This window comes from Pleurodeles waltl, chromosome 1_1 (genome assembly GCF_031143425.1).
Source record: "Pleurodeles waltl isolate 20211129_DDA chromosome 1_1, aPleWal1.hap1.20221129, whole genome shotgun sequence".
Lineage (NCBI taxonomy): Eukaryota > Metazoa > Chordata > Amphibia > Caudata > Salamandridae > Pleurodeles > Pleurodeles waltl.
This window is the reverse complement of record NC_090436.1, coordinates 232,716,244-232,788,332: the sequence shown is the minus strand read 5'-3', so window position 1 is coordinate 232,788,332 and position 72,089 is coordinate 232,716,244.

The following is a 72,089-nucleotide window of genomic DNA, read 5'->3' as shown; positions in this document are numbered from 1 at the left end:
AAGGGAGCCGGGGTGTAGTCTGCATTTCCTGATGAGCCATCTGTGCTAGGAGGGAGGGGAGGAGTGGTCACTCACACCTGAAAGGACTGTGCCTACCGTCACACAATGCAGTTTCCAACCCCCTGGTGTGTGTCTGGGACCTGGCCTGCGCAAGGCAGAATCTTACAAACAAGAGAGGCTTTTCTTTGAAGTAGGCCTACTTCAAAGGCATAAAGGAGTTTAGAATAGATCCAAACCCCCTGAAAATTGGATCATTTCTGGAATGAAGAGGAACCTCTGCCAAGGAGAAGAGCTGAAGAGCTGAGGAGGATTGCTGCCCTGCCTATGCTTTGTGGAGCTTTCCTGCAGTTGCTGTTTCTACCTGTGAAAAGAGACAAAGACTGGACTTTGTTGTGCATTCCTGCTTGTGAAGAATCTCCAAGATGCTTGAACTGAGCTTGCCTCCTGTTGTTGAAGTCTCAGAGCCATCAAAGACTTCCCTTGCCAGCACGTTGACTCTCTGTTGAGACTCCTGCCCTGCCAAGTGGTGCCCTACCCAATTCAAGGGCGCTTGAAAGGTGAAGCTGGAAGACAAAGACTGAAAATCCCCGCACAGACCGCCGTGCAGGGAAATTGTTGACGCACCTTCCATGACGCGGGTGATAAATGATACGCTGCCGGCTTCACGGCTGAAATCAACGCTCCACCTGGATCATGGCTGGAAGACCAACTCAACACGGCTGGAGAAATGACGCGCAACACCCGCTAATGGAGGCTGATAACGACGCAAACCCCACACAGCAAGGTTTTGAGATACAGTGTGACCAGATTTTCAATGTAACATTGGGTGCGGAAAAACAACTAAAAGCATGCCTTGACCCGAGGTGCCTGTCCGGATCGACACATCACTCTCTTGTGAGAGAGGAGAAACGATGCACGCCGACCAGACCGGAGGAGGAACGACACATGGTCTAGCTTGCGAATGAGAAATCAATGCATCTCTGTTCAATGTTCTCTGTGGTTTCTAAAGGATTTAAGACTCTTAGGGCCAGATGTATGAAAGGATTTTACCTATTCTGTGACTATGGGAAAATGCTTTAATACATATTGCCCTTATTCTTTTAAAATGTATATCTTGACTTGTGTATGTTGGATTTTTGTCGTTTTGGTCTTGTTTTGTTTAGGTAAATGGTATCTAATTTTCTAAACCTGTGTTGTGTCATTTTGTAGTGTTTTCACTGAGTTACTGTGTGTGTTGATACAAATACTTTACACATTGCTTCTGAAGTTAAGCCTGCCTGCTCGTGCCAAGCTACCAAGTGGGTGAGCGGGGTTAACTCAGGGTGATTCTCCTTTACCCTGACTAAACTGAGGGTCCTTGCTTGGACAGGGGGTAACCTGACTGCCAACCAAAGACTCCATTTCTAACACTTATACAGCGTACACACAATCATCAGTGAAAGTAAATCAAGCAAAAAAAAAGTCTTAACCCCCCCAACAAACATTTGTTTCAATAATCGAAAAATAATGGCTTTAAATCAAAGTTCATTTTAGATTATCATGTAATAGGTGCCCAATTTTATTAAAAAAACATTCTTCTGTCCGTTACAGATTCTTCTCTGGTAGAAATGCGTTATTGCCGTGAAACAGACCGTTTGGCACAGAGTAGCTCAGCTGCTTCTTCGGTGCCTCTCTGTTGCTAAATCCATAAAATATGTTTATAGGATAAGAATGGAGAGGAAACAAACACAAAATAAAGTGTGATATAATAAAAAATGATTTATAAATGGGAAAATGTTAGTGTGAAAATACATTTTGCATCACGTTTCAGTATGAACAAATATACACTATTCACAATTGTATTTGGAAAGATTGTTATGCATCTGAGTACACCCCGAAATTAGCAAAGTGGCAGAATTCCATGAGTAGTCCTAGGAGTCCCTTGGGGATTCCTAAAAATCACAAATGTAATACAAAAAACAGGAATAACCATAAATGAGTAGATTTCATAATTTTTTTACTTTTACGTTTTCCTTTTAAATTCCACTATTCCATTAAATGAATAATTTACATGTGGGGATAAATAGAAATCAGAATGAAAAGGAGATGAGGAGTTAAGTCGGATCAAAACATAGGAGGTATTGACTGGGTAAACATACACAGCCTATATGTGAAACATTTGCGTTTTACCCGCAATTTCTCTGGAAAGTGACAAGCTTCGCATTTTTCAAAGATTTAGAAGTTGGTATCCTCTTTAAACATTAACTGCACACAAATGTTCCTGAGAGATAAAGTATCTGTAGAATAATTTTTCTCATATGATATTTTCTCAGTAGATGTCTTTTGTTGACAGCTGACACTTTCACTGGTGTATAAGGAGCTCTGCCTAAGCTCCATGATATTCCTAAATTATGCCCTGTTGTGAGCTTACCAGTTCAAACTGGGGCAATTGTGAAGCAGAATGTGTACCCGAGATAACCTGGCTTCACAACCTGCCGATGAAGAAGATGCAGAGTAGCTGGAATGGTGTTGAGCATCTTCCAGATCTCCTGACCAGGTATGGATGGTCAAAAACTCCATTCAGAGCATAGAGAAACATATGGTGATAGCAGAAACATACATAACAACATGCTGACAATAGGTAACGTCACTTTGGTAACAACAAACTTTAACTGGGAATAATAAACCAAACACACAACTTACCCTCGTTGTTTTCATCTCCAGATCACTTACGTGGCAAGATGGAGACAAATCAATCACTTCTGCTTAATAGTAATAACTATGCTGATAACAACAAGAGCAAGGATATGACTGATAAGGCCTCAGCTAAACAAGATGAGTGATTTACTTCTACATGTAATGAGTTTACTTCTCTTTTTTCACTGCAAATGAATTTGCTCCAAACAGGGAACACGGTGAAGCAGAAACACTGCTAGAGGAGTCCACCAAAAACAAACAACAACCAAATGACCAATCTGCTAATGCTAGAAACAATGGTGGCCTAATGAAAATGTCTTGCTCCTTCCATATAACTGATAGATTTAAAGACCCTGCCAGTGACAAACAGACGCAACACAAGCTGTGGATCTGACAACAGAGTTGGCAAAACTACCACCACAATCCTCACCACAGTATTACATTAGGATTAAATATCTAAAGTAAATACACCAGAAGGACCAACTTTATATGTGAATGGAAAGGAAACACTTGATCCTCAAGATTTGTTTTTGACTCAAAGTCTGATAATGCAGTCATTAACTCAAACTGAATCAGAAAAGACAACCACGGAGAATACCCTCTGGCACAAACTTTGAAACAATAACTGGAGCCACTCAGCACTTAACCTAGGTGCAAAACCTTAAATAACTTTTCAGAGAAGAATGCTAACTCTTCTGGATGAAACACTAAGGGCCTGATTTAGCAGTGACAGATATCCCATCTTCCAAAACCTAATCCCCGTTATGTTCTATGGTATTTAGGCCCATATTTATACTTTTTTGTGATGCATTTGCGTCATTTTTAACGCAAAAGCGTCACAAACTTACAAAATCTAATTGTATTTTGTAAGTTTGCGCCGCGTTTGCATCAAAAAATGACGCAAAGGTGGTGCAAAAAAAGTGTAAATATGGGCCTTAGATTTTGACGGACGAGATATGCATTACCCTTGTAAGCCATCCGCCGAGTTCTAAATCAGGCCCTAAATCTTTCTAATGAAGAACATTATTCAACCAAAAGTCTACAGCAAACGTCTCTCAACAAAACGAACAAATCTCAGTGGGACAAGGCTAAACAAATAGAATATGCATCATAGATCTTGCAAGCTGCCCCTCAAGCACTCAAAAGATTAATCTCCCTCAGATTCTAGACTCCACTAGGCAAGAAGAGTGTGTTAATCGCAAACTGCACATATGCCTGCCCATATAATGAACGTGTTCTCTGCCTAATATCATCATGCATAGAAATTTCGGGAATATTATTCCACACATATTTCAGTCTCTATGTCCATGAAAGCCAAGTTCAGGACTTTTTTAAAGGCTTTCTGGGTGAATAAAAAAGCTAGGTTGAACAGATTGCCAAATTTTGAACTTATGTTCAGAACTTTTACCCGGTAGAGAATCAACTGACATCTTTGTGAAGCCACAAAGAAAATAGAAACCAAAATATACCGCAAGAGAACATCAAACACCCGATACCCACCAAACTCACCCCATACTGAAATACAAACCCTGCCATGATGCTCCAATCCCCAGATAGTGGAAATACATAAAGGAACCAAAGGGTCAAATATCAGTACTATTCCATGGATATCCAAAGTCCTCTCGCAATATGTTCTTGTAAAATCTTTTTACACAGTGCCCTACCCTGACCAGCACTTCTTCTTCACTAGGGCACACAGGGTCCACCTAAATACGGCAAGGAACCACATACTTTTCTTTCAGGGCTTGAACATCCAAGAGAAGAAGCTGTTAAAGAACATCATAGAATTGTCACTCAAGAAAGTTACTCTTTTTTCATATTCCAAGACCATGTCGGAGTGACTGCTACCAGGCTATGTGAGATAAGGACCCTTATCCCTCAAGTTTGAGTTCTCTCTATCCCGGTGTTAAAATTGCCGATGGCAACTTAACGCTAAGCTGGTGGGGAACCTATACGATTTTGCTTCAGACCGGCTTCAAGTCAAACAAATGTGAACCCAAAAAGGCAGCAAAGAATACTTCTATATTATTAGGTCTATATTATTAAACCTAAATGCAATAATACAAATGCCAATTAATTCTAACGTTTCTGCACATACGTCTATTATTACTGATCTATTTCATTATCGACTACACTCAGAAGGAATATAAAGCAAACTGCTATATGATACTGGTCTGTCCCATTCATTCATTCATTCAGTCAGTCAGTCAAAAATGTTTATTCGGTCGACATTGACAGTAAAAGCCCATAACAAAACATCAGTATACTAGCATGCTTAAAAACAGCTACATAAAACAAAGATAAACATGAATTTCATTACAGTTATACAGGCATTACATTATGTATAATGTTACACCATCTGCGATTCACAACACCGCCATGAGAATGGGGGTACAGTACAAACCTGGAGACTCCCTCATCATTAGCCTCATAACAAAAACCTCAGAAAAAGGAAAGCACGCTCGGAATAAAATTGTAATACATCAAGAGCCTTAAAAAGGAGCTAGGACGAGGCATACATCTTCCTAATCTTTATGGCCCAGCAAATGTAACTAATCACTGAGTAACAGATGGTTTCAGTATCTAAGCGCTGTAAAATTTGAAGGATTTATTTATAAGATACAGTGCCCTGGGATCTCAAAATGGGTCATACAAGTGTATTCTCGAGGTAATGCACAATTTTCAAAAAAAGCATTAAATGGGTCATTGATTGTAGTGAGAGAGCAAGGCAGAGAGGTAGACCAGCAACCTGCAAATGAAAAACAACTAGAAAATGCACAGTGCATAATCTCAGGGGCGTATGGTGGCATTTGTATTCAGGGTATGTAATCCATAGAAAGGATGATTCCACCGAGTCAGTAGTCGAGATCGGTGCATAACAGAGGACAGTGTCCATGGCTCGCGATCTAGCTATCAGGACATAATTCAGTGACAACCATTTAGTGTAAAAGGTCATTTATTTAGGACATGATTGCAACAATACAACAGAACCTTAAATTTCAATTTGAAACCCCAACTTTAATAACGCCCACCCTTTAACATTCCCTCGCTCATCCTTTCACTCCAAACCCGCATTTTCGCTTCCATTCCCCTACACACGCCCCTTTTCCTTTCGTGCCTTACTTGGTTTGTGTGTACCCCCACTCAGATCCTTCACCTGCTTGTTTATTCCTTGCAAGGGTGGCCAAGCCCGCATCCGACTCACCACCACTCCCATCTACTTCCAACCAGCACAAACCCATTTGCTGCCCCACCAAAACACACTACTGCAACGTAACTGCCTTACTCCTGCTCTCTGACCCGCATGTTTTCACCCACAAATCCCCGACCAGCAACCTCAAATCCATCAAATAGTAAGCATTCCCTAGTGTCGACAAATGTACCCTATCAGCCCTGAAAAATGCCTCATCCTGTTCTGTTATGTCTTCATGCTTCAAGATTTTTATCCCATGCGCGCAACAGAAAACCCTCATAGCTCTATTAAGCTTCCTGCGAGCGAGCTTCATGACTCCAAGCTTGACTGTCCCTCTCCACACTCGATGAGGTACAAACTCCGTCCATACCAAACAGGTGCCATGCAATCTCTGCTTAAGGAGTTCCAAATCTCTCTGCATGTGTTGCAGTAGTGTAAGTCCTGACAATTTCACCAGATCACTTTCCCACAAATGAATAATTAACAAATCAGGACAACCCCAGTTCGGCAAGCTGGACGTTATGAAAGGAAGCAGGATTCCCCACCTCATGCTGCTTTTTCCCCACCACAAAACTTCATGCAGGTTACTGGGAAGTCCCAAAGCCAGACCGTAAATTTGCTTTTCTGCGAATTTTGCAGCCCAATGGATAAAGGAATGGCTGACTAGCCATGTAACCATCTTGTCGTTTGATGGACCGGACACACCTCCTAGAAAGGAAAAAAGATCTGTAATGAATGGTTTCAAAATGGATCCCCCCCTACCAAAACACACCAATGTCCTTAACCAAACCTTCAAGGCCCCACATAACGCTCACAGCATCTCGACTCCCAACGGCCTATCGCCCTGATCTTTGCCCAGTCCCAACCCAAATGTGCAGCGGCAGTAGCTGCTCCAATCCGGAATTAATGTGTGCCAAAATCCATAGCTTGACGGCCTGTCTGCCCTAAAGCCATCCTCAAAACCTGTAGAAACTGAAAAGTTGTAAGCTTGGCCCCAGACTTGTGTACAAACACCCCTGACTCTCTGGAGGAAGCCCTCCTACTTCGGAAACTCAGCCACTCAAGCACCGGACAAGCCAATACGCTGCCCCCTTTCTCCAACCACACCCATTTCCCTTTCCCTAGCTTGTCAGTCTTAGATCGTCTGAGCCAAATCCCCAAGCGATCACCATGCAAGCAAATCCCCTTGACCTGCACACCTACCTCTATCCTTACCCCCAACAATTCCGACACTCGAAAAGCACCAAAGAACATCCACACCATGCATAAACGGAAAAGCGCCAACTCATAATCATCCGTACAACACACTGGCAACACATGCAACAACTCCAGCAGCAGGTCGAAACCAATAAGCTCTCTAGCTGCCCTACCTGAAACTGACTTGACCCTGCCCCAGCCTTTTAGCATTTTTCCCAACAAGTCATCTCTAGCTGGATCCTGACCAAAAAACAATTTCCCGTAAAAGGAAACCCCAGCCAATTTACCACCAATGGTAGCAGGCGACAATCCTTTCTGTATCATGAACAGCACAAAACACAACACATGAAATTCTAAGTCCTTAACATTCTGCAACCAAAAATTTCCTGAAAACAGCTCAAAGGATTGAAAATCCAACCATGCCAGCCGGTAACTCCGCCGAGTAGATTCCGCTAAGGACATCTCCACCAGCCCTGTGATCACTATGCCCCCCCCCCATTCCCAAATATCTGTCGGGACCGCAGTCTTGTTCCGCTCTGCTCCTTGTGCCAAGTTGCAAAAACTTTGCCACTGTGAATGAGACAGGGAATCTGCAATCTCGTTGTATAGCCCCGGTATGTGAGCAGCTTTAAAGACCACATTCAAAGACAAGCATTGCAGCATGAACTGGCGCAACAAGCGCAAAACCCTAAGGTCCCTTGCCCTCTGTCTGTTGAATAATTCTACTACTGTCATGTTATCAACCCGAAAAAGCATTGTTCTGTTAGCGAGCTCCTGCCCCCATACCACAATTGCCACCAGGAGGGGGAAAAATTTCAGGAACGCAATACTCCTCCCTTGCCGCACCCACTGTGTAGGCCATTTTTCCGCACACCACCTGCCATCCCAGAAAATCCCAAATCCCTTGGTTCCTGCTGCATCTGAAAATATTTGTACCTGCCACACTGTCTCGTACTTACAGAAATACATGGAGGCCCCATTAAAATGTGTCAAAAAGGTTTCCCACACCCTGACGTCCTCTCTCAAACCAACTGACATTCGTATTCTATGATGTGGCAGTACTGCTCCAGACATAGCCAGACTCAGCCGTCTACAGAAAGTCTTACCACCCCTGACTACCCTGCAAGCGAAATTGAGGTAACCTAGCAGCTTCTGTGCTGTGCGCAGCTCGATTTTTCACAAGTCCCTCACGGTACCCAGGAATTTAAGCATTTCTTTGACTTTTTGTGCTGGTAGTCTGGCCATCAAAGCAATGGAATCTAGCTCGATGCCTGAAAATGTGAGAACAGACTGTGGCCCTTCGGTCTTGTCAGGTGCCAAAGTCACCCCCACTTGTGACAGTCCTGAAAGGCAAACAAAGCGTTTCCTCAAGCCCCAGAAGTAGCTGTCCCTACAAAAAGAAAATCATCCAGATAGTGGGTCACCGCACAATGCCCATTGCAGGAAAGTACTAAATGCCACAAAAAGGGCACAAGATATAGCACAACCCACTGGGAGGACCCTGTCCACATAAATGGTCCCGTCAAACTGCATACCCAAGAAGTCAAAATCCTTGGGATGTATGGGCATCAGCCTGAAGGCTGATTGGATGTCGCATTTCGCCAACTCCGCTCCTTTGCCACACCCTCTGACCAGTTTAATGGCATCGTCCACAGATGCATAAACTACCCTGGTGTCCTCTGGTGCAATGAAATAATTGACAGATGTACCCTTCGGCCATGACAAGTGGTGGATCAGGCGAAATTCACCTGGCGCCGTCTTTGGCACTACCCCTAAGGGGGAGATCATCAGAGTTTGACTTGGCCATTCGTAAAAAGGTCCTGCAATTCAGCCCAAGGACACCTCTTTGTCCAATTTGCTCTTCACAACTTGTGGCATTTCTTGGCAGGCCGCAAATTGTCTGCCCACCGCCTCATATTCGGACCTTGATAGCTGACACGAAAACCCTCTTGGAAACCCCATGCTAGCTTTCAAGCAGTGGCCCTGTCAGGATATGTATGGAGCCAGGGCAGGAGAAACTCCAACTTAATTGGCGTAGGAGCCCTTTGGTGCAGGATTGCCCTGCATGCCTCTGCCTTTGGACGCTCTCCATTGGGCTAGAGAGGAAAAAACATTGTGTAACCAAGTGACGTCCCCCGTATTTGGAGCAGTCATGTTTAAACTTGCATGGTTGCCTGGAACAGAAACCTTTATTAAAGTTCCAGCAAGCTCCTGTCATGGGTATTGGGGTTCGTTGACCCACACCTGCCGCTCCTTGGGCCGGACGGGCGGGCCTGAAACGGCTTATAAACCACTGGCAGGCCCCTGGCGATATGCATAGACGCAGTGGACTGCGACAACGCCATCCACTGCATCCATAATTCCGGATCTACGTCCCCCATGGCTTATCAGAATTGACACTCACCCTTGCCCTGAACTCCTCATCATAGCTCAAACAAGCAAAGCCACCAAAATGCATCTGCGCTTTCCTTATGATATCCATATACTTGAAAAGTGCTATGGCCCTATCTGGGAACTTCTCACAGTATATACTTGCGAAGATTAAAAATGCTGAAGTCCAATTGTCCATTGTAATTGGAACCCTTGGTCTCCGTGCTAGCTCCCACTCCTCCTCCTTAGAGCCCTCCATGGCTTGGATATCCCTGTGTAAGAGCATAAACACATCCACATATTTATGCTTCCACATTCTCGCCTTCGTTTTGTCCGCAACGTGCGAACCCAAAGGCATAGCCAAACCCATTCCGCTTCTTGTGTCCACCACCCTCTTTGTCTTCTGACCCTGTGGCCTCACCTGTCGCCTTGACCCCCCCCCCTTTGCTCCCAGCTGTGGTATTTGCCCCCTGGTCCTTTCCACTTTCCCCACCTTGTGAAACCCTTTCCGTCGGTGTGTCATGAACTGAAAAATCGCCCACCCCTATGGACTTACACGTAGGGGCTCTACCGAAACCAAAACCATCCCCCCAAACCGACCACCATTGCCCCTTACCTCTTCCTTGTGCCACCAAAGGCCACAAAACCTTCCGGCCCCCTCGACCACGTGCCAGCACTTGCCGCCCTTCTTGTTGTTCGCCACCAGCCACCCGATCCTGTAAAATAGAAACGGAAAGAGTGGTTGCTCTGCTCCTGCGTCCTCTCCCCCTCCCTTTCATGCTGCTCACCCCTGCTTCCCGAATCTCCCCGTCTTCCCATTCATCGATGTCTTCATCATAATTGAGCTCCAAAACATCCTCCTCACCCATCTCCAACCTGTTGTCAACACCACCACTCATCAACATATAATTCGTCAAAACTTCCTCTTGACCCTCATGGCGCACACCATCTCTGCGCTGACCTTGATCCTGCGATGTAGAGAAGGCTGCCGAAGACCCCTCTAATGCTTCAGACCAACGTGCAGAGGCCGTGTTGCGCCCCGTTGGCATCACCTTCTTTCTGCCAGTCTCAGACACTGGCATTGGCAGTCTGTGCCAATCGTGGCCGTGTGCGCCACCGGCACTCATTGCGCTGCCTAAACCTCTGGCCGCAACAGCCTCCTGACCCCTCCCACTCTCCACCTGTGGTGCCCAAACCCAACTGCCCCATGTTCCCTGCCCCCTCTGCTGGCCTCTTCAATTGCCTACCTCCTGCCCCAGAAACCTCCCGCTCCATGAATAATTGGGCCCACCTTTCCACTGTTTCCGCCACTATGCAACACTGTTCCCTTATTCTGGACTCCAAATCCCATGCCTCACTCAAGTCCAACCTGCCCTGCCTGGGGCCCCCATATTCAAACCCGACTGTAGCCGCCCCAGCTCCGCCTCCCCAGCCTTCTTTGTCTGCCCAGTGCCTGCCTTGGCTTTGCCTGGGACACAACCCTGCTTGGAGCTCTTGCCCTTCTTTTTAACTGGCGGCACAGTGGTTCCTACCATGGCTCCACCATAATTGGGAAGGGACAAGTCCATGGGGGCCACATCTACACTGGGCACGACAGCTCCTGAGCCCCCTGTTCAATCAGTGAAGTCCCTTCCACCAATAGCTGCTCCTGTGGGTCATCATTGGCCCCCTCCTGTTGTTCCACCGTCCCCCTCCTCAAAGGGCTCTGCCTCGGTGAAATTGCCCTCCCCCTCCTCTATTTGGCTGGTGGAGGTGGACGCACCCAGCGCCCGCCCCACCGCCGCTTTTTGGGCTTCTTTGCCCTTTCTGGCGAAGTGCATGCGGCCACAACTGCCGCTACCCAGCCTGACGCGCTACATGTCAGCCGCACCATACGGAACCAGGCCTGATCCAAAACCTCAGGCCTGAGAAGGTCGGCTCGGCCGGCCTTGCCTAAAACGCAAAGCGCGGCCTTTACTGCCTCAGCGTTGTGGCTGGTTGCCATGGCGCTGACGCAGGCTATGCACCAAAATGCTTCAAAACCAGTCGGCAAAGGCGCAAACCAATGCCCGACTGCAGCGCCAAAATTATTTACTTGCCACGAGGCCAGGGCGCAACCGGATACAAACTTGCCTCACGAGCACCAGTCTGGAAAACAAAATCCTCCTCAAGGACCGGCCAAAATCCTAACTGCGTGATGAGCGGCGTGGAAAGAGGCTGGTCCCTCCCCCCACACCCCTATTATCTCCCTCCCTAAAACCCACCCCCATGCCACCTATCCCATCCTGCGTCGTCACTTCCCTCTCCCGAAAGTACCCGCGGATAGTCTATCTCTCCACGGGTCCCCCCATTCTTACATAATTTCAAGACTTTGAAAGACTTGTAAAATAAAGACTTTAGTACCTCATTGTGTTGGCATTGATATTAAGGGGTGAGTTAAAAAGCTTGGGCTTACCAATATCTAGAACAGGTTGCCTGGCGTAAGTGAGCCAAGGAATAGAAGCCATATTATCCAGCCTGAGACAGTCCCCCAGACCCAAACGAGAAAAAAAACTCTCAGCAGAAGACCATATTTTTCTCCACAAGAGCAAGGGTGCAATCCTAACATAGTCCTCCAGGTAGTGGATGCCCAATTCTTTGTGCAGGATGTAACTTACAGTAAATTTGGGAATGGCTACCAGCCTATACAAAATGTATTTTCTAGGGATTGCAGATTTCTTGGGCTAACATAACCCCACACTCTTGCCCCATATGTCCGTACTGAGAGATACTTACTTTTATACAGTGATGTCAACTCTTTCATAGGCTTATGGCCTAGCTTCCCTGTGAATCCAAAAACTGCCTCACATGCCCCTGTAAACTTTTGTGCCCCTTGGGTAAGTAGGTTGTCCCATTTTTTCGTTATCTACTAGACTCAGAAGGGTCAGGTTCACGACCAGCACCGAAGACACCCTCAACACCGCCGAACACCTGCACTTTCAGATCCACACTGATCCAAACACCACCCTCTGAGGGACCCTCGTCTACAGGCCCTCGAGCCCCTGACAGCAGTTCAGCGAATCCATCACCGACATCATCAGCACACACGTTTTCCGCATCCACTGACTACATACTCCTTGGGAACCTAAACTTCCACCTCGAGAACACCAACGACAACAACACCGTCACCCTGCTCGACAACCTCTCCAACCTCGGCCTCAAACAGCTCGTCATGACACCGACCCACTCCGCAGGACACACACTCAACCCTATTTTCTCCACCAGCAGGCACAAACCTTCAGCCACACCACCGATCTCCACTGGATAGATCAATCAATCAATCAATCAATCATTTGCATTTATAAAGCGCGCTACTCACCCGTAGGGGTCTCAAGGCGCTGGGGGAGGGGGTCAGTGCTCGAAGAGCCAGGTCTTGAGCTGTCTTCTGAAGGAGAGGTGGTCCTGTGTGGCGCGCAGGTGGCTGGGAAGAGAGTTCCAGGTCTTTGCTGCCAGGTAGGAGAAGCACCTGCCTCCGGCGGTGGCTTTGCGGATGGGAGGCACGGCTGCCAGGGCTTGTCCGGTCGAGCGTAGGGTGCGAGAAGCGGTGTAGAAGGAGACGCAGTGGTTGATGAGTTTTGGTCCGATATTGTGCAGGGCTTTGTGTGTGTGGGTGAGGAGTCTGAAGGTGATCCTCTTGCTGACTGGAAGCCAGTGAAGTTTCTTCAGGTGTCCGGAGATGTGGTGGTGGCGAGGTATGTCCAGGATGAGTCGTGCGGCCGCGTTCTGGATTCGTTGTAGTTTCTTCTGTAGCTTGGTAGTGATGCCGGCGTACAGAGCGTTTCCATAGTCCAAGCGACTGGTGACGAGGGCGTGGGTGACGGTCTTCCTGGTGTCGGTGGGGATCCAGTGGAAGATCTTGTGGAGCATGCGGAGGGTGTTGAAGCATGCCGAGGTCACCGAGTTGACTTGTCTGGTCATGGAGAGGGATGAGTCCAGGATGAAGCCGAGGTTGCGTGCGTGGTCGGTGGGTTGGGGAGTGCTGCCTAGGGCAGAGGGCCACCAGGAGTCATCCCAGGCGGAGGGTGTAGGGCCGAGGATGAGGACCTCCGTCTTCTCTGTGTTAAGTTTGAGCCGGCTGTCTGTCATCCAGTTCGCTACTTCCTTCATGTCTTCGTGTAGTCTGGTTCTTGCTGAGGTGGGGTTGTTGGTGAGGGAGAGGATGAGCTGGGTGTTGTCGGCGTAGGATATGAGTCTGTGTTTTCGTGCGATGTTCGCCAGGGGGGTCATGTAGATGTTGAAGAGGGTTGGGCTGAGGGAGGATCCTTGGGGGACGCCGCAGATGATCTCCGTAGCAGTGGATCTGAAGGGGGGGAGGCGGACTCTCTGGGTTCTTCCGAAGAGGAAGGAGATGATCCATTCCAAGGCCTTGCCTCTGATGCCGGCGTTGCTGAGGCGACGTATCAGGGTACGGTGGCAAACTGTGCCGAAGGCTGCAGAGAGGTCCAGGAGTATGAGGGCCACGGTCTCTCCTTTGTCAGTCAGAGATCTGATGTCGTCCGTGGCTGCGATGAGGGCGGTCTCGGTTCTGTGGTTAGCTCTGAAGCCGAACTGTGAGGGGTCGAGTGAGTCGTTGGTTTCCAGGGCGGTGGTGAGTTGAGTGTTGACGATTTTCTCAATCACTTTGGCGGGGAACGGGAGGAGCGAGATGGGCCGGAAGTTTTTGAGTGTGGTGGGGTCTGCTGTTGGTTTCTTTAGGAGGGCGTTGAGTTCGGCGTGTTTCCAGTTCTCCGGGAAGGTGGCGGTGGTGAAAGATGCGTTGATGACGTCTCGGAGGTGGGGTGCAATGATGTTGTCGGCTTTGTTGAAGATGTGGTGCGGGCAGGGGTCGGATGGTGATCCTGAGTGGATGGAGTTCATGACGCAGGTGGTTTCCTCGGTGGTGGTTGGGTTCCAGGTGTGGATGGCGGTGTTGTCGGTGGCGAGTTCCGGTGGGGGGTTCTTGTTGGTTGTGGCGAAGCTGTTGTAGATGTCGGTGATCTTGTGGTGGAAGAAAGCTGCGAGGGTGTCGCAGAGATCCTGTGAGGGGGGGGATGGCGTTGTTTTCGGCATCGGGGTTGGAGAGTTCTTTGACGATGCCGAATAGTTCCTTGCTGTTGTGGGCGTTGTCGTCGAGTCTGTTCTGGAAGGCTGATTTTCGTGCGGCGCGGAGGAGTTGGTGGTGTTTGCGGGTGGCGTTCTTGAGAGCAGACATGTTCTCGTTGGTCTGGTTGAGGCGCCAAGACTTCTCGAGGGTGCGGCATTCTTTTTTGGAGTCCTTGAGGGTGGGGATGAACCAGGAGTTTTTCTTGTGGTTGTTTTTGTTTGCTTGGGTCTTCAGGGGGGCCAGGGAGTTGGCGCATTCGGAGATCCAGTTTGTGAGGTTGTTGGCGGCTTCGTCGGGGTCTGTAGTGCTGGCGGGGGGTTCTGGGAGAGGGCTGCTGTGAGTTGTTCGGTGGTGATACGGTTCCACTGTCTTCTCGGTGGTTGTTGGACGTGGTGGTGTACGGTGGTCTTCTTGAAGCTGAAGTAGACACAGCTGTGGTCCGTCCAGGAGAGTTCGGAGGTGTGGCTGAAAGAGATGTATTTGCTGGAGGAGAAGATGGGGTCGAGCGTGTGTCCGGCGTAGTGGGTGGGGGTGTTGACCAGTTGTTTCAGTCCAAGGTTGGCGAGGTTGTCCAGTAGGGTGGTGGTGTTGTTGTCGGCGCGGTTCTCCAGGTGGAAGTTGAGGTCCCCTAGGAGGATGTAGTCGGTGGACGGGAGTGCGTGTGGGCTGATGAAGTCTGCGACGTCTTCGCTGAACTTTGTGCGTGGTCCTGGTGGTCTGTACATGAGGGTGCCTCTGAGGGTGGTCTTGGGGTCGCTGTGGATAGAGAAGTGGAGGTGTTCTGCGTCGGGGAGTGAGTCGTCGGTGTAGGTCGAGACGCGGATGGAGCTCTTGTGGACGATGGCGATGCCTCCTCCGGTGCGGTTGGTGCGATCTTTCCTGATGATTTTGTAGCCGTCGGGGATGGCTATGGTGATGTCGGGTGCCGAGGAGGGGTTCATCCAGGTCTCGGTGAGGAAGGCGATGTCCGGGTTTGTTGAGTCGATGAGGTTCCATAGTTCGATGGCGTTCCTGTGGACGGATCGGGTGTTGATCAGGATGCATTCGAGGTTATTTCCGGAGGAGTTTTTCTTCTTGGGTGTGTTGTGTGTTCATAGGCAGGTGAAGTGGCAGTTGCAACAGGTGAAGGCTCCGTGGGTTCGCTTCGGGGTGGCGCGGCAGCAGCCCGGCGTGCGGCCGGGGTTGAGAGCGGTGAGGGAGGCGGTGTCGTAGGTCAGGCGGAGGCGGCGGGGGGGGTGGGGGTCGCGGGGACCAGGGGTCGTGGCGCTGGGCGCGGTCCAGGCGCGGACGGGCGCAGATGGGCTTGCCTTAGGGCCGCGCAGCGGCCGCCATATATGGGGTAGCCGGGGAGGAGGGGTCAGCTGGGAGGAGGGCGGCGGGAGGGTAGGTGGGGTGGAGAAAAAATGCGGGAAAACGGCAAAGTCCGCGAAAACGGCGAGGGGCCAGAAAAGGTGCCTAAAAAGGCGAGAAAACAGCGAGGGGCCGGGGAAACAGCCAAAAAAGGCGGAAAAACTGGAAACGAGCACTAAAGGGACCGGGCACTCGGGGGGGCACGCACTCGGGGTACAAGTAGAGAGAAGGGGTCAGTACGCACTCTGGGACACTCGTTCAGGGAGACAAGAAAAAAAGAGGGAATTAAGTCACTCAGACCATCAACTGTGGGGCACTCATACGAGGATACACAGAGAGAAGGGGAGATACTCAGATACACACAAGGGGCACAACCGGGCACACAAGGCAGCAGGCAGGAGGCAGGAGAGCACTGGTGGCGCTGTGTGGGCAGGGGAGCGACCTACCCAAAGGTCAAGGGTCGCTACCTCTGCCGCGCAGCGGGCGCCATATATGGGGTAGCCGGGGAGGAGGGGTCAGCTGGGAGGAGGGCGGCAGGAGGGTAGGCGGGGTGGAGAAAAAATGCGGGAAAACGGCGAAGTCCGCGAAAACGGCGAGGGGCCAGAAAAGGTGCCTAAAAAGGCGAGAAAACGGCGAAGGGCCGGGGAAACGGCCAAAAAAGGCGGAAAAACAGGAAACGAGCACTAAAGGGACCGGGCACTCAGGGGGGGGCCACGCACTCGGGGTACAAGGAGAGAGAAGGGGTCAGCACGCACTCTGGGACACTCGTTCAGGAAGACAAGAAAAAAAGAGGGAATTTAGTCACTCAGACCATCAACTGTGGGGCACTCATACGAGGATACACAGAGAGAAGGGGAGATACTCAGATACACACAAGGGGCACAACCGGGCACACAAGGCAGCAGGCAGGAGGCAGGAGAGCACTGGTGGCGCTGTGTGGGCAGGGGAGCCACCTACCCAAAGGTCAAGGGTCGCTACTTCTGCCGCGCAGCGGGCGCCATATATGGGGTAGCCGGGGAGGAGGGGTCAGCTGGGAGGAGGGCAGCGGGAGGGTAGGCGTGGTGGAGAAAAAATGCGGGAAAACGGCAAAGTCCGCGAAAACGGCGAGGGGCCAGAAAAGGCACCTAAAAAGGCGAGAAAACGGCGAGGGGCCGGGGAAACGGCCAAAAAAGGCGGAAAAACAGGAAACGAGCACTAAAGGGACCGGGCACACGGGGGGGGCACGCACTCGGGGTACAAGGAGAGAGAAGGGGTCAGCACGCACTCTGGGACACTCGTTCAGGGAGACAAGAAAAAAAGAGGGAATTTAGTCACTCAGACCATCAACTGTGGGGCACTCATACGAGGATACACGGAGAGAAGGGGAGATACTCAGATACACACAAGGGGCACAACCGGGCACAAAAGGCAGCAGGCAGGAGAGCACTGGTGGCGCTGTGTGGGCAGGGGAGCGACCTACCCAAAGGTCAAGGGTCGCTACCTCTGCCGCGCAGCGGCCGCCATAAATGGGGTAGCCGGGGAGGAGGGGTCAGCTGGGAGGAGGGCGGCGGGAGGGTAGGCGGGGTGGAGAAAAAAATGCGGGAAAACGGCGAAGTCCGCGAAAACGGCGAGGGGCCAGAAAAGGCGCCTAAAAAGTCGTGAAAACGGCGAGGGGCCAGGGAAACGGCCAAAAAAGGTGGAAAAACAGGAAACGAGCACTAAAGGGACCGGGCACTCGGGGGGGGCACGCACTCGGGGTACAAGGAGAGAGAAGGGGTCAGCACGCACTCTGGGACACTCGTTCAGGGAGACAAGAAAAAAAGAGGGAATTTAGTCACTCAGACCATCAACTGTGGGGCACTCATACGAGGATACACGGAGAGAAGGGGAGATACTCAGATACACACAAGGGGCACAACCGGGCACACAAGGCAGCAGGCAGGAGGCAGGAGAGCACTGGTGGTGCTGTGTGGGTAGGGGAGCGACCTACCCAAAGGTCAAAGATCACAGCTGTATCCACTTCTCCTTCAAGAAACCCACAACACACCACCACCCACAATGGATCCCGCACCTCATTTGGAACAAGGTCACAGATGACCATCTTATCGTGACCCTCTCCCGCAACCCACCCATAGGCACAACCGACACTGACACAGCTACCCGCAACTTCAGGTAATGGATCGATACCTGTGCCAATACTCTTGCCCCGATCAAGAATCCCTCCAACAGACGTACCGACAGAAAGGCCTTCTGGTTTACCGCCGACCTCCATGAATCTAAGCAAACCTGCCGAAGACTCGAAAGGATATGGCACCAAGATCAGACTCTGGACAACTACACAGCCTTCAAAAACGCCATCCGCAGACTTCACCAACTCATCCGAACCGCCAAGAGAACCACCTTCAAGGACCGAATCAACAACAACGCACACAGCCACAAGGAGCTCTTCAACATCGTGAAGGAACTCTCCAAGCCTAGCTCCAACGCCAACAACATCCCACCATCTCAAGACCTCTGCGACTCCCTAGCCTCCTACTTGCACCGCAAGATTGCAGACATCCACGACAGCTTCAGCACCCAGACCCCCCCGGCGACCACCAACACCACAGACTCACCTCCGACCAACCTCCTGCTCTCCTGGACCCCCATCAAGGACAACAACACCATCGAAATCATGAACTCCATCCACTCTGGCTCCCCATCTGACCCATGCCCTCACCACATCCTCAACAAAGCAAGCTCCGTCATCACACCCCAACTATGGAAGATCATCAACAGCTCCTTTGAGTCCACCACCTTCCTGGAGAGCTGAAAACACGCCGAGATCAACGCCCTCCTCAAAAAACCCAAGGTGGACCCAAAGGACCTCGAGAACTTCCGGCCTATCTCCCTGCTCCCCTTCCCAGCAAAAGTCATCGAGAAGACAACTAACCCACTTTCTCGAGGAGAACAGCATCCTGGACCCTTCCCAATCCGGATTCCACAGCAACCACAGTACCGAAACTGCCCTCATCGCCGCCACCGATGACATCAGAACCATATTGGACAATGGCAAAACCGCTGCCTCATCCTCCTGGACCTCTCAGCCGCATTCAACACTGTCTGCCACCACACCCTACGCTTACGCCTCAGCAATGCAGTAATCCATGACAGAGCCCTGGACTGGGTCACCTCCTTTCTCACCGGCAGGACCCAGAGAAACCGTCTCCTCCCATTCCGCTCGGAGGCCACTAAAACCATCTGCGGCAGGGTTCGTCAGTCAGCTGAACCCTCTTCAGCGTCTACATGCCCAGCTTGCTAACATTGCCCGATCCCACAACCTCAACATCATCTCATATGCCGATGACACTCAGCTGATCCTCTCCATCACCAAGGATTCCGCCAAGACCAACCTTCATGAAGGAATGAAGGCCATCGCCGAATGGATGAAGAATAGCTGCCTCAAACTCAATTATGACAAGACGCAAGTCCTCATCTTCAACTCCACCCCCTCCAGATGGGATTACTCCTTGTGGCCTGCCACTCTCGGAGCCGCTCCGTCTCCCACCGGCCACGCACGCAACCTAGGATTCTTCTTGGACTCCACATTATCCATGACACAGCAAGTCAACGCCATCTCCTCCTCCTTCTTCAACACCCTCTGCATGCTCCGAAAGATCTACAAATGGATCCCCACTGAAACCAGAAGAACAGTCACCCAAGCCCTTGTAAGCAGCAAGCTAGACTACGGCAATGTCCTCCACACAGGAACCATGGCCAAACTCCAGAAGAAAAACAAAAACAATCCTACTCATAATCAAGGCACTCTTGCACATGGTGCAAGGGTGCCTGTGTTGGTGCTAGCAGCACACAGTGCACCAGCACAGGGAGAGAGCAGAAATGCATCATATCTCAGTGGATATGCACATTTCTGCTCTTTCAGTGTCACGCAACACAGCACAGAAAGATGTCTTGCTTCCTTGCTTTGTGTCATTTCTTAAAAATCTGCCTCTTGCTACATACCCATTTCACATACACACACATGGAAAGATCGGGGTCACACAGAATCCATCTTTGGGACATGTGCAACAATATACCTGGTGCCTCCACCACCTTCTCTTATGATCTTCCTTATGATGTTTCTTATGATCTTGAGCTTCCCTTTGCTGATTGCCAAACCCTTTGACCACTTTGTTAGCCATTAACCACTTTTCCTGACTTCAGCCATCTGAGTTTCTCAAACCCTTCCTGCCAACCTTCACAGACCACACTAATTTTCACCCACCCACATTTAAGCTCCTCTGCCAAGGTTCAGTCCCTGTGCCCTCAGATGTACCCTCAGACTATTGTGCCTGCATCATATCATGTCTTCTACACTCAGAGATCAGAGTGTATCTGTCCAGGATTTTTATTCACATTGCATGCTCTGGTTTTTCAGCCAAAGCTTACCAGTGGTATATGTGGCTAAAGAGGGTAGTTACCAGAGTTTGACAGTATAAGAAGCATGAATAAGAACCATTTATAAAAGATATATCCTAATACATGTGGTCTAGACTCACATAGGTGTCCTCCTGACCCTGGTCTTCTTCCATCACTTCTCGGTCATTCTGTGTCTTTAGGTGTTGGTCTCCACCTAGTCCTGTTTCAAGTCCTCCTTTTCTGGGTTGTTTAGGTTCTTCTAATCTTCATCCTTGCCCTGGTCTACTAGTTCTGGTCACCCTAGTTTCCTAAATCTAACTGTCTTGGCTGCAGTCCTTCCTGACCATGGTCTTCCGGAACATGCTTCTTGATCATTCTTGCTTTAGCCCGTCCTGGGGCTGCTGATCCTGGTACTAATTATCCTCATCCTGATCCTGCTGGTCTACTGGGTCCTTATCCACCTAGCCCTGTTGTCTTGGGTCTTTTAGGGTGGGCACTCATAGTCTTCCTGGTTTGAGTCATCCTGATTGTCCTTGCCCATGACCTTGTCCTTGAGGTCCTGGTACTCCTTATTAGGTCCTCTTGTGCTGGGCTTCATCATTGTGGTCCTAATCTGACCCTACTGGTCCTCATATCTCTGGTTGCCTGAGCTTTGCCACCCTGGTCCCAATATCACAAGTCCTAGTTCTCCTGCTCCACTTGGAAAAGTAGGTCCTGGCCCCTTGATTCTGACCTCTCTGGTCCTTCTGGCCCCGTTCCTGATCCTGCTTATTTTAGTCATTCTAGCCCACCTAATTCTCCCCATCTGTTCCCTGGTATTATTGCCCCAGTCCACTTACTACTGACCTGACTAATTCCCGGGTCTTCCTCCACATGTCATGATACCCTTGACCATGGTCTTCCTGCTCATTGTCATCTTCGACTAACGTGTCCACTTTATCCCGGTTCTCCTTCTTCAGGTCATCCTGTTTTTAGATGCTCTTAGCCACCCAGCCTGGTCATTATGGCTCCTGTCATCCTGGCCTTTCTTGTCCTGGACCTCCTTTTCCTTCTCATCCTGGTCCTGCTTGGCCTGTGAATTGAACTTCCTTTTCCCCTTGAGTGTCGTTCCACTGGTCCTCATTGCCCTGGTCCTCTTGTCATGTTAGCTCTGGTTGTCTGACCATCTCCTCTTTATTCTTCCGGTCCTGTTCTCCCAGTCTTCCCCACTTTCAGTCTGATTTGCATGGCAATGGCCTGTCTATTCCATGTCCTACAGCCCATGTTCTCTTCCTGGAATTGAGCCCACTAAACTTGATACTTTTATTTCTAGTTCTCTTTGTTTGGGTCTTTGTGTGACTAATCCTCTTGTTTCGGCTCCTTCTGGCCAACCGATCCTTTCAGGTCAACTTCTCCCAGCTCTTTCTTTTCTGTCCCTAAGTCTGTTTAACCTGGCCCTTCTGATCCTTCCCACCCAGGTCATCTGATTCCCAGGGCATTAGTTTCTGATCCTGCTGGTCCCATTGGTCTACCTGGACTCTTGTGTCATGTACTCCTAGGCCTTGCCCTCTTAGCTCATGTCTTCCTGCTTTGGATCCTTCTTGTGCTCCTGGCACTGTGCCTTGTCTTCATGGCCCTTCTGGCACTGCACCCAATGGTCTGGGCCCGCTTGGTCCTGGTTCTCTTTGTTTGAGTCCTTCTGAACCTTGTCATTTTGGTCCTAGTCCTCCTGGACATCCAGGTTTAGTCCCTTTAGTCTTCCTGTCTCTGGCTGCTCTGGTCCTCCCGAACTTTCTCACCCTCGTGCTACTATCCCCAGGTTCGGTCTCTTCTGCTCCACTTGGTATTCTAGGCCCTGAGCCTAAGGTTCTGGTCCACCTGAAACTTCTAATCCTGTTCCTGGTCTTATTTGTGTAAATTCTTCTAATACTCCTTGCTCTGGCTCCGATCCTCCTGGCCCTTGTGCTGTTGGTATTTTTGGTCCTGAGCACCACTTCTTCCTTCTTATTCTGGCCTGATTGTTCTTGTCCTGGTCCTCATGGCTAGTGCTCTCGGCTTTCCTTGTGATTTACCTATTGGACCTTATTCTCCTTTTTTTTATTCTCCTCCTCCTCCTGCTTCTTTACCCAGCACCACTCCACAATGACATTAATCAGAAACAGCCTCCAAGTCTGTCACAAAGATTTTGTTTGCCTTCCAGATTTCTTTTGCTGAGATAGCATTCTCAAGTACAGAAATGAGGGCCCATTAGAGACAAGACCTTTCACTGCTTAACATATTAAAAATCAAAGCTACCACTGCCAAGATGCACTGTGCAGGTGAATATAATATCAGTGTGGCTAAAGGGGATCAATAACCATCAGTGCCCTATGCATAGCATGAAAATGTGTGCTTATTCACAGGCAGCAGAGTGAACTCCTCCTATAAATTATCCAGGTGCATTAGTTATCTGTCTCCTTCTTTCCCTTTCCCTTTCCACAGAAGTCCTTTCACAGTATTGTGCTCAATTTAGCTCCTGTAAGTCCCCCAAGCACTGTGCCTAAAGCACCAATTACCTACTGTACCTGTCCCTCCCTCTGTGGCTCAGAAACCACCTATTGGCTGCATTCCCTGATTGCTGCTGTTTGATGACTGTTGCTGTGTTGCCAGATTTGACATACTAAGCAAGCATAATCCACCTTCAACAGAAGCCTAAAGCTAGCATGAGGCCACCCCTAAGAAGCCCAAAAAGAGCCTAGCCCTCAAAAATCATCCATCCAGAGGAGTATCATGAACACTAAAAAACATGTATTCTCATGATTGAATAAACATTTATGTAAAATGCTTTCAAACCATATTGAGTATTCTTTGCACACAGCCAAATACTCCCGGCCTGAAGTGCAAAATATATGTGTGCCATATGGTAAACCCTCTGTTTTGTTTCTTCATATATTATTTGAATATTAAAATAAAATAAATGTTTTTATTCAAGAATGATTTCGCTTTTTTCCACCTGTAAACCGTTTAGCTCAATTCATGCACTTACCATTTTATAAAGTATTGTACGTTTGTCTACGGACTTACTTTAAAAGACTTCCCACATGTTGCATTCCCATTACAAGATGGCCAGCACATTACCATTACCTGGAGTCCCTCTTTTCTTTATGGACGGCTAAATAAAAACGTCCTTCACACTATTTATCAAACAGCTGGTCAAATTGTACATCATCTCTACTATTGAGTCTATTGCTGGCTAAACAATGGTTCATTTGCTGGCCACTGGGTTACATGGCAGAAATTTTATACTATTTGGCCAAGGGTCGGGTAAATAGACACTTCTAAAGAAAAAAGGATCACATAAAAAGAAAAATCAAATACTAAATCAAAAACTGGGAAAAATATAACATGTACATATATAATTACAGTCCTCCATTATCTAGATCCATTGATTCATGTAAGGTACATTGACTTCTTCATAAAAGACTTGTGATCCACACATACAGAACATTTCTCAAATTACAATACTATTAACACAGTATATACCATAATGTGGTCTTGTCCATATTAGGCAGGCAACTAAAGAGATCCGCATTAGGACTTTTGAACACAGGTGCAAGGTCATGTCAGCACCCCTGGTAGAGCATTTCGTACAGAATCATATAAAAAATTATCTCCGATGGCAAACCATCTCAGTCAAAACTCCACTCAGCAGAGGCAGCAACATTTCCTCTACTAAACAAAGAGGAATTGAAATGGATCCTATGACTGGACAGCTTAAACTCCGACCACAGCAGAATGGAAGATTGGATTTCTTTAACATATTATCATTACTTGTCTTCTGTATAAGTCACTGCTGTTTACTGAGACAACTTGCATATTAATAACATTTATTTGTAAATCTCTGGGTATTAAATATATTTATGAGATTTACATTAACAAACATGTTTATTTCCATACAATTACAGACATATGTAATTCTTCTATAGTCATTACATATTTATGTCTGTAATGCCACCAAGATGGCAGTTGAATTACTCATCCTAATTTCTCCTCATTGAAGGCCCCTGTCTGAAGCCCTATCTTTATTTGTTCACTCCTACAGGCAATACATGTACAGCAGCTTATCTACATGCCGCTGATATTAACTGAGACAATATGCATTATAATAACATGGTTTTCTCTGGTTATTGAAAATATCTATGGGATGTACAATTCAAATGTGTTCATCCTCCTATGATTACAAAGATATGATCATTCTCCTACGAGATTGAGGCCGAATTACCAATCCTATTTTCACCTCTTTCAAGGCTTTTTCCATAATAATCCTTTCTTCATTTCTGCACTCCAATAGGTAACATGCGGGCAGATTGGTTACAGCAGAGCAAGCCTATTCCAGTGGTTTCCACTCTCAACGCCCTTGCTATGCTGGTAGAGGATGCTGACACTGCTATCCTTGTAAGAGGGTGTGCTACCTTTTTCAAGAGATGGACCGCTGATGGATTTATCATGACCTGCAGCAGTTCTGTGTCGTAGCAAGAGACCTTGATTATCTTCCAAATGGCCTCCTTACTTTTGCAAATTCTCAATACCTCCAGCTTCTCATTAAGGTAGCTTTGCGCTAGCTCTGTTATTCCCACTCCTTCACTTCTGATACTCATATTTAGCTATTAGGGGTCCTTTCCTCTACAGATTTTGATGATTCTATGCCTCCTGTAAACCCATAGAGGTAACTTGCCTTGACTATTCCTTTTTCAATGCACTGTGTATTTAGCTTTACCTTGCCTGTTTACAAAAATGATGTACATTTGAGTTTCTAGTTCCTCTCTCGTAAGCCTCTTGGCATGCAATCCCTGCCAGTACAGTTAGTTTAACTTACATGTATCATAAATTGTTTCAGGTTGATTTCAGCATATAGGCTCTCATTATGACCCTGGTGGTCTTCTGACCGTCAGGGCCATGGTGGCGGTTTCACCACTGACGGGCTGGTGATGAAGACCGCCACATTATGAGTGTGGCGGGTTGGCCTCTGCCAACCCAGCGGTCCAATAAAGACCGCCGGTTGTATTATGACCTGGCTTTGCAACAGGGTTTCCATGGCTGTATCACTGCCACGAAAACCCTGGCAGAAAGGCTACTGTGACATTTCTTACCTGTCACCGGCAGACGACTCCCCCATACTCCCCCAGCAAGCACAATAGCCCCCCACCCCCCTCCATTCCAGAGCCCCTAACATCCCCCTTCTGGTACAGAGCCCCCTCCCTGCATACACACACACACAGACATCCACACACACCCCGCATACACTCATTCACCAACACTGACATACAAGTATTCACTCACATGCATCCATACACGCATCCACTTCAACATCCATACATGCATTCACTTCAACATTTATACACACATTCATTTCAACATCCATACACGCATTCACTTCAACATTCATACACACATTCAACCACATATGCACACACCCATACCCATACCCACACCTATACACACACGCATACACACGCAAACACCCATACACACACGCAGACATACACACATACAATCACCCATACACACATTCAGACATACATGCATACAAACACCCATACATACACACAGACATACACCCACTCACACACGAAAACACAACACCCCCCACCCTCCCACCAACCTCCCCTGTTGGATACCCGACTTACCTTATCCGGCGAGGAGGATGTCCAGAAGAGAACAGGAACAGGCACTTCCACCGCTGGCAGCGCCCCACCATCAGGACACCGCCAGGCCGTATTACAGGTCGTAATATGACTAATCGAGTCCTTCTGGTGGGGCGGGCCGGTGGTTGAACCGCCTATGCGCATCTGATCGCCAGCATGACTATTGCAGGATTTCCTCCCAAAATGTGGCAAAAATCCTGCAGTACTCGTAATATGGTGGGCTGTCTTCTGGCAGCTGCGGTTTTGGCGGTCTTTGAAAAAGACTGCCAAAGTCATAATGGGGGCTCTAGTCTGTAATTGGGCCCCACTTCATTCTCAGATACACCTACTATGCCTCTTGGTATGCCATTCATACAAGTACCAATGGTTTTAAATAATGGAGGACCATAATTATGGATGTACATAGTACATATTGTATTTTGTCCAGTTTATGATTTAATATTTCAATTTCCCTTTCATTTTTTCCATTTCTTCTTTATGTATGTTTCTGTATGTATTATAATCCCACATTTGCTCAGGCCTAAATTGTTTCTGCACTGATGATGATCCTATGTTTGGATAAGGTTTGAAACTTTGTCGATAATATCACCAGATCCAGCTTCCATTGATTTATTGTATAGCTCATGGGCTGTATCTCTGCACATGCAATTGTGACACAAACAGTGTACTTTCTTGTCACATATTACACCTTTGACTGAGCTCCTCCCTTACTCTGTTCATGCAACTCTGTTCGCAGCACACTGCAGTACTTGGTTCTGGATTTATTTTTTATTTATGGATGGATTGCTATGTATGAAAACATTGTTTTGATTTGCATATGTTGTTTAGCATATTGTGTTACATTTTCTATCTAGGCAGTACTTGAGTTTCATAATAATAATTATCCCTGATCTCTTTGATACCTAGGGTCTCCCTTGAGTATTTGAAATAGTAGGGGAATGTGAAGCATTACAAATACATAGCATGGGAGTCTCTATGTATCGGTGTGGAAGCAAAGAACTATAGAAAAAACATTGGTGTAGGTCAGTGGTTTCCTACCTGTGGTCCAGGGACCCCTGGGGGTCCGCAAAGCCTTCTCAGGGGGTCCGTGACTGCATAGAAAATTAAAGATTACTAACAGATTAGGTCCCCAGCTTTCAGTAATGACTCAGTGGGGGGCCCCAGGTTCCAGTAATGGTAAAGTAGGGGTCCACAAAAGACAAAAGGTTGGGAACCACAGATGTAGGTTGAAACGTCAGGAGAAAACTGTGTATTCATCTCAATACCTACTATATTTTACCATCTCATTCAACAAATAAGTAAATTAGTAGCTGTATTTTTTATATATTTTGCTAGGATGATCATTGTTTGCATGCTTATGAAGGTGATATCACTCATTTCTGTTTGTGTCTTCTACTGCAGAATACAATGACAAAAAGTATGGTTCTCTCACGCAAAGCTAGGGTTTGCGGGGATTTTTTGTTAATGGAAAACCACATTTTAAAGGATATCTTTACACACACGAATTTCAATAATTGCAAAATTGTCAGAAAAATTCACATAATATGCAGAAAAAAATCGTTTTGACTTTGTGAAATCCTCATTTTCAGGGCACTAACTCAAGCCATAATGGACATGGAATACATAATATTTTTCTCAAGTCCGTTTGCTGGTGAAAACTACAGCATGGTCATCAATATCTGTCTGGTCAATTGAACTCTTATTATGTTACATCATGACACATTTTCATCGCTTTCTTTCAGACCTAGGGCCTCATTAGAATACGTATGATGCTGGTGATCTGCAGGTCAGTGGAGAGATGCCCTTCACTGACCTAGTGAAAGACCGCCCAACACACTTTGAAATCTCTGTCAGGCAGGTGGGAAGAATGAACTCAGGCATTGCTGGGCGGGAGGGATATCCAATGCACCCTCAGCACCGTTTTTTGTTTTTCAAGACAAATATGAAATGTCCAAGACATGCTGGGACCCTTTTCGCAGTGGGTGGAGCTAATTTTTGTGTTTTCCTGTTCAGCGCCATCATTCTTTCCCAAGCGGTCCAGAACAGGAAAAATGTATTACAGAACAACTTTCCTAAATAGGATGAAAGTGTTCTCGTACATGGTCGAAAGGCCCAGTGGCAGCTGGGCCATTGGTCAAATATTTCTTCTGGCACATCCAGCGGTGGCTCTGCTGTAGGAAAATGGCACTTCTCCTGTCTATAAATTGAGCAGAAAGAAAGCAACTGAAATGTGATTTCAGGAGACGGCACAAGCGCCGGTTTTTGGATGATATCCTGTATCTGCCAAACTCTAAATGATGCCCAAAGTTTATTAAGGCAGAAAAATGTTTTACAAGAATATTATTTTAAACCGTGGTCATCTATAAATAGAAAGCAAACAAATGCAACGCCAACGCGTGTTCAATTTGCCCTGTGCGCTTACAGTTATAAAGAAAGCTCTTGTTTCACATATTTTTTTCTGCATTTTGGCTCTGTCATCAGGAAACTTGGTGATGTCATTTCCTTTAATTGGCAAGTGAAATGAATGCTGGATGGCCTCCAGCGAAACAGACCTCAAACAGATGTCCATACGTGTAAAAAGGCTGAGTGGCCAGTTGCAGTAAAAAATGCACCATACACTTCGAAGATTGTTTGTTTTATAACTTCTCTCAGCGATGTGCATGGCTCGGTTTTCGAATTTTCTAAGCAGAAATCCCTAAGGAAACAGTTGCTAAATGCCTCAGCGACTACAATTATCAACATGAAAATTGCAAGCAACACAATACCGGATAATTTGACAGATGTTTCTAACCACAGTAATCACAACATTCAAGAGAATATGACATTTATTTCGATCTTAAAGAACAAGTTATGATTTACAAAAGGTTTTTCCATGAACAGAAAATAAGCAGAAAACATTTGATTTATCAGACCTAGTATCTGGTAGAAAATAGGCTGAAAACGAAAGTACCGAGTAGTTTCTGTAAGCTTTGCGCATACAGTACCTATCAGGGTCTGCAGGGCCAGAATTGAGGTTATTGCAGACATGTGAGAGATTTGACCTTTTTCTAATACATGCCAATGTTACTTCTAAAACGCAGCAGCAACTTTTATGCTTGGGATAGAGATTCAGTCAGAGTTAGTCCAGGGATCCCTTCAGGATGTCACACAGACAATGTGTCCTACCTTCTTGCCTTGATGGGAAGAAAGAAGGGTGCACACCGGAAGGCCAAGCAAACACAGATCCAGACAGATGCACGCACAACACCACACATTCCTGTTCAGATCTCCTTGAAGGAGATAACATGCAAGGAGAAATTCATTCGGAAAAAATTGTGCTTGAGAAGATGAGGGCACAGCAGGCTGAGCACTGTTTGGCATGTCGGGCATGTCCTGAGAAACCCAAATACAGATGGCTGAAAATATTTGGGGGCATACTTACAAGAAAGTGTTGCATCAGTCCCGATGCACCACTTTTCTTGCATGCCCCTACAACCACTTAACAAAGCCATGGTTGAGCCGTATTTACATGCATGCATTGCGCCACTTTGTAAATATGGCATAGGAAAAGGCCACCTTAGTGTCGCCTTAGCATAAAAAAATAATGCTTAGGCAGCACAAGGTTGCTTGTAAGTATGCCCCTTTATACCTGCTTTGCCAAAGCCAATTGGTCAGGTTTGTATCAGGAAATGCAAGCCAGATCTCTCGGCTTTGGCAATGTTTGTTCATATTGCACACTCAGCATGATTTCACAGTTTCGAGACTTAAATTATTTACCAGAGAAAAATGACAGATAGGCCTTGTGCCGCCATTCCTTTTACATCTTAGAATCTGATTTCCTCAGTATAGGACCTGCAGATTAAGATTATGCTGCACTGGCATTTAAATACTCAGCGTCCACCCGTGTCTTGGTACCTATAGTTTATGCGTTTCCGTGGGTATGCTTAATGTATCTATATAATTGCCCATGATTTACGTGTGTGCTTGGGAATCTATATATGTGTGGTCCCTTGCCTCGGTGTGCATACATGCTGATTCATGCATTTGTGTCAGTGTGCGTTTTTAGGGGCGAGTGCAAAGCGCTCCGTCCAATTTTGTAATCTCTCTTTGGGCTTCAAACCACGCCCAGGTCACGTCAGTCTCTTTCATTGTTTCGTGGGCTTGCCTTTTAAAATCTGCTTGCTTTCATTAGTGAAAGGCATGCATAAGTCATGCCTTTTCCGGAGTTTAGCCCTCCCTGAGCGCAGCGACCAAGCGCTGAAAACATATGAGGCTCCCGTTTTCCATCTGGTTTCTGGACTACTTTTTTTCTTTTTTCGCAGTGCGAACTCGCTTGGCAGAAGTTGAGCGCTTTGCATGACATCGACCCTGTTACGAAGTCAATTGCACTTTTGCCGGTTATATAGATAAGTGCACTTTTGCTGGTTACATTGATAATTGCACTTTTGCCGATAGGTTTCACTACGAGTGAACTTTTATTTCCCTTTGTGAGTCTGCTTTCCACTGACGGTGGCTGTCAGCTCGCTTATGTGAAACTTTTACTTTTCAGTTTATAGGGCACGAAAAGTCCAGTTAGTTATGTGAAACTGTTTTATTTTCATTTTCAATTTATGTGCCAAAAAAAGTCCGGATAGGAGTTTACAATGCTAATTGCTCGAGCTCAAGCAAACGCGAGACCCATTGCATTGCAAATGCTTGTTTTTCTTTGTAAAGGGGTGGTCCGTGAATGCAGAGTCACTGAAACTATGGCATTCTACAGCATAATCTATTTCTGCATAGTTATGGTATTGCCGCATTTGAGACATAATCCATAACCTAATGCATAATCAGCAGATTCTAAGAAACACAAAATGTGTTTCTAGCTCAAAGGGATCAAAAGTCACTAAAAGTGGGGCGACGTGTGATGCAGCAAATCGGAAGGCCATTTCCACAGGTTGACTGGCCATTTCCCTTTATTTAGAAGTTAAAGTGGTAATAATTAGGTGAAACCTTTACCCAGACAGTGTTAAAATGTGAAACAAGTATTGGCAAAACCAAAAGGTCTTGCCTTAGGGACAAATTGGCTTTGCCAATGTTTTTAGCTGTACTGCACAGCATCCCCAATGCTGTGCAGCAGGGCTAAAGTTTAAACAAATGTATTTGCTGCATTTTGTGGGTGCGTGCAAAGCATGTGCATGTCTACAAAATTAAGCAGATATTTTTTTTCTTTTTACTTATGGATCCAAATTGAATAGCTAACTAAAAAGAAAAAGAAAACGTGTTTTTTTTTAAACGGCTGTCAGAGAGTGGAAGCAACATGAAAGAAGATGGAGGGAATGGTGAAGCAGCACAGGAGGCTGGGGCAAGCACGGAAGCAACATGGGAGGAGACGCAAAAGCAAAGGGTTGAGGGCTGAAGGGGAAGAGGGACGCAATGGCAGATGCTCCTAGGTGAATGCAAGAGGGAGGAGGGTGGGGAGAAGTAGTCAGGCGACAGGGAGCGCTACACATTGCAGGGGATAAGACATACACATGGGAGATGGCTCAAAAACACACACTTTCATTCAAAGAAGTGCTTCACAAAAAAAGAAAAAAACAGTGCTTGAAAAGCAAGCAGTGAAAGCAACAATGCCAGCCATTCAAAGAAACTGTAAAAAGGCAATGCTCCGCGGGATGAACAAGCACAAGATTAACAAGCGAGAGCACAAATGTAAAGCAGGCAAATTAGATTGACAAGGAAAGCCAACCAATGGTGAGCAATTGGTGGGCTCCAAGCCCTTTCACCTTCTTGGTAAGCCACAATATGCCTCACTACAGTCAGTGCATGTGCTGTCTAGTTAATTTGACTTAAAAATACCAAAATGTTAAATTAAGTAGTACTATCGCAAAATGTGCTGCATTAGGTCACAGAATTTACCTTTTCTTACTGTATAATTTAATCAAGCTTGATGTATAATTTAATCCTCCTCTGCCATAAAAGTCCAATGGGCCTGGGTATATGTACACATGTTAATCTGGTTAGTCTAGACTGTGTGAATAGCCTATTAGCCTTTAAGTAAGCATGTGCATGTATGTATGTTTGTCTAGTGTACCTGTGTGCCTTTAGTTATGTCATTGTCTTCATGTAGGATTTCTTTGTGCCTGCTTGTGGCATTTCAAAACAGTACAGGGAAAATGAGAAAATAGAGTGGTTCAATATACTTTCAATAAGAGATCAACAAGATAGATTTCTTCACAAGATATTGGAATATATTAACAGTGATATGCCTCTAACATTTAAGAAAACCATTTCAGTTAGTATTTGACCACAGGTAAATTATATAACTGCATGTGTTTTGATCTTTTTTAGATAGTGAGATTAGGTAGGACATTTCCTGTAGCATCTTATTTTTTTATTCCACACTTCAGTGAAAAAAGCATGCAGTTTGGGAAAGTTTTCTTATTTTTCATTATCATATATGCACAAGTATAGGAAAAAAGGTCTGGCATCTGTAAATGCTAAATTTATTAATGAATATTCATGGATTTTGAGTGCTGAATTTGCGTAGAAAATGTATTTGTGTAGAGAAAAACAATGCATGCATTTGAAGGTGCACCCTCCAGAGTGGCTGTCAATGTTACTCATTAATAGCTTATTGATATGATATGTTGGGCTTATGTTTGACTAATGTAATAATATGTCATGTTAAAGGTTATGCAGTATGTATTAGCTTTATTAATTGTAGTCCTTAACTTAGCAAGGTCTTGGCCTAGTTGCATCGCCTCATGTCAAGCTGCATTTTCTGACGACCTATAAAATGGATGCTTAGAGAATTAAATTGTTATTAAATAGCTGAAGTTAGTTCTCATGAGAAACTGCTTGCTAGAAAATGCTGGACTTGCTAGTGAAACAATGTATGTTGTAGTGTGTGTAAGACTGACCTTCCCAGGAGAAGACAATGGATGCATTGACTGGAGCATAAGCTGCAACAATATTGATACCTGACGAGCCGAATGACGAGAGCGGGAGAAGAGGAGCCAATCATCAATGTAAACCATGTAGTAGTAGAATTGTAGATTTGAGGTTTTAGTTTCATTGGACTAAATATACACATGCGATACCTTGGCAAGTTAGGATGTGGGAAGTAGTTTTAGGAAATCTAATTTAGCCAGACTGCACCAAGAGGAGAGAGTCCATTAGCTATATTCTTCCTAACAATCCTGAAAAGCCATTCCGCACCATTCTCCTTTCCTTTCTGAACCTTCAGTTATTATTCTTTTCTGAACTGATTGAAGAGACTTTGCTTTTACTGAACTTTGATGCTGAATCCTGATGTCTTGCTGACCAAACTGATGTCCTATTTACGAAGACTGTCACAGCTTGCTGAACCATATTGAGGACAGGTATACTGACAATGTTACTGATTGTTATGTCTATTTGCTTTTGTTTCTAGGTACCTACCGCTATTTTGATGGAGCCATAGTTAGATGTTTTCCAAATTTGTATGATTAAAATAGTTTTGCATGAAGCCGAAACATGCTATTCTTATCTGATGTTAGTTAGGGTTCTCACTGATGAAATTCTGTACATGTAATAACAGTTGATGTCTTTTCTTTGCTGAATCTAAATGTATGTTATTTTGTTTGCACATTTATTCTTGCTATTAATTTGTACTGTAACCTTAGAATGTGTAGTAGCCCAAGCTTTGATTAGATTGCGATTCTTTCGCAGCTGTGGTCAGCTGGTATTATTTTTGTATGTTTATCATTTGATATTTAGACTAAGCTACGTGGCATTAGCATTGTTAATATAGGAAATAAACATTATAACTTTTACTTAAAGGCGTGGCTATTCATGACTGCCAGGTCATGGTGTATGGAAATTACTGACTCTTATTGATGTCATTGATTGTTGTTGTTGTTGATCTGTACTGGATCGGGATACATGGTGGAAAAAACTCGAAGCTCAGTCAATAGGGCCATCGGCCTATTCGTGTCTCCCTTGTAAGTTTACTTAATAAGGCCTGACGCGCTATCAGAGATGGTGGCAGAGATTGATGGTTTGTCTCCTCAAGAGCCCATCACATAGGCACGGTACATGGTTTTTCTCCTTAAGAGCCCATCATACATTCCAGAGATAGGTAGAAGAGTGTTTGGCCCAGAGGTGGCAAGCGGGAAACAACAGGTGTTCCCAGATTACCAGAAGAGGGTAGTAGGGTAAGGATTAGTCTCCTAGAAAGAACAAAATAATTTGCAGATTTGTTGAAATTGGTGAAATTTTGGATTTTTCTCAGATTCAGTGATACAAAGTGGAAAGAAAATGTGCCCCTAAGTTCTTAAAATGACTTTCCCAGAATCTTGGAGCTTGCCAATGACTGTTTGAGGATGTTCCGGCATTCTAGTGACGGTGTGAATGAGGTAGGTTTTGCACTTGCACAGCTTGTGCAAATCGCAGGTGAATTGTGATGTTTGTGAGGGTTTAGGGAGTTTGCGTGCACCAAATGAAGTTGTAGAAGGAATGTGCATACTCCAAAGTGTGAGAGTAGGGAAGTCGTCGAACTTCACATGTGTGTGGCACATTGTGCTAAAAAATTGTCCATGTGGTTGTTGGTATACGGACCCTGCGTGGTCTAAAAGAGTATATTGAAAAGTGTATGATACACTTGGATTTTGTTGTAATTTGTCTGGTTTAATAGGTCGATTGGGTGTGGTTGACAAGTCAGAGTGTGAGTTAAAGTGAGTGAAATAATTTTTCGACTGAGATCTGGCAGGCCATATGTGCACTAGGACAGACCCAGTGATCAGCTGAGAGTGAAATTTGCAGGTCGAATTTTGCTTGCGAATCAGGGAAACTGAGAAAGAAGGAGTAGCTGCTAGAGTGAAACACCGTCAGTGAAAAATCCGTAAAGTTTCAGAAGCGATTGTGTTACCTTATCTGTAGTAAACAGACAAATTGGATTTTCATTTGTTTAGTGCTCGCAATAATTTTGCATTAGATTCGTGTGAATCTGAGTTTGGGAGGACAAGCTGCAAGACTTTTTCAGCTGCAGTACATGTGAGTGTGACGACATTGAAGCCACGCTGGGATAGGTTGGTTAGTGGGAAAGGTCGCGCACGGATTTGCAGCCGTCCGTGAAACGCAATTGGTTGAGAAGGTGGGTGAAGAGAATTCTGAGATTAAAAGTCACTCCCTGATTTGATTCAGAATCACATAATTGTCACAAAGATGACATTTTTCAAAGCTTTAAAGAGTGCTCTAAGGGAGTTACGTACATTACATCGAGTATAGGGGTATTGCACCACCAGAAGGTACACCAGCTTACATTGTAATCAAAGAGCAGGGTGTCACGCCGTGACTTTAGTTGAAGCAGTGGTGCAAAGTGACAGAGAAAGATGGGAGTTTATCATTTCCTGCCCACAGAACATTTAATATGAGAAGCTTAGAGAATCCAAGGAGGGTGCTGTATGATTTGAAACCCCCTCTGAGACCAGCACAGTTTGAGGCATTTGCAATCTGGGAGTTAGTAGCCAGACAGCAACAGCAACATAAATTTGAGAGCAGAATGAAGAAGGCAGAAAAAACACTAGCGGAGGCTAGATGGGACAGTGCTCAGAAATTGTGGAGAGCCGAGACTTTACAAGGGATTAAAATGTTTCCTGCAATTTCACAAGACAGCGAGGGAGAAGGAAGAAAAGCTACCTGAAAAACAAACAGAAGCTCTTCTGAGAGAAGGGAGCAGAGACCAAAGGAGCATTGACACTTGAGGACGAGTCATATGATGATTAGTTTATTTTACAGTTATTGAGGAATAGTCCCCCACCATATGCAGCACACGAGAATGTTCTGTGCACCAGTGTCAGGCCTTCAGCTCCGACCCAGGTTAACATGACTACTAGTCCAGTGCAGGTTAATCCGAGCATGACACAGAGCCCAATGCACTGCAGTCTCATGCACCTATTATGCCAGTAGCACAGAATCAGGTGCCACAGTCAAATGTCCTGAGTATTTACCCTGATGTAGCCATAGTGGAAACTGCCACAAACCTAATAGTGTCAACAGGAAAGGTTTTTCCGAAACCCATGTTGGTTCAGACAGAACCAACTCCACTTTTACTGCCTCAAGTGCAGTCACAAGCAATGCTGAAATATGCTCCAGTAATAGGGACACAGTAAGACAGGTCTGTACTGATGATTCAGGATATGGGAACTATGCACCCACAGAACTTGAGTGTTAGACCAATCAATCAATCATAACACTTGTAAAGCACACTACACACTCGTGAGGGTCTCAAGCACAGATGCTGTACCTGTGCCTGTCACCATTGGTCCAGTTGTACCTTTGTTCACACAAGAGAAAAACAGTACAGATGGACAGGGGGTCCTGAGTAAGAATTCAATGAGGGGAGGACTTAATGAGAATATCCGAGAAGTCTCTCCAATGGACAGACCTATGATGGATCGAGATCATTGCCAGATCTTAGCCCTTTCAGAGTTCCTCCGGATACTGTCATAGGGTAGAATGATAGTCAGAGTCTGAAATGAATGACAGTCCTCGAATACAGTGGTACAACAAGTGCCACATGCCCAGGCCAACAATATTTTGCTGCAAGGCCTGACTGCCCAGCAATTGACTGAATGGTTAGACAAGCTGAATACCCCACAGAGTGCTCCTAGTGAGAGGTGTACTTGAGCTATACTAGACTAGGAATGGAAGTGGGTGGGCTCATTGTAGGAACTATGGTTGTGAACAGATTGGAGTCCTATACAGAAACAGAACTGAGATAAAATTATGAGGGGAGTGTGCAATGTGCACCAAAGGTTAGCAGACCTGGCAGAGAGGTACGGCATAGAAATAGAGAAGACAAAACACGTGAAAAGGAGTTATTGGTTAGATTTTGACACAAAAGACTTTGAGCACATGAGATCCTCAGGATGAAGGCACACCTTAGGGAGTTATTCCAAAGTGTCCAGACATGGGGAGCCTTAGACAAATGGGAAGGCAGATGGGCGAAGAAAAGAGATAAAAGAAAAAGGGATTCTGCTGAGCTGACTACAAATGTGCAGCAGGGCAAGGATCCAGTGAGCATTTTACCAATGAGAGAGATTCCAGGAGGGAATTTTGTTCATGTCCCTTGGAGCAGAAGTGACATTCTGTCCTTTACAAATGGCTATCCCAAGTTGAGAGAGAAGCCAGTAGAATGGTACCAACAGACAGACAGGTTCGTGAAATTTGCAAAATGCCTGTGGGAAGACTCGAACACTCTGTTAGAGAAAGTAGTTCCAGCTGATTTGTGGATAGAATGTAAGAGGAGTATAGATTGGGAGACAAAAGAACCAGAGTGAGATCAGGCTACGGGTGCGCCATCTCCTAAGTTAATGAAATTTTATTATACAGTGATTGAATTTTTGAAAACAAGAATTTCGCCCAAAATATTGACTGGCAGAGAATAGACAGGACAGCTCAGGAAGCCAAGGAGTCGATACATGCATATTATGAGAGATTATTGCAGGCATTCAAGCATTACAGTGGCACAGAGACAATTGAGCTGAAAGACATAATTTATTTTGTCTTCAGATTTGTGGAAGAATTGAGACCTGAAATTAGCCAGATGATTATGAGCCATTTGATTTGCTGTTAAGTAAAGCCGATTGATGAGGTGTTGCTCTATGCAAAGTACTGTAGTGACGAAACTGAGCTGAAACAGAGAAAGTTGAAGGAAAGGGCGATGGTGATGCAAACTATAGTGGCACAAACAGGGATGCAGGGAAATTTTCCAAAGTAGCAGCAGAAGGGAAATGTGTTGTTTCAAAATCAGATGAGAGGTAGAGGTTGCGGAGGAATTGGTAATGGGAACCATAGTCCTGATTTGAATAGTGTAGTGTTTCACAATGACATACAGGGAATGAAAAGAATGTTGCCTTGTCATGCTTGCCGAGCGGTCAGACATTGGAAACAGGATTGGCCGATGATGGTGCAGGAAGGTGATACTCAGCTAATAAATGACATCAATTTGTTCCAAAATATGAGAGGATCGGCAATGAGAGGTCATAATCCGAATTTTCATAATAATGTGAATCCAATGCAAAATGTTCAACCCATGAAGCAGGTGCAAATGCCACGTGTACAAATGACACAGTTGCAGCCAATGCAACTTCAAGTTCAAATGGTACCTAGACAGCAAAACCAAATACCTCAAACCCCTATAGAACAGCAGCAGGTGATGCTTTCTCAGCAGGTCACAGGTCAGAAGTTTAACCAAAGTAATAACACAGTTCACCAATTCCTGTTACACAGTGAGAATGGAATAAACGATGATTGGGTGAGCGAGAGTTCAGATGAAGAGGAATGTGTGCTTGCAGCTTTTTTAGAGGTAGATCAGAAAGGCCCATATGTGAAGGGAAAGGTAATGGGTCACAAGGTTTCATTATTGTTTGACACAGCTACACGCTCTACAATGAGAACTAGAGAAGTACCAGACTTACCCCTTTCAGGAAAGATAGTCCAGATTGTAGGAGTAGCAAATCAGTACTTGACTAACCCAATTACAGAACCAGTTCAGGTTAAAATTGGCAACTTTAAAGGCTTGCACAAATTCATAGTCTGTGATTCAAGTCCGGTATCCCTATTGGGAAGACACTTGCTGTGTAAGACAAGGTGCTCGATTACTTGCTCAAATGATGGAATCGAGATACAGACGAATAATGATGATGAGGATGACCTAGCTCCAGAGACCGAGTGTGAAACCATAAATAAGGAGTACCCCCTGATTAATTTCTTTCTAGTATTCACTGTAAAGGAACTTCCTCCTGATTTATAAGAAATAGTTAAAGAGAAAGTGTGGGATCTGATGGGGAAATAGATTGGCCTGATAAAGGGAGTTGAGCCAGTTAAAGTTCCTGTAAAGCCGAATGCAATTTTTCCTCAGATTCCCCAGTACCACATGCCACAGGATATCCTTATGAAGGTTGCTCACATAATTGCAGAATTTGTAAAACAAGGTGTCTTGGAACATGTGTTGAGCAGCCCATTTAATACACCGACAATGGGATTGAAAAAGCCATGTGGAAAAGCTCGAATTGTCCAGGACTTGAGAAAAATAAATGACATTGTGATAAAATGTTGCCCCATGGTGCCAAATCCAGCCGTGATTCTGTTTCAGATTACCATGTGATGCCGAATTGTTCACCGTCAGACTTCTCACAAGCCTTCTTTTCTGTACCTCTTCATGAGGATAGTCAATTTCTCTTTTGTTTCAAATTTTTTGACCGAGTTTACTGTTGGTGTCGAATTCACCAAGGGTTTTCAGAGTCACCTTCCATATTCAGTCCGATCTTGAAAAAGAATTTGGAGTCATTGGAATTGCCTTTCCAATCGACATTAGTGCAGCACATTCACAACTTTTTTGATTGCATCCAAAACGAAGGCAAGTATGACATGATTGCCTTGCTGAACCATTTGGGGAAAATGGTCATAAAGTGTCTCACTTAATTTACAATACTGTCAGAAAGAAGTGAAATACTTGGGTCACCAGAGTGAGAAAGAAATAAGGAAAATATCTAGAGACAGGCTCACAGCCATCTTGCAGATGAGTTCCCCCAAGCCACACAGAGAGATGTCAGGATGTTCCTAGGGATGGTAGGCTATTGTCACCAATGGATTCCCACTTTTGCAGTCATTTCCAAGCCCTTGCAGATGCTGACTCATAAAGAAGTCACAGATCCCCTAGTGTTAGACCAGGCTTGCATGAAGGCGTTTTTTGAATTGAGAGAGAGTCTGTGCAAAGCCCTGGCTTTGTGAATGCCTGACTACACTAAGTCCTTCACGTTGTTTTGTCATGAACGTGATGCATTTTCGGTGTCTGTCTTGACGCAGGTCCATGGAGGTGTAAACTACCCAGTCGCATATTTTCTAGCTACTTTGGACCCAGTTGCAGCAGCTTTACCAGGCTGTCTGCATGCAGTTGCAACAGTTGGACAGAGCTTCACACAGTGTGAAGGTATTGTGATGGGACATCCTTTAACAATAATGGTCCCTCACTCAGTTGAAGTTTTACTTGCCCAAATACAAACCCAGTACCTGACAGGTGCAAGATTAACTCGTTATGAGGTGAGTATTCTAGGGTCACGAACTGTGTTATTGAAAAGATGTACAGTGCTTAACCTGGCAACCTTACTTCTGAATGAAAATGTTGAAATTGAAAAGTTGGAAGACATTGAGCATGATTGTCTTGAAGTAACTGACTTGGGCACAAAGCCGAAACCTGATATTAGAGACACCCGATTGGAAGAAAATGACCAAATTATCTTTGTTGATGGTTCTTGTCTAAGCAAACATTAACAATTTGGTAATAATTAAACATGATATATACCAGGCACTGCACATCACATCTTCATTTTTGTCAGGCATTCTTCCGTGTGTTTTCACACCTTTGTTGCCTCAACTTAAATTTGGAGACATTTACTGAGGTCAAAACCTGGGGCATAGATGGGAGCTGCAATAGGACCTTATTTTCATGGTGATTTTGGAGCCTTGGATCATACAGAAGAAAGTTCATACTATTACATACCAGGAGATTATAGACAAGATATATATATATGTATAGATATATATACAAGATATATATATATGTATATATATATATATATATATATATATATATATATATATATATATATATACATACAAACCAATAACCTCTTAATTGGGTAGGGTTGGCACCTAGGTCCCAGTTTTGAAAGGGTGGAATATTTCAAATTCCCAACTTGGAGCAATGTTTAATGACTTCTTTGCAGGTGCTGCAAAAGTTCACAAATGTCCAGGGAAGGTTTCTTGGACAACACTCCAAAGGCACAAGTCTGCTTCCAAACAGTACAAATGTCCAGTCCTCACTAGTCTTGTTACTTTTTACAGGCAAATGTAGCTTCTTTCTCTTCTTTGGATTTTCCTCACTTTCCCTTGTTCCCAATCTTAGGTAACAGGTTCGCTAGCAAATTAGGTTTACCTATGTAGGAGCCTGGAACTTTTTGACCTCCTGTGTCAGACACATTTCTTAGCCCTTATATTAGCTTGTCCAGGTCAACAGAGTTAGGGCAAGGCATGAGTTTCCACTTTTCAGTACTTGAACAAGCAGATGGGATTTTTTTAAAGTAGGTAAATATCTCTTGCCTCAATCAAATCTACCTCTCTGCCTTGAGTGTCACAACAGCCTACTTGGTTGCTTGTTTAGGACCACCATAGGTCTTTAGAGGGCACAAATGTCATAAGATTCTACTGATCCATCATTCTTAAATCGTACAAGCAAGGACCTGTCTCCTGGACTATACATACTATTGCTCCTCATCACTGGGTTTGGGTCTTTGTGGATTCATATTTTGCCAGTGTGTTTCAATGCAGTTGTCTTCCCCTGGCATGGCTACTTCCAGTGCAGCAAAAACAGTAGCAAAGTATATGCAACTTGCCTTGAAGGAATAATGAGATGAAAATGCATGATTTCTAGCTAGCCATAAAGGTCCGAAGATGAAGCTCACATAATAAATATAAATAAAGATAAAAATCTGAATTTAAAATGGCAAGGTAGGCATTGTTTAAAAGGAAAGTAATAGGGCTGCTGCCTCCAGAAAATGAAATTAACATTATGGTGGGGCAACAAATTTTAACATTGATGCAGAACTAGAAGGCCAACAGAGAGTGACAAGATTTATAATCTCAAGGTAATGAGCAAATTTGTATTGAACAAGAAGACAGAGGCAAATACATTATGGCCCTCATTTCGATCTCGGCGGTCTTTTTCAAAGACCGCAAGAGGAACCGCCGTGCTGAAGACCGTCAGTGCAGGCGGTTTTCCGCGCTGCGTATTATGACTGCTGGCAGCCCTCCATCCTTTTTCGGACGGAGAGCCGCCAGCAGCCATACTGGCGGTCAATGGGGAAGTGGAGGCTGCTCCACCTCCACCGCCTCGTCATCAGAACACCGCCCACCGAATCACGTTCCATGATTCGGTGTGGCGGTGTTCTGGTGACGGGGAGCTGGCGGCGGAGCAGCCACCATGGATCCCGTCCCCTCCCGGAGGATCAACGGACAAGGTAAGTTGATCGACCGTTAGGGGACGGGTTGGGGGGTATTGTGTGCGTGCATGGGGGTGTGCGTGTGAGTATGTAGAGGGGGTGTGTGAGTGCATGTATGCATGCTGGGGTGTGTTCTGTGTATGGGAATTGTGTGCGGGTCGGTCTGTGTGCATGTCTGTATGTGTGCGGGTATGTGTTGTTGCAGTGTATGTGTATAGGGGTGTGTGTCTGTGCATGTTGGGGTTGGGGGAGAGGGGGTGTCTGTGCATGTTGGGGGTAGGTGTGGGGAGGGGAGTCCTGCCACCTTTGGGGGGTGTCAGGGGTGGGGGGCGTGGGGCAGACCCCTATTAGTGCCAGGGAAGGAATTCCCTGGCACGGATAGTGCTTACCACCATGGATTTTGTGGCGGTTCCAAACCATCCGAAATACACGGCGGTATGCAGGGTCGTGATACCGCTGGTGGTCTGGTGACGGCCGCCGGGCTGGAGACCGAAGTCTCCAGCCCAGCGGTCATCATCGCCCTGGCGGTCGGAGTGGAGAAGTGGCGGATGATCATGGCGGTAACCGCCATGGTCATAATTCAATTTTTTTTCCCGCCTGCCTGTTGGCGGTATTACTGCCACTTCTCCCCCAACCCGCCAGGGTTGTAATTAGGGCCTATGTTTTTTTTTTTTTTTTAACTAATTGAGTTTTCGTTAGATGGGAATAACATCGGAAATCAACCAAATGATGCACGTCTACATTTCTTCGATTTTTCAGTTTAAAAATAAGCCTTGAAGCGGAATATAGAATAGAGGGACTAGAATGTTAAAAAAAACAGTTAGCTCTAGTATATAGCGTTTATGAAGGCATTGCTTTATTTCTTGATGTAATTTTTAGGGTTGAGCGCACAAGCGATCCGTCCCTGTTGTAATCTCTCTTTGGGCTTTTAACCATGCCCATCTCACGCCTGTTACTTTCATTGGGTCGTGGGCTTGCCTTTAAAAATCTGCTTGATTTCATTAGTGAAAGGCATGCATATGTCATGCCTTTTCAAGTGTTTAGCCCCCTTCAAGGGGGGCTGTATGTAGCCAACTACTGGCAACATACAAGGCTCCATGTTTTCTGCCTGGTTTCTGCACTACTTTGGGGGTCATTATGAACATGGCGATAAACACTGTCGGCCACCGTGGCAACAGTGAACAGAGGACCGCCATTGGCGGTGAACAGAAACCCGCCATATAAAGATGTCAAAAACTGAAACCCCAAAAAATTCTTACTCCACCAGCCACCACCAGGCCTTTTTGGCGGAAAGGCTGCACATCCCACCCCACCACCGCCAAGCAGACAAATCCCCCGCCCTCCAAATAATGATGCACAAATCACCGTGGCGGTTAGTGGATGCCGAACGACCATTGGCAGTACATACCGCCACGGCCAGCAATGGGACCCAGCAGCAAGAAATGCACACATTGGCAAGTTTGAAACTCACACACCTGACACATATCCTCAACACTATAAAACCCACACAGCCACACCCCACAATCGTTTGCATCACCAATAGGATAAGCCAGACTTACAACACTACAAGCAGACACTGAATGCAACATCACACAACTCACACACCCAACTACACAACAGCACCCTCACCAATATCCACACAACACAGCATCCACAACACATACCATGGCACCCCCTAAGCACCAACGCATCACAGAAAGGGAGCTAAGAACAATGGTGGATGAGTTCTCAAGGTTGAGCCACAAATCTTCGGGGCACAGGCCCAGCACACACCCATCACCAGGACCATAGTGAACAAGGTCAACACAGGGGGAAACCATCCACGCATGAGGGACGACATCCACAAGAGATGGAATGACCTGTGAGGGAAGGTGAGGTCCATGGCAACCCAGCACCACATTGCTGTCCAGAAGACTGGGGAAGGACCCCCACCTACACTCCCCGAATACACCAACTGGGAGGAAAAGGTACTGGCCATCCTGCACCTTGAGGGCCTCACTGGAGGAATGGACTCAGGTAAGTCATCTACAATTACCCCATATCCACCACACCTGTGATGCATGCACCACCTCACCCCTCCAACTACCATCGGATCACACCCCACCCTGGCCTCAATCACTACATCCATTCACCTTGCATGCCCACAAATGCACCAACAGGCCCACATCCCCCCGTGCACAGCCACCCATCCCTGCAAGGTATCACAATGGCACTACACCACTCACAATGCACCACCACATCCCATGCAAAATGCAATGGCAACCCCACAAAAGGTACCTGCATGGCTCAACAGGGGAAAAAACTGCACAAAATAGGCAAGAGCTGTGCACCCTCATCCGAATTATTAAATGTAACATACATCTCCAAATTCCCCCCACAGGCACCACCACCCATGCCACTCTGATGGAAAGGACAAGGAATGCCAGCGTCCCACATGGAGACAGAGGTACCACTTAGGACACTGGAGAGGGAACTGTGGGCAGTGAGGAATACCCTGGCCCCTCACACAGTCCTGGACTGTCACCCCCCCAGCAGCCCCACAAAGGACACCCCTGACACCCCTACCACCCAGCCACCAACATCGGCTCTTGCCAAACGACCCCACACCAGTGTATCTAGGCCACAGACTGGTGGAACACAAATACAGAGGCCACAGTCTCCACCTAACAACAGGAAGGATGACGATGGCCCCATTACAAGTGGTACCACCAGACCTGTGCAGGGGACACAGGCACAGGGGGCTAGGCCCAGTGGGAGGGCATCAGTGGCCCAGGGGGGAGGCCAAAGGATGGATGCTACAGCCCAGGAGGTGATCTCTGAGGTCCTGGGAGCATACCACCACACACAATCCTGGCCACCCTGGAGCAGAGTCAAAGCCTACAGATACCCCAACATCAAGAGACCATGGAGCAATGGAAACAGCTCAATGCCACCATGGCTACTATTGCAGGGGTGCTGCAGCACCACTACCCAACCCAGCCTGAGACCCCCAAAAATCTGGAAGCCCCTACCACTGCCCAGAACACAGACCAGCCAACAACATCAGCAGCAGAAACTCGACTGGTGGCACTGTCTGAGGACACATAGGAAACCAGCACCCCTACCCGTACAGCCCAGCACCAGACCCTCAAACTGTCCCTCAGATCCAGATATGGCACTGGAACACCTGCCAAGACCAAGGCACCCTCAAAGAAGTGACTTTGACACAAACTGTGCCACCATCCTCACCGGCCAATGGCAACTCAACAACTTGCAAGGAACAGATGGACATATACCCACTGCCACCAATCGCTGAGACCATGTAGCCAGTATGGACATCCACCATCAGCCCACTCCCTATCACTGTAGAGAGTACCAATGCATCCCTGACAACTATTAAAACACATGTACATCAATTTCAATGTCCCCTGTCATTATGTTGAATCAATTGTAAGTTTGAATGCATTTGCCAGTTAAATTAATAATCAGACCTTTATTGCAGAAATGGCACCCCACACACAACATTGTGAGGAGTGAACAGATATGTACACCATGTTGGTTATCATGTCACATGGCACCTGAAATTCATGTAACAGTGTCAATAGATACATTACCCCACACCCCCATAGTGAATAAGTCAGACTGACATTATGCAGTGCAGACAACATCATCAGTGAACAGTACCTCATAGTCACTGGAAGTAAAGGTGGATCAGTTGGTTCCTGGAATGAACATATTCCCCCTCTTCATCATCACCATCACTCACATCCACTCTCACATCCACTCTCAGAGGAAGCTGGATATAAAGCACCCTCCTCCTCCAGTAGGGGGATAGATCTCCTCACAGCAATGTTGTGCAGCATGCAACAGGCCACCACCATTCTACACACCTTCTCAGGGCCATAGCACAGGGATCCCCCAGAGAGATAAAGGCAATGGAATCTTTCCTTCAGGAGACCTATAGTGCGCTCAATCACCCTCCTAGTACGTCCATGGGCTTTATTGTAATTCCTTTCGGCATCTGTTCTGGGATTCCTCACTGGTTTCAGGAGCCAATGCACGTTGGGGTAGCCAGAATCACCTGCAAAAGTGGGTGAAACAGGACTGTAACTAACTACCCTCAGTTGCAGACAGCCTGGCTGTCAGTTATGTACAGAAAATTGTAAAACACACTCACCTACGATCCATCCTCTTTCCCCTTGTAGTTGTTCCATCATGTGCGGCACACTGCTGTTCCTCAGGACAAAGGAATCATGGACTGATCCAGGGAACATGGCATTCACATGTAAGATGTACTGGTCTGCAGAACACACCAATTGTATGTTCATGGAGTGGAAGTTCTTCCTGTTTCTTGAGGTACTGGGTTTTTCAGAACCGGTACTGATCCGGTAACCCAGCGGTGCCAGGGTACACCCAAAGACCTCGGGTACTTTCCTGATTCAGACTACAGAAACTCAGAGTCTTCTAGGTGAAGTCAAAGATCGAATTTATTGGCTGCAACCAATTGACAAGTGTCCTAGAAGTACAACAGCACGATTTGTATGTTCTCAGGAGACTGTGTTTCAATGCAAAGTCAAGTTTCCTTATATACAGTTTTTTAAGCTTCAGGCAAACATTCTTGACATTTTGGTTGGTCATTCACATGTTTTTACTACAAAGGAAAAAACAGTGTCATGATGAAACCTTATATTTCATGTCATCCAACCCATAATAAATTACCCGGCAAGGCCTAGTATTTTACATCAGATAAGTGTGGACCCCCAATAAAAACGGGCACCTCCCCCTCGTAAAGTAAGAAGAAGAAAAGAGCAGGTGCAGGTGTGAGCAAGATTAGGCAGGGTGTGTGAGCGATAATAAGGGTTTTATGGCATGGTGTGCCTTGATGCTATCTGATTCGGCCACTGGGAGAGGGACTGACCAAACAGGTTTGGCCTGAGGCAATGGTTCCAGCTTGCCCAGGCCAGAGAGAAGTCAATCAAGGTGTACGTGTCCTTGGAATCAAATCTGACTGTATTATAAGCCTATGTGAGGGCAACTTTTAAAAATGGCTGCTGTGTATAAAATGGGAGCCACGAGTGCAGGACGAAAATGGCGATTTCGAGGTGAAAACGCTGCTGGAATTGAGCGAAAATGCTCATGCTTAGTGTACTAGTCATTATCGGTCTTTTGATACTAAAATCATACTGCTGTGGCAAAGTAAATTACATGGGTCCAGAATTTTTAGAACCACAAACCCTCCTTTTGCCCTTACATAGGCAATAAACCTATTCTCATGCTAATCTGAGTCCAGGTCTATGTTTATAAGGCCATGGAGATGTTGCTGGAGCAAAATTCTAGTACTTGGTAACTCTCTCTGGACAGGTCTCCTCGAACATGAAGTAGCACAAAAAGGCCACATATGGCAGGACAAAATAAGGAATACCTCTATCTGCAGTAGGTGGCATAAGATCACACACCCAACAATTAGTGATGTTCACTACTAACTAGTGTTGATGCAGAAGCTGTACAAAAGAATTGCTTACGAATTCTGATCTTCTAACCTGCTCATGTTCAGGAAAAGGGTGAAAAGAGTGCAAAGAAACAATAGTAGGAAAAGACATAGGTTGGGAAGTGGGTGCAGAAGTCAATTGAGTAGAGAAAAACAATCCTACCCATAAATGACAACGTCATGTTTAAAAGACACTAGAAAACACGTTATTAAGAACATATAGACAACAGGAGAAAGTAGTGACCACTATGAAATAATAATTTTTCACAACCCTAACCAAAAAGCAAATCCTAAAATTATCTAGTAACATTTTTAGGGCTCCTCTGCATTTCAGTAATTTTTGTATGTTCAGGTGGAACAGTGGTGACTCTCATCAATGCTCTAAGGTGAAAAGGGGGTACTCTTTCCACAGAAAATGGACTTTATTCTGCTTTTACTAAACAGAATAGTACTTTAAAACAATGCCAGCAAATCAATCAGTCTCCTAACACCTAGTCTATACAATCACACGGAAACCTCTTGTGAAACCAACTATGCCCAGAGTCCGTTCAAAAAGCCTCTCTGGCAGGCTTCTATTGTCCATCAAATTTTCTTTTGTTGTTTTCTTTCGCATGGGCCTCTCAATTCAGGCCTCTTCGTGAGAAAATACTGCTTAGTTGGAGTGCCCTCCTGGCAAACACCCACAGCTCACTCGAAAGTCTCAATGTCTTAAAGCAATGCACCAGTGTCTCTCCTCTGTGGCAGACACTACAAACAATGTGCTCTTCATTGATCAAGGGCACAAATTATCTCGTGCAGAGGCAAGCACCATTAATTGGGAAATAGCTCAAGCTCAGCAGCACTTTCAGACTCCAACACTCATTATTTAGTGTCAGAGGACGCTCAAACTGCTCTTTCATGGGCACCACAATAGAGTGCCTTTTTCCAAACTTGAAATCTCCGGTGCACTGCCCTTCTTCCGTTGGAGCAAAGAAAAGGGGGGGTGTGGCCAAAACTCAGGCCAAGGGGCTCAAGGGATTGCACACTGTCAGAGGTTACCAGCACATGACAGGTAGAGAAATGAAACCTCAAAACAGCTCTGCCATCAACAACAGGAATCCTTCTCTTTAGCTCTTTTACACTGAAACTTTGGTTTTGTGATGTCCAACGCCGTCTGATGGAGCAAGTACGATACCATGCGCTGGCGATCGCTGTCCAGCTTTGCTACTTTCTGGGTGCTGAGACTGTAGAGCCCAGATGTCCGTCTTTCATCTGTAGCTGTCACTGATGGGAATTAGGCTTAAATCAATGTCCTGCAGGTTATTATGACTTGATACCCGCAGAATCTAGTGACGTAGGAAATGTGCCACAGTTGTTAGTTTCCTTCAATTTAGTAAAAAAAAAACAGTTCATGGTTTTTAACAAGGGGACTGCAAGCAGGTGGTCTGCAATCTTCAAAGGAGTAGCCATACACCATGGGCATAAAATACAAAGACAAAGGCAGAAGGGCAAAACAGGGTCTCTAGCATCTTTAATTGGGTTCTCTCCATTATTCTCTGCCATCTATAGCTACATGAGAATTCTATCTGAATGGATTTCCTCACACAGTGGCATTGTCTAATGGGGTAAACACATATTTGCCTCAATGATTAAGTCTAGGTGTTCCTCCTTACCTTAGAACATCTCAATAGAGAAATCACATGATACCGATTATCAGGGACATGTAGAAACCTTCCTTTAAAAACTGTGCATCAGGTGCACTATGCAATACACAGGCTAATAGTCAAATGTGCAAACAAAAAGACAAGAACTAGAGGGTCCTGATATTTGCATGATTAGGACACATCTGATCCCACCAAAAATTAAAGTAGCAGGAACAGAAGGGAACCGAAAACCAAATTAAAATAGACATTGAAAATTCGTCATGTTCAAAAAGGTAAACATAAGATATCTCCTATTGAGATGGAAAACTTGTCTTACTATAATATTGAGTCAGTTAACCAGTCTATCGCTACCCTGACAGTCAGGCTGGAAAACATTGAAGCAGGCCTAAGGCACATTCTTGAAAACCAGTCTGGTCATACCAAAGGGAATTATACATAACATGGGGGTCCCTGGTACATCACTGCAGTCTGGAAATGTGAACCTGAACAATACATCAATAATAATAAAAGGGCTGACTGGTGAAAGGAATTCGAAAAAGAGAAATGGGACTAGGACATAGCTAAAATCTCAATAACTAAGCATGATGCGACATTGGTCAGGGGAAGTAACAAAAGAAAAAATCTATAGGAAGAACAAAAAAAATTATTTGGGTGATAGTCAGGCATGTGACACAACACCAAGAGTACGGGTGATACACAAAGGCCAAAGTTACACAAATTTTAACTCTACCGTTGGCGACTACAACATATACGGTACTCCTAGCTAATGTTTCAGTTCCTTCTTCAGGAAAAAATGAAAACCTGGTTTTCTTTTAAGGAACGAAAGCCATATGCTACTTAGGAAACACAAAATCATTAACTAATGTAATATAGAAATTAGGCCACCTTGAGTCACAGATCTATAATTTCATCCTTAGGTCCAATCAAGGATACATAAATGTAGGGCTGCCTGTTCCTTTAAGGGAAGGGGCAGTAACGTGACTAACTGCAGGTGACACACTTTGATCCTGTATATCTCTTTTTATTTTCCTTCAATACCATTATAGCCAAATAGACATTCACTGGTGAAGTGTTGTCTTTTATGTTCACAGCATGAAATATCATTATCTGTGGAATTTAGTAACCAGAACAAGTTCAACCAACTGTTGCGTAGCGATGGGCATCGTCATGACCATCCCCTCACAACACAGGGGAGCTTGTAATAGTATCAAAAGCAGCAACAAACATGCAAAAAACTAATAAAAAATAATAAAAACGCACAAAACGTCAAGCCATCAGATATACTTGCTGTGTATCAAGCACCAAAAGCATAGACAAAACAATAGCATGTGTGAATAAGCGGTGACACACAACACCATGTCATGTACTTTATGCACTGTAAACCTGCAGCCCAAAACCCAATATTTGGGCCTGTTTAATTTGTCAGGTTTAAAATCCTTACTCTCCTTTTGACAGTAGATCACCAGGCAATGGAAATCTGCTGTCAAATATAACTTTACTGTTTCTCTTCTAACATACAGGACCAGCAAGAACAATTCATGATAGGACCAAATACATGAAAATAAATTTCCATTACTTAACTGTTACCCTCTTGTCAGTTACTTCGCAACATCAAGCCACCTTAGTTTTACCTTTCTAAAAGTAAAAATTGTTACACTGACACTCCATATTAATTTGGCACCTACAATTTCCACTGTGAAAAATAAGTCTTAATTAGCAAATCGTTCTCATTAAGGCATGTAGCCTTCAAAATTTGAGAAAAGGGCTGCATCTTATTTTCTGTCTAAGACTTAATGCAACACTTCGTTTTCTGTCAAATAAAAGCAACTAGCAGGCATCATTTTATTTTTTTAGAGCGGAGACACAAATGTATCAGTTCTGCAGAGCATTTAACATGATGTTGGGACTTTCGAAGAAACCCCTTTTTTTTATATTTTCCCTTTGGAATTAAGTTCTTTAATTGTATTGATGTTCTTCTGGAGAAACCAGAAATCCCACTTTTAGAGGCCTGTAGGGTCATTCTGCATTTTACAGAGACAAGGCCCTGATTTAAAAGGTCACAAGTGTCAACACGACAGCCTCCTCAATTGTTTATGGGAAAACTAAAGATAGCATCTCAGCAGCATGACTTGAGCCAGCCTCTGTAGCTCTCCTAGCTTCTGCCACTCTGAATCTGTCAAAGACAGTAGGCCTTCCTGTTTTCCTTCTAACCTGCAATAATTCACTCTATTTAAAAAAAAAAAAAAAATCCTTTTTAGGCGCTAAAAAAAATTATCTCTATTTCCAGATTATTAAACTACATTTACTGTGAATAATTCACAAACCTTAATAACACACATACCAGTTGTTAGAATAAATGCTTGTTGCAATCCCATGCAATGGTACATATTTCATCAACCTCGAATGAATGAACGACTCAGTAGGCCCAGCTGAAGTTAGAACCTTCAACCTTGATATTAAAACAAGCTTTTGTACTGGCACATTGACTCATTGAATCATAAGAAGGCACAACCTGCAAATATATATCAAACCTAAATGTATGCATTTACTGAAGCCTGAGACACTTTAAAAAGTACTCTGAATGAAAGAAAATGCAGTTTAAACAGTGCTTTTGCCCAAAATCGACTTTGATATTTTAGGCATTAAAAAATCAATATCCTACAATTTTCTTGCATAATATGCATTACCAGAATGTCTATTACACAATCCATGAGTCAGCCATTGAAAATATTAACTTATACTTTATAGAAATGAGCTTGTTTGCTCCTGCGCCAAGGGAAAATTGCACATACAAATGTCATTTTAGCGGTGCAACATAACTTAAATTAAATTTTAATGTTAGGAGGTCATAGTATAGGTATTAAGCTTTATAAATATTAAAAAACGATTTTGAAAGGCACTTATTTTTTAAATAATTTTTCCATAATTAATAATTTTCTTTTTAAAAAAAAATAAAAAACCAATTATTCTTTTTTTTGGTGATAATTCCACATATAAAAGCAAGCTGCATCCCTTGCCTATTATTTGGGATACATTAACTCACAAGCCTAATTGCATAAGCCTAACTTGAAATGCGTCACATTTTTGCGCCACTTTCATTTAAAAGGAAGGTAATGCAAAATTCCACCCATGTTTAACTGGGAAAGTGCTGGCTGAATTGAACATTCCTATCAAATATACTGCAGCTGAAAAGTTTGCCTGTGAACATCTAATACAATGCATCTAAGAAAAATGCTGTAAATGTATTTTTTTTTTTTTTTGCAAAAATAGATAATTTTGTTTTTTTGGGGCCCTATTTATATCTATTGAATGTGTTTTCTAATTTATTAAGCATTTAACGGCAGTTTTGTATATGTGCACAATTGCTCATTCTATAAATTAAAGAGCAACATATAACTATGTTAGCACATCACATGGTTCATTTCTGGATTTTTTCCAAGTTTCTACTTAATATTAATTAACCAACATTTTACTTAAACTGTAAACATCAAGAAGACCCACAAACACACATTGAGCTCATTTCAGATATAAACAGAAAACACTCAGTACACACAATACAGCGCGCTTTAGCTATTTTTCATAAATAGCGCCGTCGCAATTTACTTACAGAACCGTTTGCAGATCCTAGTTGTAAGTCATATTTACAAGAAAAAAAAGAAAACTTTTCTCAATTATTTCCAAGAATAGCGGACCCATACTTTACTAAACGTGATGGGGCCTACTCCGTGCTTCACATATAGTTCATAGGTTGGAGTTCCAATCGGAGGAACCGGACATGAGTCCTCCAACCGGGAGTCCCTTTTACAAGCAAGACAAAACAAATTTCCAAGTCTGCTAAGACCAGGCATCTTCGCTCACTGGTCTAGCTTCAAACTTCAAAGGATTATCGTTTACGATAGTCTCGTGAATACACGAGTCCTTCGGCTTTGGTACTTGCAAGTTCCAAATCAAAGTGATCCCAAAGGGATACCAAACCAAATGTCCAACTAAGGACCAAACCAAGTGTCCAACTAAGGACCAAACCAAGTGTCCAACTAAGGACCAAACCAAGTGTCCAACTAAGGACTGGGAGACGCTCCACTTATACTTAACTGAAAATATCAATGACGTCACCAGAAGACTCGTCTTATCGTTTCGTTTTACCAAAAATCAAGGGTCCAAATCAGGGCGGTAGCCAGGGCAGCAGTCCTTCATAGCCGTCGGGAAGCGGGGAACCTCGCAACAAAGACTTTCGGACCACGTCGACATGCAGGGGTTGATGAAGTGGTGGCCTTCCTCCAGAATTTTCACACGAAGCTCCCCACGGACCTCAGGCTTGGACCGGTACCGCTGGTATCGCCCCACGTTGGGCGCCAACTGAGGTACTGGGTTTTTCAGAACCGGTACTGATCCGGTAACCCAGCGGTGCCAGGGTTCACCCAAAGACCTCGGGTACTTTTCTGATTCAGACTACAGAAACTCAGAGTCTTCTGGGTGAAGTCAAAGATCAAATTTATTGGCTGCAACCAATTGACAAGTGTCCTAGAAGTACAACAGCACGATTTGTATGTTCTCAGGAGACTGTGTTTCAATGCAAAGTCAGGTTTCCTTATATACAGTTTTTTAAGCTTCAGGCAAACATTCTTGACATTTTGGTTGGTCATTCACATGTTTTTACTACAAAGGAAAAAACAGTGTCATGATGAAACCTTATATTTCATGTCATCCAACCCATAATAAATTACCCGGCAAGGCCTAGTATTTTACATCAGATAAGTGTGGACCCCCAATAAAAACGGGCACCTCCCCCTCGTAAAGTAAGAAGAAGAAAAGAGCAGGTGCAGGTGTGAGCAAGATTAGGCAGGCTGTGTGAGTGATAATAAGGGTTTTATGGCATGGTGTGCCTTGATGCTATCTGATTCGGCCACTGGGAGAGGGACTGACCAAACAGGTTTGGCCTGAGGCAATGGTTCCAGCTTGCCCAGGCCAGAGAGAAGTCAATCAAGGTGTACGTGTCCTTGGAATCAAATCTGACTGTATTATAAGCCTATGTGAGGGCAACTTTTAAAAATGGCTGCTGTGTATAAAATGGGAGCCACGAGTGCAGGACGAAAATGGCGATTTCGAGGTGAAAACGCTGCTGGAATTGAGCGAAAATGCTCATGCTTAGTGTACTAGTCATTATCGGTCTTTTGATACTAAAATCGTACTGCTGTGGCAAAGTAAATTACATGGGTCCAGAATTTTTAGAACCACATTCTGTACACCTGTTCACCTACTCTTGGAGGGATGACAGCTATGTGGGTGCCATCAATGGCACCTATCTCCTGGGGGATGTTGGCAAAGGCATATAATTCTGACTTGATGGCAGGGAGTTCAGCACTTTAGGGAAACTTCACATATGTCTGCAGGTGTTGTACAAATGCATCCAGGAATCTGGACAGTATATGGCAAAACATTGGCTGTGAAAACCCTGCACCCATGCCCTTTGTCACCTGAAATGAGCCTGTGGCCAGGAAATGGAGTACAGAGAGCACTTGCACTTTAGTAGTGATGGCATGCTGATTCCTATTTGCCATTCTCAGTACTGGATCCAGTAATGCACAAAGTTCATGGATAGTAGCACAAGTGAGTCTGTAATTGATAATGATGTGACGTTCCACCATGGTCTCCAAATCATCAAGAGGTCTGTACACAAATGGGGCCCTCCCTCGCCACATAGGTCTGTACCTAGGAGTAGTGGAGAACACATGTGAGGGACACAAATTCATTTACACAACCTGTTGTGTATTAAACACTGCTGTCAATCATGTAGGTTACACATAGGTATTGTAGGATGTAAAACTGGAGTGACATATCTAAACTGATACGTCTGGACTGTTCTGTTGAGTAATTTGCGCATGCAAATGAGGGCTGGGGTCCATAGGACCTGCATGGGCCCCATGACCAGAAAATATCTGCATAGTACTTGCAAAATGGCAGCCCCCTGTCATCCAGATATGTAACAGTGGAAGTGACCTCATACTGCTAGCGGCTATTGTAATGTCGTAAGGCGGTGTTCACCACTGTGCACCCATTCATTGGTTAACATGGATGTCAATGGGCAATATGGGCCTATCATGATCGCCACCTACAGTGACAGTGCACACCGACGCAGAGAGTATGTCATTTCGTCACCCCAGGTTCACTTGACTCCCAGAATCCGTACATGCAAGTACTCCACTGAGTGTGCTGCTGTGTCCTGACTCTGGTTACCCAAATGGCACGAGTCACAGGGGAAAGGGCCCCAGCCTTCACCACGGAGGAGCTGGACAAGCTGGTGGACGGGGTCCTACCCCTGTATGCCAAGTTATATGGGCGACCAGAGGTGCAGATGAGTAGGCGGATGGGGTGCATGGATGTGTGTGATGGTGGTGGATGCATGTGTGCACGATTTGTAACTTTACAGGCATTGAATGTATGACAATCAGCGTGAGTGAGGTGGTGGAATGATGTTGTTACGTGTCCATTCCATAGGGGACGTATAGCCATCGGTATCGAATGGGCATTGTATGACCTCTCTTTTTCTTTTCTGTGTGTCCCCTACAGGTCAGTGCCCATCAGAAGAGGGGCTCTGGCAGGCCATCGCCAGGGAGGTGCAGACCCTGGGGGTCTACAGCCGGTGGAGCACCCACTGCAGGAAGCGGTGGGAGGACCTGCAGTGCTGGGCCAGGAAGACCTGCAAGGCCCAGCTGGGGAAGTCCTCCCAACGAGTAAGGGGTGCCCGTCGTGCCCTGACCCCCATAATGCGCTAATGCACCGCATTCTGGCGGTCGCATATCCAGACTTGGATGGGCACTTGAAGGCTGCAGAGCAGACACAAGGGGGTGAGAACTGAGATCATTGTAAGCCTCCTTGATGGATGTCTGAGGGTGCTGTGGTATGTATGTTGTCTAGTGGCAGAGACTCTGACTGGTGGCTTATAGCCCCCATGGGCAGTTAGATGATAAGGGGCAGGTCTGCAGTTCTTCAGGTCCTCCTGTAATGTGGGAGATGGTTGCATACTAGAGTTGTGGCCACTAGTCAGGAGCATAGGCATGACTATAGCTGTAGATGCTGCATGTTGGTGTATTAGCTGGGTGGGAGTGTGAGTGAACCAGTTATGTACATCCATTCAGGTGTTAATATATTCTCTCCTGTTTTGTCTGACCCCCGTACTCTTGTGTTGTCTGTGCACATTAGCATCATCTGGCGAGGGAGCAGTGGCACCAGCGAGTAGGAATGCAGCAGCCCACGGTTCCAAGGAGGCAGAGTCTACCGACGCCAAGGGGACCAGTGGGTTGGAGGGCGAGGGGAGTACCACCGAGGAGGCAACTACCACTGGATGTAGTGACTCAGATATCTCCTCCGATGTGAGCTCCCTGGTGGTGGCAGACTCTAGTGGGCCCACCCAATCTTTGACATCTTCCACCACCCCCCATACCATCACCACCCTCCCAGTTTCTCCCCACCCAGTTGCTCATGCCCCCTCATACCCAGAAGGGTGGGCGTCTCCTTTGCCCCAAGCACTTCATCCCCTGCACCAGTCAGCCCTGCTACCCTCACTGGCTATTGACCTCCTGAGGACCATCTCTGGAGGGCATGCAACCATTGTGAATGCCATCCAGGGGCTAGCATCACAGATGCAGCAGTGCAATGCATACCTGGAAGGCATTCACGGTGCAATGTCTGGCCTACAGAGATCTTTTCTGGCTCTGGCCTCCTCTTTGACGGCAGCCAGAGTCCCTGGTCTTTCCGTCCCCTCTCCAACCACCTCTACCAAGCACACATACAGACAACCATGCACACACCTCAAGAAGCACACAGAGCAACACAAGCACCATACTTCTCACCACAGGCATACACACAGCCAACATACAAAGGCATACACAACAACATCCACTTCCCCCACTGTGTCCACCTCTTCCGCCTCCCTGTCTGTCACCTCTACATGCACACTCACAAGCGCCGCACCCTCATCCACTGTTGCTGGCCCCATTCTTGCAGTCACCACAACATCAGACATCCAGTCATGCACACCAGACAGCACGCCTGCACTCACCACAACGACTTTGAGTAACACTTGCAGCACACCCACCAAACTTGCAGAAACCCAGACAACATCCATTTACACTGGCAGCCTTTCTTGTTCCACTGTGTCCACCCCCCCCTCCTCCCATTACACTCAGACGTTCCCAGACACCAACCCAACACACATCCACCACACCTCAGCATACTGTTCAGGCACCTACATCTACTTCACGCACGCCTACACCTGTTACAGCCACTCCCTCTACCTCCACTCCCACACCTTCCTCCAGGTCAACCCCGACCATTGAAAATGCTTGTTTTTTCTCTCTCTCCTGCCATTCTATGATGGATATGTTCTTGACTGTTTCATTGCCAATCAAAGTTCCACTGAGTCTTTAGGTATATCAGTAGGGGTATAATAAATAAAAATATTGTGATATGTGTGGAAGCTTGGTAACAATAGAACCTTGTAATATTGTTTGTGTATTCTCCATTGAAATGCTTGTACTTACAGCTGATTCCAGTCCTAAAGTGAGTTATACCTTGCTGTCCTGGCTGAAGTTTGAAGTATTTATGTATGGAATAAACATATTTTCTCCTTTCATCTTTTGCACAATTTCATAGTTTGCGAAGAACAGAAATGTGAACCCTAACTACATCCATCAAGAGTTCAACTTTAACTACAAATTCACCTATCTTTACGAAGGTACTGTGTTAACCACAAAGATTCTTTAATCTTTTGAGAATCAGCATAAACTATCATAATGACTATACTTATTTACCTGAGACATTCTTATTTAAGGCTGAGTTTTTGTTTTGTCACTCTACACTTTTAATGGATTTCGAGCAGAATATTGTTGCGTGCGTTCTTCATAGATCAAGCTGTCAGACCACTTAGTGCTCCTCCAGTTCTATCAATGTCTAGCATTAGGATTCTGGATTTTACTTTCCAGAGCAACTTGTGACTTGCCTTCAAAAACCAACACTGATTTTTGTTACTCATATTAGTGTTTATACCATAGTACACGATTTATACATTTTTATCAACTCATTTAAGACATAGTTACTTTTTTATTTTCTTTCTGCTTCTCCTACCTCCTGGTCAGCCCATGGTACAATGGTAAAAATGGACAAAGGAATTTGTCAAATCTTTAACATTTTGTAGCTTTACTTTCAGGGCAAAAAGCGTCCTTACTTATTCATTGTCTGGGCTCAGAGGGAAAAAATGTATTGGAAAACTTACCTGAATTATCCGATGATGATGATGATGTTGATGAAAGTGTTAGACCAAGTTTAAATGAATATGAAATATAATTGAAAAAATAGATAGTAATTACTTACCCAATTTTTTAATAATACTAGAGAGATATCATTATCCCGAAGAAATGTTGAATATGCGGAGGATTTATTATTACATTAAAATTACAAGCAATGAACTTCTACAAGAAATTTTGGAGATTCTGTTGACGAATGCTTTAGAGAGACTTGTGTTGAAATGCAAGAATGGAAAGGTGAGAAAAGAGTTGTGGTTTAGAGGAGATTCCAAGTTCAGCAAGGTTTTTGTAATTGCTAAACAAATCTTTGGCATGTGTAGCAGAATTATAAAATCAGTCATCAATTGAAACTGTTCAAACTATCTCTGTTAACATTTTTTAGAAGAATTCAAAAAAGCGTGAAGGTACTTTTTTATATGGTATTATTGGGCACTGGGTGAATAAAAAGATTGTCCTCTATGATTAGTGTGTGTCTGTAAGTTAAAGGAAAACTTTGCAAAATGCTACATAAATGGACCCAAAAGTACTGAATAAATTAATGAGATTTCATCAGATAGCAAATAATTTCTCTGACAAGTGACCAATACCGTCAGTGGCATTTACAAAAATAGTGAACATCACTCTGATCTAGTAAAGTGCATGGTGAAGAGATTACTAAAGTGACAAGGATTGACTTTGGCTAGTGTTCATCATAAAGTACAGCAAAGCTGGTTTCAGCCAAGCAGTAATGAGGAGCAAAATGTTTTCAGTCAAAGTTCAAGATGAGTAGTTGGTGCAAAATGGTTTAGTTTGAGAGATTCACGTTTGGTGCCACCAGAAAACTTGAAGACATGCCTCATAGATGTAGCACATGTTGGTCACTTGGGAATATGAAGATTGAGGAGTAGTTCTTGGTGGCCAGGCATGGATAATCCGATTGAAGGTTAAGAATGTGAGGTGTGTTGGGAAATCCCAGCTAGTTTGGGGGATGAAGTGGCATTAAATATTGTTGGACCTTTATCAGTGTGGTTGACTCTCAGTCATGGATTGGTGCTTGTAGACATGTATTACAACACATATTATAGCATAACCTATCGTAGCATAACATATTGTAGATATGTAACCTGAAGTTGCCATTGTCAGAGAGATTACCATGTGGTCAGTGATCAGAATCTGATTTTTAACAGAAGGATGACGGATAATGTGGTGTGACTTATTCTGAGAAAGGAGACATTTTGTTGGATGAAAGAATATTGAGTATGAGAAATGTTCTCATTACAATCACAATTGAAGACTCTATATCTGGAATAAACTTGGAATTAAATTCAGGCATCCAGCCTCTTTTCATCTTATGCAAGATACCACAGCTGCCCATCACAAAACCCATTCAATTCAATGATGGAAATGCTTATATTTCTTTACCTTTTAGGTTTTTCTACATTATTCATGTAAGCTATTGACATTGATCATGACAAACAAGGCTGCATCTGCTTTGTCATACATATACATGAATCTTGTGTGTTTGATTTATCATTGTCCGAACACAGTGGATAATTGTGCCAGTTCTGGATGGCATTTTTTGCTGCCATGTTTAGACTCATCCCACAGTTATAAACTAACCATAACATATGAATTCCGCTTCATTCCAAAAACCTCTAAGACTTTGCCAGTTTCAAAGTTTCTAATCCGTACCCAGCCAAGGTCAGAAATTATTTGACACCAGAAGACATTTTTAAATTTCACAGAACAATGCCAATGGTAACTGCATTCTAGTTGCTGTAACATGACTCGCAAATAGTGTTTTTATAGAAATGGGGGTATTGGTTGTCTAAGGTATGCACCTAAGCCAGGCAGAACCCACTGCTCTAGTCAGGACAAGTAAGTTGCACACCAAAGATAATCTGTGTACACCCTCTGGTAGCTTGGTGCCGAGCAGTCAGGCTAATCCCTGCTCCAGCCTTGGCTCCATACATCAATAGGGGATAAATCAGCCCTTTTTGTGAGGGCAGGACGCAATCTATTGACATATAAGTGTGAACCACATCTCCCTCTCTCAGCCTAGGAAAACTATCAGTGTGCGGATGAAAGCAGGTGTATCCCTTATCACACCCAGCCCTTCATATGTCATTGATGTCTGGAAAGTATGCACAAAGTGTAACCATCACTCATCCCTAGACCTGGATTGGAGACAGGCTGCAAAGCACATGGAGTTGCAAGCACTTAGAAATGCACATTTTCTAAAAATGGCATTTCTATAATAGTCATGTAAACTCCAGCTACAACAGTAAGCATTCCAAACATACTTAACATGGCAATGCTACTCCTTTCAGATCAGGAGTTACCACTTGAAGTATATAAGGGAATTCCCAATGCTAATCTATGAGAGGAGCAGCCCTCATCGTAGCGAAAAAAATTAAAGCAAAAACAAAATCAGTGTTTTCTTGTCTTCACTGTCAAGAGGAACTTCATGTATTCGTACCTTCACTGGAGCACAATTTTTCAATGTTCATACATTTTTCAGGAACATTATTTCTATATACCTTAGGGGAAGATATTAATTTCTCAAAAATGAAAAGTGCCTTTTTACCATCTTTTAATACATCACAATTCTATTGCACATATGGAATTGCTTTATGTCTCATAGTGTTGATGCCAGGCCAAATTCCATGATTTGGAATCTACCGATCCATATACTCTCTGTACATTTTAGCAGGAATGTCCCATCAAACCCCACCCAGCCTTTGTAAACTTTTTTTATTCAATTAATTAAAAGGGATTTTTTTTGGTGTCCATGGTGCTTCTAGTGATGTTTGAACTAGGGCATTTTGATTCAAGCTAATTATTAATCCTATAATATTCTTAAATCATAGTGTTGTGAGGTCTGATTTTGATTCTACATACACTTGACTGCGATAAATAACAAACATGCTGTTGCAATTAAACCATTGTTTGCTTTTGAATTTCTTTGAGTCTCTGTTATTGAAATGTGTTATTTTTTGTAGCCTACATCTGCATAAATTGCAATAAAGGTAAGTAATAAATCATTTTTGTTTGCAGAGGGAATACGTTTGTAGGCTGTGTCTTTTGTCCTTAAACTCCAATGGATAGAGATTGTTAGTCAGGTTGCTTGCTTTCACATACTTAATGGTCAGTGTTGTGTAAGACAGTCCACAAGTCGTGACTATCAAATACCAATGTCTTTTCTTATAAAGGAACATTTGAACATCTAGTACTAATCATCATCTAAAGAGAAACTAACAGTTCTGCTGCCATACTGACTGACTAAAAGGGAAGGAGATTTTGGTTTTGAAATATTGCAAAGAGAGTTAAGCTACCACTCATTCATCTGCTTATTCCGAGTGGACCTGAATTTTTGGACTCCATGATAGCCAGGACTTCCAGACAGTAGATATTTGGCAGACTGTGGAAGACGCTGGTTTTGAACAATTAGTAGACAGAACCACCACCATATGGAACATAACATTTCACCAAGCCAGGATATCCAGAATGTTCCTTGAAAAAGACGTCTGATGACATAAACGTATCCTTTGAAATTATGTCAAAGCAGCCAGGTACCGATATTAGCTCACATGAAACAATTAGCTATAAGAATTACAACTAGCCTTAGCAAAGTCAATAATTCTTACCTTTTGGACCAATTGGCTTGGCAAAAAAAGAGCAAAATAAAAGGTGAAATGAGGCAACCACAGTTTTCGGTTGCATCAATCTGTGTGTTCTCACCTGCTAAATGGCATGAATACCATTTTCCCTTTTTAATGTACTGATACAAGATGGCAGATGCATCTTGGATCGATAAATTAAAAAATGAATTTGTTTTAGTGCATATGCGCAAAATAGAAATGAAAAAGGACCATGAGATTGGGGACAATAGAGGTTTGGGGTGGAGAAGTGGGTGGTGTGGAGCAGCACCCGAAGAAGAGAGGCACACAGTGGTTGGGAGAAGCTTATGATGGAAAGTACAACATGGGGCGAGGGAATGTGTGGCTGACTAGTAGCACTGTAGATAGGGAGCGAGCAGCACATTTGCAAGTGAGAAACACAGTAGGTTGTGGACATTTACAAGCAAAACAGCAACACAGCACGGAGATGCATGGCAAACACGTCAGCCAAGCAAAGTATGGTTAAGTAAGAAGCATGCAACACTGAAATAAAGCAAACCAATGATAAGCAAGAGGCAGGATGTGAGCCCACAGTAAGTTCACACTAGCTCTTTCAGAACCAAACAGCTTGCGCTGTCTGGAAGGCGAGACCTAACCACGTTACTAGAAATAAATTATATTAGCATTTGAGAAGTCACCCTATCCAAGGTCAAGTGACTTCAGGCCTCATGCATACAATCTAATGAGCCATTACAAAAAAAGTCTTAATATAGATGAGAAGAAGAATTAGAAAACCTCAGAATTTGAAAGACTGGATCTCTCCCAATTTTGATTCAGTTGCCTAGCTACCAGTGCTCCCAAATATAATATTGTTGACCAGGCCCTGTAGTGTCGCGCCCGTGAGCTAACGGGAATGCGGTCACTACCAAGTGTGCAAGTGTAATAGGGGCTTTGCCACGGCAACCTCTGCTATGTGTACTGTATTGGTTTAGCCTTGGCTCACAGGAGCCAATGAAAATAAAGGGCTGCCAGTGACGTCAGGGAGTCAGTGAAGACGCCGGGTCGGAGACGGGGAAACTACTCCCTCCGTAACTGCGTAGCGGTTACAGCAAACTAACCGGTGCACCATGTGTTTAATAAAGCGCGCTGCGCCGGCGACACCGAACACAACACTGGCGACGAGAGTGGGCGCTGCTCACCTGTAGAAGAAGGCTGGACACGGTGCTCGTGCCTCGGCCATGCCCACACCCACGTGGCGAGGCGGCCGTGCCGAGAGAAAAAGGACCGATTCCAGTCCCTCGAAGAGAAAAAGACCTCCACACGTGAGGCATACTTGCCGGTAAGACTACCGGCCCTCAAACCCAGACTCCGCCCCTAAGCAAAAAATAAATAAAAATAACGAGTCATAAAGCTGTGTGTGCCTCACCCAGTAGCAGCATTTAAAGACACAGTTAAAGATAGAACAACATATGAAACAGCAAGTGGAGTTTCAGTTTATCTACACCACAACATAAGGAGAGAGACAGACAAACAATTATATAGAGACTCAAAAAAAAAAAAAAAGTACTACAAAATGAATACAGTACCCCCCATTGAGCCATTCATAGTTGAAGGTGCCCCATCCACACAGGCAGCACAATGGAATAAATCGGTAGAGCGTCTCATGTTTTTTGCTTCAAAGCCACAAAAACTGACGATGAGCAAAAAAAGATATGTCTACGGACACCCGTTTGTTGTCATCACAGATCACAAGCCTTTAATACCACTCTTCCAAGGCACAGCATCCAAGCCACCTCCACGCATTGAAAAGTGGATGCTTCAATTGCAGGAATACAATTGTAAAGTGGAATATCGCCCAGGATCAAACAACCCAGCAGACTACCTCTCAAGGCACTCCAGACCTGCCACTCAGCGAGAAGAACACGAAGCTCGTGAGACAGAGGAATACGTCAAATGCGTAGCAGAGCGATCACGACCACTACCTATCACGATGGACACAATAAGACAAGCCACGGAATCAGATGACAACCTCCAAAGAGCTATACAGACGATACAGAACAATAACTGGCGCACCGGACCAAAACAGTTGCAGTCTCTAACCCCGGAGTCGAGAATGATTATGGAAGGACTACACCGCGTGCGGCAAGAACTAACAGTCAGTGAAGACGGATGTCTTCTCCGAGATCACAGGCTCGTGATCCCATCCAGCCTCACGAATAGAGTCATTTAGCTAGCACACGCTGGCCACCAAGGGATGGTGAAAACGAAGAACAGGTTGAGGACGAAAGTGTGGTTCCCACAGATGGATGAAAGGGTAGTAGAGTTAATTCGGTCATGCCACTGTTGCTAAACGACTGGAACTCCCAACACACCAGTCCCTATTGAGACTAAGGAACGACCCCACAAACCGTGGGTGTCAACGAGTCTTGATTTTGGGAGTCTGCCTAATGGAGATCATCTGATGGTCATGATTGATGACTACTCGCGGTACCCCGAGGTAGAAATAGTCCGAAACTTGACAGCGTCCGAAATCATATCAAAGATGGAAAAAATGTTTGCATCTCATGGGCTAGTAAAAGAGGTCAAGACTGACAATGGACCGCCGTTTCGTGCGAGTGAGTTCGGAGAATACCTATTGTCACTGGGCATTAAGCACAGAAAGATAACTCCCCGGTGGCCTCAAGCCAATGGGGAAGTCGAAAGATTTATGAGGACACTGAATAAAGTGGTTCGAATTGCGCTGGCCAAGAATGAAGCAATAGAGAGAGCTGTTTACTCTTTTCTCCGTGATTACCGTATGATGCCCCACTCTACCACTGGAGTAGCTCCTGGTCATTTATCGATGGGGCGAATAGTGACCGATGTCATACCCCATCATGAGTCCTGGAAGCCAAGTCCCATAAATGAAAGAAAAGAATATGCCAAGAGGAAAAATTCAAATGAGGGAGCGAGCAGACGTAGGAGAGCGCGTCATTCGGATATACAAGAAGGAGACGCCGTGCTCATAAAGGACTGGTTCCCCGGAAGCAAGTTTCTCTGCCGTTTGAAGACAAGCCGTGGATAGTTACCAGCCGTCAAGGATCAATGATTGTGGCAAAGAGAGACCCTGAACAAGTTTTGCGGAATGTATCATGGTTCAAGAGATGCCAAGCTCCATCTGAAGTCTCCAGTGCCAGTCCAGGACATGGTCCCCTAGCAACAGAACTGGATGGGGCTGAGGAGGATGAGGCGCTGGAGCACCGGTGGAGTGATCCTGCCCCTAACAACACAGAACGTGTCTGTGAAAGACAGGACAATGATTCTGACACTAACCCCAGAGACACTGGTTCATGTGATGGAAGAGATTTCCAATCGAGATATCACCTGAGAAGCAATCCTGCACCCTCTACGAAGCTGCGTGACTTCCTACTATGAGTCAATGGAGCCAAGTCGTTAATTGATATTGTTTTTACTATGATGGTGTTACATTCATTTATTTGTTGTGAAATTGTGGGAGGGATGTAGTGTCGCGCCCGTGAGCTAACAGGAATGCGGTCACTGCCAAGTGTGCAAGTGTAATAGGGGTGTTGCCACGGCAACCTCCGCTATGTATACTGTATTGGTTTAGCCTTGGCTCACAGGAGCCAATGAAAATAAAGGGCTGCCAGTGACGTCAGGGAGTCAGTAAAGACGTCGGGTCAGAGACGGGGAAACTGCTCCCTCCGTAACTGCGTAGCGGTTACAGCAAACAAACCGGTGCACCGTGTGTTTAATAAAGCGCGCGGCGCCGGCGACACCGAACACAACAGGCCCCAGGTGTGTCACACATGATAGGAAAGTCGACTGGAGCTATTTTATATACAATTTCAAATGAGTTCTTTATTATAGTCTGGTAGCACTAGATGTCCCATAAACATAGGCATCCTATGTGCCAATTTAATTGCATCTAGAACATTTTGAAATGGCTCTTGAAAACCATTATTTTATTTTAACAGGACTATATTACAACAGAAAAGGGTAACATAAGCTATGCATTTATATTTCACGTCATAAATTAAACTGTGAACTTTTTCACAACCCAGAGTTTGTGGAAGTCTGCTTACCACACCAAAATCTGCATTTTCTTGTATTTTCTGGGCATGTTTTCCCTGGTAAATTGTGGGGTTGCAGTCTTTGCTGCAAAACTCAGAATTCTAATGAACCCCTCAAAATTAGGGCAATGAGAGTACTATTCTCAGGGATGACTATGAGCAAAGCAGAATGTGACATTTTCTCTATGAAAGACTCTCAGAACTTGACAAGAAGCCAACTTTCTATTGACATCCTCCCTAGGCCAGTGCTGCATAGTAATCATTATTTGATCGTAGGGAATACCATTGGACAAAGTTGGCCGTCCTTGCGCTTCCTTTAGTTTTTATGAGATAATATTCTTATAAAAAATATCTTGCCAAATAGGGAGTTTTTCATATTTGTTTATCTCATTTTTAATTCCCAACCAAGGAATTTTTTATTGAAAAATGTAAAGCTAACTGACCATAAACAATGTGAGTGATATTACATGTTGTTTCTGGTCTTTATGTTTTCATCACCTAAAACCTGCAGGTGAAGGACAGTAAAATAAAAAGACAGAACGCCATCCACTCTAAATAGGATAACTAGGCACATATTTATACTTTTTAGCGCCGCATTTGTTCCGCGTTTTGACACAAAAACGGCGCAAACTTACATCATACAATTGTATTTTGCAAGTTTGCGCCGCTTTTGTGTCAAAAAATGACACAAATGTGGCGCTAAAAAAGTATAAATATGGGCCCTAGTGTTTTCTGTTAACCTCCGTGAGCTGTTGGAGGAGAATGTCGGTGATAGAGCCTGAGTAGGCTCTGTCATTGGAATACCTAAGGCCCATCTACCTCTAAATGAGGTAAACGGGCCTTGAGTTCAGCGGAGAAGGTTCTCTGCTACTGTTGCAACAGAGTACCCTGTTTGCAAATCTCCTAATCAGCCCCTAAATTTCTTTTTTGTGTCAAGTAATCCCTAAATGTTGCCTAATAACATTTTCCAGAGAGATATTGCAACGAGGCGGACCATAAATAGGCAAATTTACATTCTGGAATAGTGCTACCGGTCTATATAGGAAGTAACATAATAACAATAATCATACACAGAACAAATGTTGCCGGTGTTCCTGCCAATTAAAAAACTAGAATCAGATATTTTGAGAAATAATCTAGGATTTTGCAGAAAAGTGATATTTTGTACATGTTACATAATTCTCTTCTTAGTTTTCTGTTTGCTTTATTGGTTAGATGTCTTTTTAGTCCTGGGCTACAGACAGTGTTAGCTGTTTCTCCAAATTCATCTAGTAAATTAACAAAAATATACATTAGTAATATACGAATAGGTGTTTTGGATTAGCCTCCTTCAGCCAATGTTTGCTGGTGCAGTATTATTCTCATTTTAGATCAGCCCACTGGGCACCATTTACGGAATGGACCAATTGGCCGGCCCACTTCAGCCACAAGTGTAATTCGTAATATGGATTAGCCCACAAGGCAGTCGTTCAGTGTTTGGAGTGTAAAGTATTATGTTTGATAGAGTTTTTGCATGCATTACAATTTAGCATTTGATTGGACTGCAAGTGCAGGAAGGAACTTAGGCCCATATTTATACAATTGTATTTTGTAAGTTTGTGCTGTTTTTGCATCAAAAAGGGGCACAAACGCGGCGCTAAAAAAGTATAAATTTGGGCCTTACTGTTTCAGCGTTAGTTTAAGAAAATAATAAACAAAATTGACTAATGAGATCAAGTATTACCTTTCTTTAAGGGCTGCCCTAGATACAGCAGAAGATGGTAATTTGAGCAGACGGGGTGGTGGTGGGGCAGGTAGGCCACACAAACATCTCCATGCACACTCACTCACACCAATACATTCACAACCATATACATATACACCCACCGTTCACCAGCGCATACACATGCACATGCACTCACTCATTCACAGCACATACACTAATCCACATACATTCATGCATACACATATGCATTAAAACTAAAAAATAAAAACAGGCCGTAGCCATGATCTGAGGTAGGAGGAAAGTAGTCTTGGTGGTACTTTGATTACTGGGACACCTGCCTCCTCATGCTCGTTGACCTTATTATCGGTCAGCCATTGAGAAGAGGTGGCAGTTCCTTCCTCATCATAGAGTGGGATGGGGTCAGTGAGACTGCTGACCCCACCCCACTCTGTGATGAGCATCTCTGATGGACAGACTGCCCTGGCCACTTCAGTGCTTAAAACTGACATGCTCAGATCCAAGTTGACCAGTGACGCACCACTTTGTCATGAAAGGGAGGACCTCTGAGCATATTGCCGGGCTGGGGAGGTCAAGCCTGCAGGGCTGTGAAATCTTCAGCTTGGAAAAGTGCAGCTCAGGCTTCCAGGCACCTGTCCATTTATCTCATGTACAGTGCTTGGCTGCCTGACTTGAACAGTGTCTGTCAGGCTGACAGACACTCTTCATGTTTGCAAAAATGTGGGAATGGGTAGTTGGGCCCCTCAATTCCAAAGGAAGAAGCATGCCTGTCTAGATAGGTTTTGCATGTCTCATGTGTCTCAATAAACATACATACATATACATAAAGGGAGCTTTGGCCAGACCTCTGTTCAACTGTGTGTCATTCATATTTAACTTCTGCCCATCGCAGTATTCAAGCTTTGGCAATGGGCCAGCCCATGTCAGCCACTAACTCTCTTCAGTGTGGGTGATGGCATTTTGCTCTTGCACATATGCACATTTACTTAAAACGTAGTCCACTTCAATGCCAGGTTGGTAGGCCAGTCTCTGTTTTCATTACTTGTTTTTTGTTTATTTTTGTAATGGGTCGATTTTATTTATTAATTAATTTATTTAGTTATTTATTTATTTTGAGAGCAGAAGGGGATAAACACGGATATGCACACTACCTTTGATGGCAACATTTTTACTTGCTTTTACTCTTACACAGCTAGTGCCTGAATACGACCTTGGTGGATGGGATACTCTGTCACAAACGTGACTGATATCCCGCCCGCCGCTTTACAAGTTCCATAGGATATAATTAAACTTATAATACGGCGGGTGGGATATCCATCACGTTTGTGACTGAGTATCCGATCCTCCAAGGGCGTAATCAGGCCCTTAATGTTTACTGCATATATTTGTCAAAAAGCAGTTTAAATAAATTTTGTCATAGGCTAACCAATGCCTGACCTACTGGTTTTGCCAATGTCTGTTAAATCTGTAATGTTTTTTGTAAGAACATTGAATGCAATACATCACAGGGAAGCAAGCTGTGCTCTTTTGAAGTCAGATTTCCTTGAAAACAAATGCTAGAGCCCAGCATTGTTATTTGTGCAAATGTTCCAGTAACAAACTGTTTAATACCCCAACAACACCCCTCCGCACAGTGGCATGCTTCAATGGGCGGGCCGACTTAATATACTCTCCCTGGCTAAACGTTCTGCAAGTGCCAAGCCGGTCATATAATACCAAACACTGCTTTACATTTTACCTGAGAGTGCAGATGTATAGAATACACTATTTGTTGCCAATGGTTTATGAAAACATTAATACAGACATAATTATTGTTCCTTTTTTGTCCTGCAGTTTTTTTTACTCTGGAATTTCATGTGCTTCCTACTTTAGAATGTGATTGCATTACCTATTATCACATGGTTGTGCTGGTTCTTCCCGCTGTAATAATATTTTGGCGATTTACTAAGTTTTTAGGCAACACAGTATTGCTGTGTTGCATGAAAGGTAGAGATATATTCAGTGGTGGCCACTTGTCAACAGGGGTGGCGGGGCAGGGGTGAGGGGACTGAAAAAAAACAACAACAAAAAAACGTACCTCTATGTTGGGAGAGACGATTCCGTCTTTCCCTCTGTCCTCCTCTGACTCCCGAAGCACAAGACTTTCAGACTCCCCACAGTCACAACGCTGCTGTCAACAGCATGACAGCAGAATTGTGATTTCTCTGAGAACCCTGCTTCGGCGCCCAGTCAAGGAGTAGGGCCATGTGCAAGTGCCACTCTGCCTTCAGCCCTCCTCCTCCAGCCCGGTCCGGCCCTAACCTGGCTCCCCGAGGAAAAATAAAATTATACTAATGCTACGTTATTATCATTTTATTTTTCCGTTTTGTCCACTGCATAAAACAGTGGGGCACGGTTCTCCACCTTACCGGAGGAGCTGCCGCTGGATATAATGCTGTTTTCCTCGCTCTCTACGCTGCCTAACCTTAGGCTATCATGCACCATCGAACACAACCTTGCATCATATTGCAAGGATGCGTGCGTGTTGATACTCTATCAGTACAAAATACTATGCCTAGACATAGTCTGCCACTTTCTCCACTTTCTTTGTGTGCTGTACAGTGCAGCACACATGCAAAGTTGAAAAAGTTTGTAGGAATAACAACTTTTCACCAAGTTAACACCGTCCTCAAAGAGATGCTATTTTTTGGTGCACAGCCCTGTCTACCAACTTTAGTAGATCGGACTTAATGGCTGGGCTGGCCAGCCGGGTGATCAGGCAATCCCTGAGGAGGCTGGAGCCCCAGGAGTCTGGTTTCAACACTTGGAGGCCAGTTTCGGCCTCCAGGAGTCGTGGTACACCTTAAGCAATCCCAGAAAAAGCTGCTCTGATTCTAGGGCGCATTAGCACGTCTGCACATGGGGGCTGAACTTAAACTTTTTGCTAGGGCTGTTTTAAGTTCCCAGTCCAGTTCTGTAGTGCTTTGCATCACAAACCATGGGTGGTTGTATGGGAAGGCCTCCTTAACACCAAGCTAAGCAGCGCCAGTGCTATATTCTGTTACTTTAGGACAAATAATGGTTTGCACTTCAAAGGTAATAACAAATCAACAGTTTATGCAGGCAAGCATCACTTTTGTGACGCAGACTTGGCACAAATTGTTAGTAAATCTGTTCCTGAATATTCTGTACTCAAGTGCATGAAAGTTTTTTGCTTGCAGAACAAAGAGGCAGGGGCAGCTCCTCTGCTTTGATGGAGGAGCATCACCCCACCACCCCCCAGCAGTAGGAGTTCCAAACCTTTAAAAATAAAACGAGAATAAATTCTGTTTATTATCGTTTTATTTCAAAAGGGGCGGGTCATGGGGGTAACAAGCAGTGAGGGGAGTGCACAGAGCACTCCACTCAGTGATCATTTATGTACTGTATAGCTGGCCGTCTCAGGCCAGCCAAACACACATGCTAACAAGGGCTCTCTCCAATCTGGCACAGTGTTGCCGGGTTAAAGGGAGCAAGCCCAGGCTACCAGTCTGCATTGGAATGCCTAGCCAGGGTGCTCCAGCCAATCATAACGCTGGTTTGAGCAGCATCATGATTGGCCGCAGAGCAGCGGTGAGGTTCAGGTAAGATGTTTTCTCCCCGCCCGCCGCTTTTCCAAGTCACCAGCCGCAACTGTAAAGAGCTATAAAGCAAATGCAATATTTCCAGGTAAGTATTGCTCTTCTAACAAACTATACAATGGGCAACTAGAAACAGTACACGTTGAGGCCCTTAATACTGCAGGGTTTTAATCACTAGAAAAATAAGATCTGTTCCTATTCAGCTATGTTCTGAGTTAACAGAAAAATAAAAAAGTAGAGATACCAACATAAGTGCTAAAAGCTCTGAAAGACGTATGAAAATAGCCAGAGAAATGCCAATACAATAAATGCGTAGACAACAGCTTTACTTTAGTTATAAAAATACTGTCTTAAATTGTCCAGTCAACTTGTCTTTGAATATGTATAGCTCATGCCACTGTACCGCACTTAAAGGGGGGAGTGTGTGATTACGGAGGGTGTTGTGCCTTTTTAACTACCTTATGCAAGTGATATGTTTTGGAATTTTTATAGCGTGCACTGTAAGCTAAGTCACCACTAGGCACCGGCAGTTGTGAGAGTGTGAAATTACCTTTTAGCTTGAGGGTATTTGTCTCAGATGGGGTTCTACTTTTGTGAAGTCTTGTTTCTGTGAAACTAGGTTCTGTTTACCAATCCCCACAATAACCCCAGAATAACAAACTTATGCTCCCAGAAGGACACTATTTTTGCATGTCCCATGGAGTGCACTGTTAGGCTCTGTCATACGAATAATTGGATGGCTGAGAAGTGGTAAGAGA